Source organism: Tetranychus urticae, chromosome 2 (assembly GCF_039701765.1).
Source record: "Tetranychus urticae isolate SD_2017Ah chromosome 2, NJAU_TeUrti_SD_1.0, whole genome shotgun sequence".
NCBI classification, from domain to species: Eukaryota; Metazoa; Arthropoda; class Arachnida; order Trombidiformes; family Tetranychidae; genus Tetranychus; species Tetranychus urticae.
In genome coordinates this window covers 25710289-25781731 of record NC_142959.1, presented here as the reverse complement: position 1 = coordinate 25781731, position 71443 = coordinate 25710289, and the positions used below count along the sequence as shown (strand labels likewise).

General features: G+C 31.5%; 8 protein-coding genes, 1 long non-coding RNA gene and 2 other non-coding genes across 11 annotated transcripts; 4 read left to right on the top strand and 7 right to left on the bottom strand.

Annotated features, from left to right (window-relative positions):
* Positions 1 to 18209: 18209 nt before the first annotated feature.
* On the bottom strand, positions 18210 to 21432 carry LOC107360759 (uncharacterized). Its single transcript, XM_015927481.3, has one exon. It carries the CDS (start codon positions 20615 to 20617, stop codon positions 18707 to 18709), a length of 1911 nt encoding a protein of 636 aa, XP_015782967.2. The 5' UTR covers positions 20618 to 21432; the 3' UTR covers positions 18210 to 18706.
* A 3404-nt stretch (positions 21433 to 24836) lies between these two features.
* Positions 24837 to 28221, top strand: LOC107360257 (uncharacterized). Its single transcript, XR_001568259.3, has 2 exons — positions 24837 to 26904; positions 26979 to 28221. It is a non-coding gene; the product is annotated as an uncharacterized LOC107360257 (long non-coding RNA).
* Positions 28222 to 28408: 187 nt separating this feature from the next.
* On the bottom strand, positions 28409 to 28482 carry TRNAI-AAU (transfer RNA isoleucine (anticodon AAU)). Its single transcript has one exon. It is a non-coding gene; the product is annotated as a tRNA-Ile (tRNA).
* Positions 28483 to 29372: 890 nt separating this feature from the next.
* TRNAI-AAU (transfer RNA isoleucine (anticodon AAU)) lies at positions 29373 to 29446 on the top strand. The gene has a single exon. It is a non-coding gene; the product is annotated as a tRNA-Ile (tRNA).
* Positions 29447 to 32656: 3210 nt separating this feature from the next.
* Positions 32657 to 35380, bottom strand: LOC107360872 (protein SSUH2 homolog). Its single transcript, XM_089267442.1, has 9 exons — positions 35138 to 35380; positions 34966 to 35038; positions 34375 to 34504; positions 34021 to 34269; positions 33743 to 33930; positions 33570 to 33673; positions 33477 to 33513; positions 33288 to 33390; positions 32657 to 33216 (listed from the first exon to the last, which is right to left on the bottom strand). The coding sequence occupies exons 1-9, from the start codon at positions 35184 to 35186 to the stop codon at positions 33070 to 33072; spliced, it is 1080 nt and encodes a 359-aa protein (XP_089123568.1). The 5' UTR covers positions 35187 to 35380; the 3' UTR covers positions 32657 to 33069.
* A 291-nt stretch (positions 35381 to 35671) lies between these two features.
* Dbp73D (putative ATP-dependent RNA helicase Dbp73D) lies at positions 35672 to 37694 on the bottom strand. The gene is made up of 2 exons (XM_015927263.3): positions 37574 to 37694; positions 35672 to 37477 (listed from the first exon to the last, which is right to left on the bottom strand). The coding sequence occupies exons 1-2, from the start codon at positions 37585 to 37587 to the stop codon at positions 35755 to 35757; spliced, it is 1737 nt and encodes a 578-aa protein (XP_015782749.1). The 5' UTR covers positions 37588 to 37694; the 3' UTR covers positions 35672 to 35754.
* Positions 37695 to 37795: 101 nt separating this feature from the next.
* LOC107360576 (uncharacterized) lies at positions 37796 to 39409 on the bottom strand. Its single transcript, XM_015927262.3, has 3 exons — positions 39255 to 39409; positions 38754 to 39159; positions 37796 to 38678 (listed from the first exon to the last, which is right to left on the bottom strand). The coding sequence occupies exons 1-3, from the start codon at positions 39278 to 39280 to the stop codon at positions 38280 to 38282; spliced, it is 831 nt and encodes a 276-aa protein (XP_015782748.2). The 5' UTR covers positions 39281 to 39409; the 3' UTR covers positions 37796 to 38279.
* A 145-nt stretch (positions 39410 to 39554) lies between these two features.
* Positions 39555 to 42150, bottom strand: LOC149094210 (RNA polymerase II subunit A C-terminal domain phosphatase-like). The gene is made up of 2 exons (XM_089268022.1): positions 41775 to 42150; positions 39555 to 41671 (listed from the first exon to the last, which is right to left on the bottom strand). Exons 1-2 carry the CDS (start codon positions 42052 to 42054, stop codon positions 39840 to 39842), a joined length of 2112 nt encoding a protein of 703 aa, XP_089124148.1. The 5' UTR covers positions 42055 to 42150; the 3' UTR covers positions 39555 to 39839.
* A 1996-nt stretch (positions 42151 to 44146) lies between these two features.
* Positions 44147 to 55339, bottom strand: LOC107360579 (trissin receptor-like). The gene is made up of 3 exons (XM_015927264.3): positions 54629 to 55339; positions 45719 to 46615; positions 44147 to 44619 (listed from the first exon to the last, which is right to left on the bottom strand). The coding sequence occupies exons 1-3, from the start codon at positions 54795 to 54797 to the stop codon at positions 44324 to 44326; spliced, it is 1362 nt and encodes a 453-aa protein (XP_015782750.1). The 5' UTR covers positions 54798 to 55339; the 3' UTR covers positions 44147 to 44323.
* Positions 55340 to 58046: 2707 nt separating this feature from the next.
* Positions 58047 to 59555, top strand: LOC107360259 (uncharacterized). The gene is made up of 3 exons (XM_089268182.1): positions 58047 to 58154; positions 58310 to 58813; positions 58889 to 59555. Exons 2-3 carry the CDS (start codon positions 58598 to 58600, stop codon positions 59168 to 59170), a joined length of 498 nt encoding a protein of 165 aa, XP_089124308.1. The 5' UTR covers positions 58047 to 58154; positions 58310 to 58597; the 3' UTR covers positions 59171 to 59555.
* A 5-nt stretch (positions 59556 to 59560) lies between these two features.
* On the top strand, positions 59561 to 70564 carry LOC107360178 (uncharacterized). The gene is made up of 11 exons (XM_089267441.1): positions 59561 to 61423; positions 62837 to 63184; positions 63289 to 63300; positions 63592 to 63681; positions 63995 to 64083; positions 65806 to 65909; positions 66010 to 66132; positions 66935 to 66979; positions 67108 to 67244; positions 67380 to 67441; positions 70125 to 70564. Exons 1-11 carry the CDS (start codon positions 59732 to 59734, stop codon positions 70195 to 70197), a joined length of 2775 nt encoding a protein of 924 aa, XP_089123567.1. The 5' UTR covers positions 59561 to 59731; the 3' UTR covers positions 70198 to 70564.
* Positions 70565 to 71443: the final 879 nt, after the last annotated feature.

Sequence of the window (71443 nt, the reverse complement as noted above, 5' to 3'; positions counted from 1 at the left end):
ATGCATGAAATAAAGAAGATAATAAGTGATAATGGCACTTGCTTTACTTCAAATGCTTTTAAGAAATGGATCTCAGATCGAGATCTCACTCATGTTCTCGTTTCTCCATACAGCCCTTGGTCCAATGGAATGGCCGAGAGGTTTGTGCAGGTTATCAAATTGTACTACTCTCTATACTCTCATCTGCCAAACTGGAAAAATACAATCGAGTTAGCGGCGAAACACCACAATCGATCTTATTGCCGTGCTATAGGATGTAGTCCATACTTTAAAGCATTTAATAAATGTGACTATTTACCAGCTGACTATGAGTATGACGTAGATTGTATCAAGTTGGTGGAAAAACCACACACTCAAGAGCAGATTGAGCGATATCGCCAGAAGATGAAAGAAAACTATGATGGCAACAAAAAGAATTCAAACCGAGATCTCAAAGTTGGAGATCGTGTTCTGGTCTTCAAAGGTGTTAAAGGGAAATGTCGTATCACCGATGGACCATTTGAAGTAGAATCAATAATATCTTATGGTGGAGTACCAAAAACTGTGAAGTACATTCAAAACGGAGCAATCCAACAGGCCCACATTAAAAACATAACCAAATTTCATCTCAGGAGAGATGATTAATCTAAGTTGGGGGGTGTAGTGACCTTCGTTATTTTTCCCTCAATAATCTTTAATACTTCTCAATAAGTAAGCCCTTTTTTCCTTAGGATTTCTAATGAGATCTCAAAGTGAGATCTCAAAGTTCTAAAATAAAATTAGAGATCTCAAAGTGAGATCTCAGAGTCTCAAAATGAGATCTCAAATCTCAAAATCTTAAAATGAGATCTCAAAGTGAGATCTCATCCATAGTTAACGCTTAGATTAGGAGCACTAATCCTAATCCCAATGCAAACAGACTTCAAAGCTAAATCCTTTTCTTTGTCTCCCACTGTCGTTCAACCTATTTAAACCCTTTCCTCAAGCATTAAGGTCTCAGAAGAGATCTGATACCCGACTCTAACTCAACTCAATAAACTTTCTTTGTGGAAATATATTTTTCTGTTTAAAACCTTTCATTTTCGTGAAATCACCACATCATTCAATTATTATTCGATTGTTGAATATCTTTCAAGTTGAGAGTGCAAACAATATTGTCAGGCAAACAAATTCCTCGCAAATTGTCATGAGAAAAATCATTTCCATTATAATCAGTCTATTCACATGGAAAGTGAAATATTGAATTGATGTGAAAAGTACTAATAATGATATGCACTTGATAAACAATGAATGAATGGGTTACGAAACTCATGATACTGCTCATTATTAATATATGCTTTACTGGCTTTTGTTCAATTGGTAATAGCTAGGCAAGATTCGAATTGTTTATCATCATTTTTATGTTCATCAAGTGTCCAAATAAGTTATTGAGTTATCACGATTTGCGTTGAAATGTTTGGCAAGTCCATCATAAGTAATTGGTTTGAATAATGCTTCGTTCTGACTCAGTTTTCAACTTGAGGAGGAAACTTGAAATGGATTGAGTTTCATTTGTCGACTAATGCGTTCTGCATTTCTATCAAAGCTTCAAAACTAATTTTTTCGTGCTTTTGCTGGTTAAAATGGTGAAGCTGGTTGTTCTCTTATGATTCAAAATGGTACAGAAAATGGAAAAGGACAAATAATCTTGCACAAATTGATTCCCGGCTCAAATTTGATTGACTTAACTGCTTTCATCGAATAATTTGAAACTCAAATCCGTAATTTAGCAGTAAATTGTTCCGTATTTCCTGTGCAAAACCTAAGCTGTTAGCATAACGTTTACGTTGATTAAGTTTGTGCATTATGGTCAAGTTTTGACTGCATAAATAGTGCTTTGCTAGAAAATAATGAATTTAGCAAATATTGATGGAAATTAAATATAAAGAAACCTGGATATTTGTGTTTAATTTCATGCTATTTAACATTGAAACTAGCTTGTCTTGTGTTTACATACACAAGCTTAACACCTAAGTCGTGAATCCAACAACCAAACCTTATTCATTATTCGTAAACAATCCATATTCAGAGCATTAGTACATGTGTACATATTTATTTACATTCATTAGCAGTTGCATATAAACAATCATAAGAATACCATTCCAAGCAAGATGAATCCCAATCTTCCTCAACATTGGGTACGTGCATTCAGTACTAAAGATTTGTCTTGAATCTCAAGCAAATCAAGACTTAACTTATAAGCAAATAGTTAGCAGTAATAATCGAAGAAACATCAACAATGAACGCTGAAATGATAATCAAACTCGTGAAATGCATTACATAACAAAATGTAAGGTCCTTCCAAAATTTACAATAAAAGCCTGAATAGTTCATTCTTAACGTTATATTTGGATCGCCCTTCCAATGAAGCTAATTAACGATGCGAGAGTTTTAGGTTGACATTACTGGAATGAGGTTGAAGTTGGTTCATAATTTAATCTGAATACGTTAATCAAGATTGTTGAGGTTGACTATTTTTAATTAAATAAATTAACTAAACTTTTGCCACTAATTTTCAACGAAAGTCTTTTAGCATCTTAACTTATTCTTAGCTTTTTAACCAAATTTACCTTTAAACCATTATCTTCATCTCCACCTAAACCAGCCTTGTTTCAACCAACTAATGTTAATTGTAATGAATAATTATCGTTAATAATTAGCCGTAAAAAACAAAATGTTCAAAAATTGATTGAACTTTTTTTCTCTTTTCCGATTCTCCTTTTTTTTGCTGATCCAGCAAATGATGTTTGAAACACTTTCAACACATTTAATTACAGTAATGGGAAATGAGTTTTTTGCTGCTCTTGTAGCGTAAATTAAAGTGTAATATTTTTCGCAATATTAATCAAAGAGTTGAACTTCGCTAAATGTTAACATTTCAAGTGAATAGAAGCATTTCTCCCTGAATTGTTTCACATTATTGTTGCCTTGATTCAGTCGTTGAATATTTGCTCGACTAACAATGATTATGGTAAAAGTCAAGATGAATGTGATGAGTTGAATATTTCATGAGATGGTGAATGTAAAAGAATCTTGAAAGGAATAAGAATTGTCTAGCAAAGTTTACTGACCATTCCAAGCTTGTGTAAAGTTGAGAGCTTCTATCATTTATTTTGACCAGAAAAGTGCAACATTGAGCATAATTACAATTGCATTTCAATCGATATTAAAGTTTTAAAACCCTTTCAGAGTTGAATTGATTTACTATTCCAATAATCCGATAAACAGTGAAATGTTTTATAAAACCTCATGTCTTTACAGAGTACGAATATTAACAAAACACAAAATTGATTGACAGGACTTTGAAAATGTGGCTTTCCATTTGTCACACACTAGTAGCTGAATTTTGAGCCCAATTGCCAGATCTTTTCAGTCATTTATGTGTGTTATTATTGACTATTTGTTGTTTGCTAATAAGACGAGGGTTCCTAATGAACAAGTTTTGATTTGCTTGAGATTTAACGACCAGTCTCTAGCACTGAATGATCGTTGTTTGCAGTGTTTATGTGAAGGCAAAAGTTTGTTTTAAGCTTACAATTCAATAACAAGTTTTGCACAGAACGCGTTCATTCAGTATTACCAATATTGCTCTACATTTGTTTTCATCAATTCGCTGCTCTGCCTTACGATTGTTTCACTTACTGTTAAGTTAACAAATGTTAATGCATTTTAAATGCATCTTTAGCCTCCCTTCGGAGACATTTGACATATTTTATTTCAACCTAACATCTTATAACACTTACTAGTTCATCAATTGGATTAGAGGTAAACTCAGATTTAAATATCAACTCAAAGGTATTGAATGTCTTTCCACAAATCTTGCAAGTCGATCCAAAATTGATCTAATAATCATAAAAAGATTGAATCTTGACACTTATAAGCTTAAACATTTAGAGTGAACCTAGAAAATCGCTCAAAATACTGAATAGCAATGCTTCTAATGAACAAATGAGGATGAATCTTGCAAGTTTAAGTCCAGATCGTGAAGCACATAAAAGGTTTACAACTTATTAGTCAATAAAACTGGTCAATTTGGTGAAAATGGCTAAAGGATGAGAAACGTTGGCAACTTTTAATTTTATGTTGAAAAATTTATGCAACTTTAGGCAAAACTGAATTGTAAAACTGGCAAGTTTCATAGATCGATACACCTTTTATGACTAATTAAATGTTTGCATTATTGAACAAATGCATTAAATTATTCTCTCCCAAGACTGTCTAATATTACCCTTTAGACAGTAATTATTTTCATCGGTAAAAAGTGGAAGGCAATAAAATATACTTTTTCTCTGTTCGTCTTTTACCTTTTTACTGGTTTACCTGGAAAACCTTTTTAGAACCATTATCTTTAACTAGAATGTGATTTAGCTATTTTTCACATTCTACTTTAATTAGTTCCGTTCGACAAAACCATTCCTATTATCATTCCATTTTACCTTTTCATTCATTGGTATTATTCATTAGATAAGAAGAAGAGAAGGGAAAACTCCCAGTCAATAGCGTTGAAACTGCCAACATATTTCATTGTTTTCCCATTCAAATGTCATATTCATAATTAAACGAAACTTATTATTGGTATTAAACTTATTGTAATGTTAATTATTTGCATTTAATAACATGCATTTGGATGTGCTTCCATTCAACACTTTAAACACCATTTCACTCTGGTTGAGTTATTGAAAGTTCATCTTGGAACAGCAGATTGACAGAATATTTTTGCTTCGGTTGAGCTTTTTTGCAAGGAAAAGGTTTAGACATGCAAGTTCAAGTGATGATGAAGACATGACGTTAAGGAAACCAATTGTCCTAATCGTAAGTCCTTATTGCTGAAGGCATATTCATAGCTGTGCATGCAAAGCCTCAGGATTCATAGTTGCTCACAATTCAGGTTACACTAATCTATGCAGTAATTTATTCCCAAAGGTTATTAGCGGTTATATGAAAAAATTGGTGAAAAGCTGAGCAATAAAAGTCGATGGATTCATTTTGTTACAAAAAATAGCGAGAAGTGAAAAGTTCTCAAATCAGATCTCTGTCTTAGATTTTGTTTTGTTTCGAGTGCTTGACAAACTGCTGAATGGCATTCCAATTTACCGTCAGCTAGTAAAGGTCAAAGGAAAAAATCAAATGAGTTAACGAACTAACAAGTTGTAAGTTTTACTCTCAAGTGCAGTCAAATCAAGACAATCATGAAATCAAGTTAACAGAAGCATGAAATTTCAAAAGATACATCAATAAATTATTGCAAATTCAGTTGAGATACTCCAATAAACAAACCTTAAAGATGATCATAAGGAAAAGAAGGAAAAGAAGTGCGTTTCGCTCATTTAAATTCAAACCAAACATAGAAAAAGAAAGAAAAATTTCTATTCAAGACTGAAAATCTGGACGATCTTGAGATGAAAATTCGGAAATCAAAGTTCTCCCAAAGACCAGAAGAAACCAAAATTTCTAGTTAAAAAATTGAAGCATCAAACTTTTAAAGGAAAGTCAACTTTGTATTCAAGGAAACTGAACGAAAGTTGATGATCGGAAAAACTAAAACTTGGACAAAAAGAACTAAAAGTCGAAAGAAAAGAAAAATTTTGCCGATTTTGTTAAACTGTTTGTCGTCTGTTTATATCAAGTTTCTTAATTTACCAACATTTCCTTTGCTTGTTGCTCAAGATTAGTCAAGTATATAAATGCTCTAAATAGGAGAACTGGAAGGAAAAAAAGTAACCCAAAGTAAAGGTAGAGACATGGAGGAAGAAGAAAAAAAATCATCAAGAAACTCTCATGTTGTTGATGTGTATACATGGTTTGTTTTTCACTTATTTTTTTACCTTCTTCCGAGTAAAGATGATGTCAAAAAAGTAGGAAGCAAAGAGGAAAAGAGAAGACAAAAAAATAACTAAAAATGGCTCTTAGAGTTGCCATAAGTACAGTAGTTGAGATTGGATATCATAAAGTTTGTGACATGAAAATACAGTCAATCATTGAATCAGAGAAGCGCAAATAATACTTCTGAATCAGGTAATGAACAAGAGTAGAGAGAAATGAAACTTTCCATGATGAGAAATTGTTCTGTCCATTCTATCGTATTCTCATTGTTTGGTCAAAGTGAAACGCAAAAGCAAAAAGAGACAAACAATATTACCACAAACAGTAAATTCATTACCAGAGAAACCATTCTTTTCCTTTTCATACGTTCATCAAAAGAAACGGCAAAAGCAAGTGTAAAAATTTATCAAATTTAAAACAGAGAAAAATAAAGTCACAGAAATCTCGAGCATTTGTCAGATTCGAATGATGAACATTGCTTTATCCTGAAAAAGAAACGAAACAATTCTGCCAACCGTAAAGCTAAAAGTTTCATCTTCACTCCAAGCATCCAATCCAAAAATGCTATAACTTTCAAATCTAAATATTTTGCACTCTTCATGTGTCACATTTTTCAAGCAAATCTCATTTCACTCAAATTGTCTTCTACTGGGATTGAGACTATGATAATGCTGATAACAGTGACAAAGTGATGAGTTTCCTTGTCTGTCTGATCACTTTGCAGTCAATGTAAATCTTGAAAATAAAAAGCTCAAATGAGCTGGAAAGCTTAGTATCGGTTCAATTATTTAATGTTATTAGTTGGGATTTTCAGTGAATCTTTCAATAAACGGGACAATTTTTTCTTCTTCTTTCATCATTATTCTGGATGGATTTGAGATGATCATGGAAATGAACAGAAAATCTAGAGTTCCCAGCATCTTTTCCACTCGCTTTATTGACAATAATGAAAATGTTTTGCTTTTCTTCAAAATTTTCATTCCCGGTTTACAATGTTCAATTGTTAACATTTGTAAAGTTATCAGTTGAAACTCAACTTTCAAGGTTAAACTGAGTGAATCCATGTGAAACCAAAGCATCTTACAAGGTTTGCCATTGTTCAATTTGTGCCCTTTCATCATGCTTTCAATCTTATTTAACCTGGCTTTTCGTAAACCAAGCGAAACAAAACTCTTGAACGCTTCAATTTGCAGGTTTAGAGACAATTTTAACAATCAAAATGAAACAAAAGTCGAATCACAAAAATTGAAGTCTTTTGTTTTTCGATAATCTATTAGAATCAAACTGAATTTAGACCAATTCAAAGTTTACTTAAGTCGAGTTTTGTTGATATAAATGTTACTCTACAACAAACCATTTAATTGTTCAACTTTTGGTGCAACATTTGCAATAAAATTACGATTGGAAATGAGCTTTTAACAAATTGTTTACAACCATTAGTTGGATAAATTTCAAATGTTTCAAATGCAACAAACTTCGAAAATGTGTTTGTTTTAGAAATTCGGAATTTTCTCAATTCTTTGTGCAAAATTTCATCCAAAGTTCCATTGATGAATGTAAATTGATTCAAAGGAAGCAGATTCATTTGGGAAAAGGATGAGATTTTTTCCAACGAAAAATGCATCAATTCAGCTGAAATTTCCATCATTTCCATCATCAGCTCGAAGTTGATTTCAAAATTCGTGTTCAGTTTAATCGTTTTCCGATGAAATTGGAGCGAACGCAAAAATTTGGAAACAATTTCTTTTTTTTGTCAACGAAATGAACCTTTTCATGTTAACTGTAATTTCCAATTCGATTGTAAATTTTAGTTTCTTCATTTTACTGAATCAAAACCACAGAACTGTTGACATTCTAAAGTGTCAATCTTGAAATGGAAATCAGTTAAAGTTGCAATGTTGGTACGAAGTCAACCGTGCTTTTGATTGTTGCTTAACTTTATCAGGTTAAAGGTGAAACCATTAAAAGGTTTCTCGTCTTATTGATTATTGTAACGATAACAATGGTTTCATTTACAATGAGTTTGCAAATCCCAATATCGATTCTCTTGTTTTCTTCTTCTTCTTTGCTTCACTTACTATCGATTAATTGACTAAAAACAATAACAAAGACTACCAGTAAAGCATGATGTTAACAATGGTGAAAGAGGATAGAAACAAAAATATCGATTCAACTGGCAAATGTGCAAGTAAATTGTGTTGTATTGTTAATTCATGAGACATGTAAATAAAGTTGAAAAATTGATGGATAACATTTCATTTTATTATCCATCAAATGATGAAGATTAATGAAAAAAACAAAGCCCACTTTTACCTGCTTCTTTCAGCATTTCCCTCACAATTGACTAATCCAGTTATCTAGAGTCTATTTACAGGCTTAACTTGCAAAACTGACGCAAACTTGCGAGCATTCAAATCTGATTAAAGCAATGAATCTCAACCAATTCGTCAACACTGTTAACCAACATATTCCTAGTAAAGTTATCAAGTCAATCTTGTTCAACATGAGACAAGATTGAAACGGATTTTGAAAAAAGATTTGAAGTCAGAAAATGGAAAATTTTGTTCAAAATTACTCTTTATTTACAATTTTAAATGTCGAGTAAAATTAAAACTTAAAAATTGAATTGCAAAGACAATCATTCAATTTGAACAGTTATTTGGTCAATTTTTAATGCATCTAACAATGTAAATGTGCAACTTGAAGAGGTTGAAGACAAGCATAAAAAGGTTGCTTTGAGGTTTCATTAAAGTTTCATTTTCTGTGTAAAGAGAATCAGTTTTTGAATTTTTGAGTTCACTGGGAAAAGAGCAAGCTTGGACAAAATATTTCATTGGACAGTCAAAGTTATTGAAATTGGAAAATGTGAAAACTCAAAAACTCATCTCAATACTGTTATCTGTTTGACCTTTTCTCTGGTTTGCTGGCGAAATAAAAGGTCAACTCAAGTGTTGCCCACTCTTAATCGTGGCTGTACATTTTTCAATTTTTTTATTATTCAAATGGTCATTCACAGATATATTTTATTCATACAGCCTCACCCATTACGTGACTCTAATCATAACTTTATTCATGAAATGTGAACAATGTGAACTTCATCTTGATAATCCATACAATTTCATTTCACAAACTTTCGTTTGTTTATCAACTTTACAAGCTTATGTCTTTCCTCATCTTCAAAAATAACAATGTTCAATCGACACAACATTATGATAATATCTGAACATAAAGAGGAATAACAGAGAATGCAGAAAAAAAGTAGCAAAAGAAGAAAATGGGAAAAAGAATTATGAATAAATGAAGAAAATTGGACAAAAATTATACTTTTATTTTCACATTTGCTATTATATAACATCATGTTATTGAGCAAGTTTCAGTTAGGCAATAAGAAGGACTTGATGAGCTGAAAACTGTTCAATGTTTACATTACTCGAGAAACACACAGAACATTGAAGAAAGAAAATGTTTGCTTCTCATGATATCATGTGTTAAAAATGGATCATCATAATCAGAACAGTTGTAATTGACAGTTGATTCAATTTTGGTTGACAGATTAATCTGAGAGCAAGTAGTTGAGTTGAATCATAATGATGATGAAAAGGCAACAATATAAATGAAAGGGTTTCACGGTAACATCACGTTGTCCCTGCACGTTAACATGGCCAGTCTTCAAACCAGATTAATCAAACTCTAATCACATCAAAATGATATTCATCAAGACAAGTGTAAAGCCAATCTTTAACTAACCCGAAAATGGATTTAACCCAAAAAAACAAAACAATGTAAACCAATCGATCTCTAATTGGGTTTCAAAATTTTCTGGTTTCATTTAACTCATTTTCAACTGAATTTCAATCTAATTGAGAAATCTATTGATTTTGATATTTGTGTCAATTCAATTAGATTGTTTCATTTCCCCTTTCCAATTAATTGATTAACAGTATTTTTCCTGGAAATGTTTAGTTTATATTTACAATAATTTGCTTTGAACCAGAAACTTGTTTTGGGTTTCATTTTATAACAACTTTTTTTAATCTCATTTTTCAATTTCATTTTTTTCTCTAACATTTCTTTTCGTTCGACAATCGTTCAGTTCATTCAATTACCATTATTAACATAATCATTGTGATAATCAAATGTTGAAATTAATTAATTGAATGTAAAGTGATGAGAACAAGTTTTGAATTTCAAATGCAATTTAACTGTTTCAATGTTTCAATTTACATCAATCTATTTTTTGTCTGTCCTTTTGTTACTTCAAGTGAAACAAAAAGGTTCAAAATTTTTCACTTCAACTGCCAGTTTCACTTGATAATTAAAATGAAACCTTTCTCTCAATTATCTTCATTAAAAATCAATGAAAATAGATACATTCAGAGAGTGGAATTAATTTGTCATTTCAATCACAATTTGACCAAAAAATTTCACCAAGAATCGCATCAAACAAATGAGTGAAAAGATGAAAGATCAACAAATCAAAGCAATCGGTTCTTCACAAATGATGTAAATCCATTTTAATTGTTTCCATTTTTCTTCATTTCTCGTCTTTTCTCACCTTTCAAGTTTCGAACCAAAAAATATGAAATTAACTTGAAATGGAATGATGAATGTCTCAAAAAAGCAACGAAAGTAATGAAGAAGAAGAAGAAGAAATGAGAAAATAAAAGCTGAATATTAGACAATAGTTATGATGATAATGATGGTGATGATGGTGATGATGTATATACTTATGTATGAATGGATTCATATAAATTTATAAGAATGTTTCTTATTCTTCATTCTTATTCTTTGTCATTCATTTTCATCCATTTCTCTCCCTGAATACTCAAAGGCAAACCATGTAATCTGTAACTCAATTCAATTGTCTTAGTTATGGTTGCCTTAACCTTGCCTTTAATCATCATTATCATTCTATTGGCTTCATTCCTCATCTCTTTCAGTTCCTCTTTTTTTGTCTTTTAAGGTTTAACCTTCATCTTTTCCTTCTTGACCAGCAACTGTTCAACTCTAGTTTTCTTGGTGCACTTTCAAGTTCAGTAAAATATATACACCAAGAAAAATTGGATTATCCATTTACATTAGAGGAACCATTTATTACTCAATCAAATGGTCACTGCTTCGCTCTTTTTAACTTTGTTTTCTGACCCTTCATCGCTTCTCAATTTACCAACAATACTTTAAACCTGGGAGTTCAACTCCCAGTCTGGAAATTGAATACTTTTTTATCATTTTCCGAATACTCACAGTTGGCTGCTTTTTCATCATTTTTATCTTTCTTTTCTTTCTTTTCGCCTTTTTTCTCAAACAAATAACTTTTTCCTCTCTTTCTGTTAAAGGATTGAAACATTTCATGATGCAATGGATGAAAGTGAAACATTTCAGTTGAAATGGTGTTCAACTGGAACAGATAAAGACGAGATAATCAAAGTATACGAGATAAATATCTATATAAATTTATATCATGATGAAATAATACTGATTACATGAGAATAAACTGGATTCCTTGTTCTGTCATAATCAATTGTAATCATCATCCATCCAGTCAACTAGAGCTTTCAGTTGAATAGACACAAAATTAAACCAAAAAGTGTTTCATTCGCACGCCAAACTTGACTATTCGACGGAAAAATGAAGGCTTTTTGACCGAATTAAAATCAAATAAACATTTTACATGAATTTATTGAGCATCGAACAACAGAAGTTTCATCATCCATAATTGTTATTTAAACATGAATCCCATTACACTATTTCCTAGCAACTTGAGTCTTTTTATAATAAGAACAGTGATCCGACAAATGGAATATAACCTATTTCCTTCATACCTTGAATCAAAATTAATGAAAAATTTGAAGCTTAGCCATAGCTTTCCTGAAAGCGCTGAATAACTTAGAACCTGCAACTTCGAAAATTGATTGATGACTGATTCCCTCAGAGGGAGCATATTGCACGATGAGAGCTTAATTTTTTCATTTTTATCGAAACACAAAAAATTCATTCCGAAGGCATTTATTGACCATATTTGTCAAAAAAGCTCAAAAATTTTGTTAGTTTATTCATTTACATCTTTTCAAATCATAATGAACCTGAATACACACCCGAAAGATAGCTACTTTTTGAGTGCGAAACCTTTTTTGAAAAATCACTTACGACACAATTTTATATGTTCTCGGTATGACATTGATTGTGAGATTAGTACATTCAGGTTATATTGCAATTGCAAGTCCTAATTGACAAACGATTATCGGCATTATGGTTGCTCTTAATTTTTAATCAAAATTTAATTTTCAATGTAACTCTGCAACAGATTCTCTGGTTAACTTGTGTTCTCCTTCTATTGTGAGTTATTATCATCATTTTGTTTTCCGCAAAACACTGGATAACCATTCCCTGTGGTTTAATTTCATCACTTAATCTTAAACTAGTCTTGGTAAAGGTTGAACGAAAGGGAAAAGTTTTTTTTCATGGTTTACATGATTAAACGTTGGAATAACCACGTGAAAAGGGAATCATGAGAGTTACAAAGCAAAGTTAATAAAGATAATTATCAACATTATATTTTTCACATGACCATTAAGAATGCATTATTTTAACAGGAAAAGTTAATAATAATATGAAACAACAACAAGAGTAAAAACATTAAAAGAGCATTAAAAGGCTTACCCAGAATCCTGCAATTTTCATTATCTTTTCCAACTCCATGCTTAGATTATCTCATGTCTGTTTTTAACTCCCAGACTCTCGGTCATCCTCTAAACAATATATATTTCCCTGGATCCATTGCATATCAGATTTGAACCAGAAAATGAAAAAAAAACGTTTTCCCTCTATTCATTATAAACAAGTCAAGACAAAATTCAACAAAACAAATTATCCAAGTTCATTCATTCCCAGGTTAACATCCTCAAGATATTTTTCAGTCTCTAGATAAGTAATGATGATACACTTGCAACAAGTTTACTTGATAAGCTTTCATCTTAAGTCTATTGTTCAAGCTTGTCCACTCATCGAGTATTCATTATAACGAAATGATAAAGAATGTCATTTTGATGATGAAAAGAGATGCAATTATTTCAATGAGAAACAATCTTGTCAAATGAAATACAATGCAAAATTGACATAATCGTAACATTGTTTGTGCTTCAAGCCTTTGTCATGTCTGGCTATTTACAGACTTTTTTTCATCACAAAACTGGCCAGTTGAACTAGTTTATATCTCAGTCTTTGGTAAACATTGTCTGACCAGATTGACCAATCGATAGCAAAAATCAAAATTACTTTAAAGTCCATCCCAAAGTTAATGCTGCTATTAAAGACTCTTGGGTCGTAAAAATATTGCAACATTTTCAATATTTTCAATTGATGACATTTTCCATGAAATCCATTGAATATCATGAAACATGATTAAACTCTTTTCAGAAGTACAATCACTTTTCAATTACCAACAAGGAATTAATTAGTGAATCTTGTGCAACTCGCAAGACTAAATGTTAATACAATTGAATTTTGTGAAAAAAAAGTTGATGTTTAATTAAAAGCAACATTTAACCGTCAATTTTGAACAGTTAAATACAAATGATTGCTCAAAGGGAAACCTTATCCATGTACTTGTGATAATTTTCATCTGTATATTAAAGATAATAAGCTCAATTTGATCCTCTTTTTTGAACCATTTTTCTCGTTGTTCAATCTTGTTAAATCATGGCAACAATAAACTGATTTTTATCCTGAAAATTGAATCATCAAACAGGGAAACTTTGCATAAAATGAAGAGAAAAGAAGAGATTGAACCACAAAATGGAAAACCAAATATTTTTGTCTTTTTCTTTGACTACTTTTTTTTATTCCTTGTCTATTAACCATTTAAGGTTACCATAACTACTTGAACATTAAAAGTTATTATGAATATGTATACAGAAAAAGGTTGGATAAAAATGTTGTATAATCATTATCATGCTTGAATCAATCATAATTTGAAGCAATTGTTGGAAGACCAAAATTGAAATGAAGTAAAGCGCAAAGAAATAAAAAAATGAATAAACATAAAAACATATAAACAGAGTATAAACATGAATATGAAGCAAATGAAGTAAAACTGACTGCAAGAAAATATAAACAGAAAGAAAAGTTCTTAATCTTTTCAGGGTTACTCAGAAGATGATTATATAATCAATGTAATCAATTTTAATCAATAATGATGTTGATAATTGTGAGATTACTTTTCAAGATGCTTATGCTTATTACCGATTCGAAGGTGAAGAAGAAACAAAAGAGAAAAAGAAGAAAAAATCAAATCATCATTTCAAGTTGTTATAGTAATGAGTATTTTAATTTTTAATCATAATACTATTAAACATGGTTACACTTGGAACAATTGAGTTAGTCTTCTCATGTTCCAAGATAATCATCATCGCCATGAGGAGCATCGTTAATTTTCTTTCATTGGAAACTAAAATATTGATTAAAGATGGAAATTTTCATTTCTTTTCCATTCATTCTGCGCCTAATTTCAGTTGATTAATAATATTATGCTTGACAGAAGCTACCTCAATATAAAAATGACTGATTAGTCAAAGTTTAGAGCACAATTTCGCAACATCTAAAAGTTCAAACATTTTTTGTAATGCAAAAGAGAAGAGTGAAATAGAAACACAGTGATGTAGATAATTAGTTCACTTACCTATGGTATCTAATGAATGATTCGCAGTAATACAGATTAAGAAAATGATTTTTTACTGTTGGACAATCCATGATGCCGATAATGAGGAAAATATTCCGATATTTGAATGAAGATATCACAAATCGTGAAAAAGTGTAAGAGGTTTGAGTACTTCAAATAGACACAAGTGACTTATTTCAAAATCGGCGAAAGTAAAAATATAACACAGAGCATTCACTTGAAAAAGAACTGTTATCGGTTATTTGCTTATGTGCGCACCTATACTTTAATTGTTACCATCATATTGATCGCACATAAAATAGATTATTTAAAGAACATTGGTTTTATAAACTAGATTGGATACGGTGAATTTGATGATTTTAATTTACTAGTAAAAAGTATAAAACCTAGATGAAGATCTCTTCAATATCACTTATATATACGTTTCATTTCATTTTCGTTTCATTTCAAAAATGAAAAGCCAGAGTGGCAGGCCTTTTTTGGATATTTTATAATTATATAATCTTATAAGCATATAGAGAATTAAAATTAAAATCATAGTCTCACATCTAGGAACCATTTTCAGATCTGGAATTTCCTGTAATAATTTCTGCTTTTCACGGGAAGCAACAAATAAAAAACATAGAGGGAAAATAGTATAATAATTAATTTTCACAACTACAATAATTGCATTAATAACATAAACAATTATACAAGCACTAATCAATATGATTAAGCAAAACTTTTAACGCATTTAATGGAGATAAAGCTATGTGAGAAAGGGTCAAAGATTCTCTTTTTTGCTGTTGTTTATTTAGGAAAATTGATTTGGATGAAATGGCCATTAATTATATTGCATCAGTACTATTATTCATGTATAAACTTTAGGTTAGGTTAGACTTTAAAATTTTACCAATGAACTTAATTTTAAATTATTTTTGCAAATGCAACTGTCGCTTGTGGTTAATTTTCTCTTTACTCTCTTTTTCTACTGAATTCTTGTAGTAAATAGAAACTGAAAAGAAAGTAAATAGTTGGTTTACAATATTTTAATTAAATAAACAGTCACATTTGAAAGGAAAATCATAAAAGAGCTTAATAACAGCTGAAGAAACAAGATAATTCAAAAGTTTGAAGACTAAAATATCATCTATGTACAACATCAGATCTTGGAGATTTCAATATTTAAGAATGTCAAAATTCAACAAACCCAATTCAACAATTTAGGTGACTTAAAGGTATGATCAATATTATGTTTGGCTCAAATAAAATTATTTCGGAAAGTTTTTTTCAATTTTTATTTCATTATTTTCATTTATAATGCAACTTGTCACCATAAAAATTGATTACAAGAAGACGGTTAAAATTGATTATCGATACTAAGTTTTTCGAATTCGCAGTATATTATAATATTGCCCAATTGATTAATCACAATTTCATTTCCTTATTTCTTTTCAATAAATTTTTAACTTGCTTATGTTTTAATCAATATTGTGCATGTGTACTTTAATTTTGACTTGAAGGTTAAACTGCACCAAAACTAATGTCCATTGTATTTTGAAAAAGCATGACAAATGGTGACCATTATTTGGACAATTTATCGATTCAAAATGAAATATATTTTCAATGTATTTTTTGTTTTATCTGTGTTCATGTTTACCTGTTTGAATGATCACTTTTGATATCAGTTGACAATTGAACAGTGAAGGAAGAAATGAAAGGAAATAAAAAACTGGTTAAAACTCAAATATCAAAAGTGTTGACTTACTTGACTTTTAAACTTTGTAGTTTCTTGTTCAATCTTAATCCAGTGTGTTGACAACCACTGAAAATATCACAATTAGTTAAAATATTGAAACATAACAGTTAACATCAAGACACGTTGAAAGGGTTGAACAACATTTGATGGATGATAAAACAAATCTCAACCAAGTCGATTTTTTATTTTATATCCACTGATTGATGCAGTTAATTTAATCCAAAAGTTTGAACAGTTTCAATAGTTGAATAGTTTGCAAACAAATGTACACTTAAACACACAGATTGAAAGTTCACCAAAAATGAAGTAAAAATGAATCCAAACAAAAAACTAAATATAAAAAAAGTTGATTTAAAGTTGAATCATTTGTTGTTATTTTGGCTTTAATTGTAATAACTAGTTTCAATTGATGAATCCAATGGTTGAGTCAGTTGCAACACAAAAACAATGATAACAATAATGTTAATAACAAGTTCACATGATATTACAGGAAAAAGAGGAAAGAAACGACAGAATCAATGAGTAAATGAAACTGGGAATGGAAAGCGATATAAAGTAAGTGATATGAAATTTTCTGGGAGTTTCAAGGAGTGAGTGAGTCAATGAGTGGAAACGCATAGAAGATGAAAAAAATAAATAAACGTAAATCGTAGTTGATGATGAAAGATCATGCGTATTCTCATGAAACTGAAAGGAAAATAAGAGTCAAGAAGATTTTGCCATGAGATGAAGATGATGAAATGAGGAGAAGAATGATGAAAAGACTGGAAAAAATTAGAAGCATAAGAGTTACAGTGAACTTCTGAACAGTGAACAGTGATGAACTGGGAGTGAAACAGAAGAGAGAAAAAAATCCTGAAAATGATTTTCCTTTTTACTTATCCTTTCTCATCATATTTTTGCTTCTCTTTTTGCTTTTCCTTAATTTGTCAGTTATTATATAATTTTTGTTTCTACTCTTGTCTAATTTCAGATTGAATGATTTGCGAATCGATATCCATGAAAAACTGGCATTTTTTGTTGCTCGATATTTGTTGCTCTTTGAGTGGGTGAACCTGAAATGAACATTTCAAATGCTCTTCTTTTTTCACCTAATATTTTTGTTCTCAGTTGAAATTTTTCCTCTCTTCTCAATCAACTTTCCAACATGCAAATCGCATTTTCAATAATAATGTTCAGGTAAAAATAATTATCCAAAAGGTAAAATAAAGGATTGTTAATCAATAGATTTACGCCAAAAGAGATCAACCTATTTTTAACCTTTTTTCACTTCTCTTTGTTTATCTCACAAAATTTTCATGTCAATCTGAGATTATCAATGAAAAGATGAACAAAATTAATCATATTCTTCTCATTGTTTTCACTTTTTTCCCCTGTTTTCACCTTTTCTTTCTTTTTGGAGAAATGAAAATTAATGAAAGGTTCCAGAATTTCATGATTGAGACTTTCAAAAACATCAACTTTCAGTCTAATGATATTATCGTCAAAGGCAAATGGATTCAATCAAAGTTTTTGAAATACTTAAAAGGTTGGTTCAAAGTTAGTGAATGTTGAGTTGAAAAAAAAGGTTGCTAGTTGAATGGTAATTGAGGCAACAAGCGATTTTCATATCAATTTCATTTCATTACAATTAACTGGGAATAAATTGTCTTTCTTTCAGATGATAATCAGTCATTTTGATGAGTGTAAATCAAGTGATTTTTGGGACAATAACATTATACTATTAGTTATCATTATCATTGAACTGTCAAATTTATTATTCAGCGTTGATATCAAATGGTCATACTTTTACACTTTATTTAGACTCTTTAATGCTAATATTATGTCAACCGTTTTCTGTTATTCTTGTCCTTTTCATTGTTGCTTTTTGTCACTCAATTTGATTGCGTGTTTGATTGTCAATTTGGTTAAATCAGTGATCTTTGTAAAAATAGGTAAGAAAGCAGAAAAATGTTTCTCAGTCAACATGTTTGCATATTTATTGTACACTTTTTTTAATAAAATCATCATTAATATGTTAATCTTGACAGTTTAAGTTTAACTTTAAACAAATCAAATTACAAATTTTCATATTAAATTTGGTTGATAGTAGGAAGGGAACAAAATGTTAATCATTATTGAGTACAAAATGGTTAATAACAGTTGACTTGATTGACACAGCAACCACAGTTTCATTGACATCTTTTTCACATTTAATCATGATTGGGAATCCTTCGTGATTTTATTAGTCTAATTATCATATTTAATGGGAAACAAAATGTGTCCAGTGAAAAAAAGTGATCAATAAATTATCTTGTCTTTCAAGCGAAATGGTTTGCTCCATTAAATGGTTAAATTTTTGAAGATTGTGTAAAATGAAGACGGTTGAGGCAATGAATAGGTTGAAATGGATTCACAGTGGTCATGATTGTTTACCAAAGGCTTGGATAGTTGAACAATTTTCGAATTTTTCATCTATTGCTGTTCAAATAGATTGGCTTTATTGGCGGTATATTGGGTATCCGGTAGAAGGAAAAACTTTCATCAGTCAATGATTTCAATAAAGTATTGGTATAAATGAATCTATCTGATCGATGATTAGTTGATGATTTACTTCCATTAAGTAGATTCTTTTGGTGATTCCAATTCTCTTGGGATGATCTTATGCTATCCATGGGTTGTGATGGCTGTTGTGGTGGTGGTGGCTGTGAATAAAAATGACCATGAGAGTGAACAAGATTATTACTTGATGAATAAATTTGGTGGGATTGTTTGGCTTTTGCCTGGTTTTGTTTACGGTTAGGTTGATGAAGAGGATACTGATGGTTTGGATGGTGAAGAGGATGATAAAATGGACGAGAAAGTAAATGTGCATGTGAAAGGTAATTTGGGTTTAGATGGACAAACGATTGGGCACAAAGAGATTGATTTGAATCGTGTCCAGAATATTCAACGGAACAGCCATTTCGATTGATGGTTCCTATCCTGTTGCCCAGTGAAGGTCTTTGTCGTTGCCTTCGACGTCCTCCTTCTCGACCACCAAAACGTCTTCCTCCAACTGCATCTCTTAGCTCTCGTCTCATTGTATCACATCCATCATCTTCATCATCACAGTATTCATTGACAATACCATCATCTTCATCATCGTCCAGGTCAACACCGGTTCCTCCCGAGGCATCACCTTTAACCCAAGACAGTTTAATCAATTGTTTGGCTTTGGGTGTAAACATTACAAGGAAAACAATCAATGAGTTTACTTGTAAACCAAATCCAGTGAAAGCATCAGGGCCCGAATCATGGGAAACCAAAGAACCAGTTATCCAAGTTATCCAGATAAGGATTGATGCAAAACCTGAGATGGCAATGAAAAGTGCTTCACGATAATTTTCCCGATGACGACGGATACGAAATGATATTATTGAAACAATGGTGAGAAGTAAAATATTGTATCCCAGGCTGTAGTAATAAGTGTCATTAGTTGACAGGTCAGAGCAAAGGGTTGGCTGTTTAGTTGAATAATGGTATAATGATGATGATGGATCGGTGGACGATGTTACATTATTTGATGGTAATGATGTTGAACTAGTAGATAGTAATGATGAAGATGAAGAGGGTGACGAAAAGGTTGGCCAAAAGTTAAAGTGATCCCAGAAAGCAGGGGAAGTAAAGATTCCTTGAATACTGAGTATTATTTGAGTGGACATGATAAAGAAGAGGAGTAAAAATTGATAGAGTAGAGGAAGATAAGTTCCCGAGTGAAGGCTCAACAGGAATATACTTTTCACTAGAAGAGTACCAAAAATCAGGGAATAACCAAGACCCAGGCCAGCCTGGTTAAGGGTACAAGTTAAATGGTTGGGGGAGAGTAGGGTTGCAAATCCGTGGAGAGAGGTTAAAAGAAGGGCCAGAAGAAGAGTCTGCCCAAGGAATAGTTGAGGTGGTTTAGATGTTTTACGGTGGACACGAAAGATCACTAGGCTTTCAAGCAACAGGATAAAAAGTATGTTGATGGAGGACAAAGTTAACAAAGGTATGACCCATGATTCAGATCTTAAATTTAAACCTAAGGCTTGTATTGGTATCCATGATGAAGATTTTGTTGTTGTAACCAGTGTTACAGGTGATGATCCATTGATTATGCTTGAGTAAAGAGTACCATTAGTGTCAAAAGATGAATTGGTCAGAGAGTTGGCTGGCATTAGACCTTTGGCCTGCCAATCAATCATTTTTGAATTCACTGACTGTGCACTTGTTGTTGCATCAGATATCGGTGAAGATGTAGTACCAATTGTGGTTAAATAACTAGTTAAATCCAATTTATTGCGATACTGTAGACACTGGCCATTCACACATGGATAAAGTTGCAAATCAAAGAGACCCATTAGCCTTGTTTAGGAAGAAATAAAAACGCAAATTTACAAATTTACAACTCCAATTGTAACCAAAAACACTTTAAACGGACAAAAGCTGGCACATTCAACTCATAATTGTAATTGACAATAAACAATTAATTACAATCAACATGTTAACAATAGTCTAGCTGAATTTAGATTAAAAATGGTTATCGAGAAAAAAAAGCCAAACGATTACAGTTAATGTAGCTGTACAAGTTCACATGATGTGATCACATGGGTAACACAAAGCGTATAGCATTACGTTTCTTGTCAAATCCTTTGCTTTCCACCAAAACCATGTAACATTAAACATAACACAATTAATTAATAATATTACTTGGAGCAAGTTAATTATAAGATGATAATTAGATGATGATTGTGTTGACAGTAAAAGCTGGATAAAATGAGGTGATAATTTATATACATAAATGAAAAAACACACACGGCAAAGAGGCTAGAAGGGAAGAAACGTTTTCTAGTTTATAAACAAGAAATGTTATATTGATAAATGGTAAATCTTTCACTGTATAAGATTCAAAGAAGAGTCCAAAAATGAAGATGAAGAGGAGGATGATTGTTGGATAACCTTGCCTTTTCTCACCTTACAACATATTGAAGGAAAGTTACCAACGGACTAGTCCAGGGTCAGTAACTTGACTTATAAAACGAACCGATGAACGGACTAACAAAGACTAAACTCATTGGAATAGAGAAAAGTTTAAGGGTGAAAAATGGAGGGAGAAGTGAGAGAAGAGAGAGAAAAAGCTACTCATCATCTTCATCTTCATCTTGCTATTCAACATTCAATTTAGAAAAAAAGAAAAAAAGTTCAAGAAGAGAAGAAAAAAAAAGTAAAAACTCTTTTACTCAGTTAGGGGTAACTCAACTTGTAATTTTCAGTAAATTGTGACAAAAGTAACGAGTAAAAAGATGATTACCAGAAGGATAATTATCATGGAAACCCAGGACGATATTGTTGAACATTTTTACATGAAATATCAACCTTTTGCTCTTTTTGTAGCCCCATAGACTTACCATTAGGTGGGCCAATCTTTAACCTCCTTTTTGCTTCATCTTCTTCTCTACCTTTACCTTTCTTTGACCAAGGTGAAATAACTTTCAACTTTAACTTTTTTCTTCCCTCAGGCTTTTTTAGCTGTTTACCAGGGTTCATGCTTGTTACAAGCACTTTTACCTTTTCCATGTAAAATATTATCAAATATCTTCTTTGGCTTTTCATTTCTCTTTATCTTTTCTTTTCTCTTTTTTTTCTCTCTCTCTTTTCCCCTTCTTTACCTGTACCTTTTTACCTACACTTTTCAAGCAAAACATGGATACATTTAGTAATGGCTATCTACTGGATACATAAGTCAAGCCAAAAGCCTTTTGTTGTTGAATGTTCCCTTACAATACAAGATTAGTTTAAAGTTGATTTTTTGTTAGCATCTCAACATTTTTTCCTCTTCTCATCTTTACCTGTAGATCGGGTAACAAAGCTACAATTTTTTTAAAGATATGCATTAATCTTGCAGTCTACCTAAAGTAGTGTTTAGTAACCACGAACAAACGATTCATTCGTTGGCTAATTGTAGGTTATCAACAATAATTTTGATCATCACCTTAAAGATTCTCAATGTTATCTGCACATTCTTTCAATTACATCCATAGGTGATCTATAATTCAGCTCATTGCATTGATGATTATGATTAAAGATTGTTACTTAAAAGAGATAAAAAAAGTCACGCAAAATCTCAGCCAAGTTTATGTACATTTTCAACCCACGTATTGAGACTTCTCCGGTTGGCAAAGTTGACTTACTAGACCAAAAAAGTAACATAAGACAATCAATTTTATGAACATAAAATCATCACTTTCATCATCACTTTCATCATCACCAACATCATCACCAACATCATCACCAACAACACCATCATGGTCATGACCGCCATCATCATAAGTCTAGTGACTAGTCTTTAGTTTGATTAGTCCATAAGTCTTGGTCTCTCAACCTAACAAGTCCCACTTGTCCCATCAAATGTAGCTCAAGAGAAGCCTCTTGTCTGTGAAGTAATCACTTTAGTTTTTTTCATCATAACAAGTTATCTTGGTCGTTGGCTCATCACTATCATTGTGAATTTGTTAGCCCATTATAACCTTGTTTGCTATTTATATTTCAATTGACTTTAAACACTCTCTATCAGTGCTACCCATCGCGTTCAAGAATCACTGAGGGTGGCAACTATTGATTTGTTGGATTATTTGATTTTATCTACAGAAAAAGATAGTAATTTGATTTATATCCATTTTGAGTGCAATTTTTGTGTGAACCTTTCTCTCCTTGTTTTATCGCCATCCAGGCAAATTTTGCGCATAAAAAAAGTATAAATAATTTCAACTCATTTATTCAGCACATTTCTTCTTTTCCATGCATTTTATTACCTGAAACATGGTTTATTACCAGCAAATAGATTTTTAATAAAAATCAGATTAGATAATCATTTTTTTCAGAAAAGGTTAACCACATTGTTGAATCATTTAAAATCATGCCTTTAATAAGCTGTCATGGTCTTCCAATTATACAATGAACAATATCTGATGAAAATTTTCAAAATCAACTAACAACGTTTCTTCAGGTCATTATGTATTAGCTTAACAGTGAAAAAGCCTTTCAAAGCCAATTTTGAATCAATTCAAAGTGAATTGAGATTCAATTGATATTTTATTGCTTGATTTCAACGTTAAACACTTGAGCCAAGTGCGTTCACATTAGAGGCAAATGAATCTCTGGATTCAAAACTGTGATTTGACTTGTTCATTTGATCCAACCCATGATCGCGTTATCCAAAGCATATGACCATTGAAGACGAATAATGAGTTAGAAGAGATTTTGTCATGTTTAGCTGTTTAATTGAAGCTCATAATGCTATCCATTCATTTTGACAGTCAATTCAAGAGCAACTGTTAAGGTAACAAAAGAGACTAAGGTTGATACCTAAAAAACAGCTTATCAATCAAAGATACTATCAAAAATAGGAGGAAAAGAGAAACAAAGAAACAAATGGAATGAAAGTTGCCAATGTAATTCAGTTAATCTCAAAGGATTAAAGGTTCGAGTGAATCTAATGTACAACTAAATCTAAGAAGTAGCAAGATAAAGAGGTAGAAGATGAATGGAAGAGGGAACAAAAAAAGATGAAACTTGTAGAGGTTTTTATCATGAAAATGTTATCCATTTGAAGATTGGTAGGAAAAAGGTTAAACAAAAGCTAAATGCAATACAAAATAATGACATTGAGCAAGTTTGTAACATTTTCAGGATAAAATATGAAACTATTGAGAGTGATTTCGAAACATTTGACCATTATTAGGGAATCCATTGGGCAAGATTGGACTAGAAACTCATTAATCCATGTAAAAATGGGTCAAGTTTAAGCTTAAATGTCCAGAGTCCAGCAAAAGGCTAGAAAGTTGTTTCATTTAAAAGTGAAAATATTGAGCTTCCTTTTGAAATGTTTGTTGAAACTGTCAAACCTTTTAACAATAATAACGTTTGAATCACGCAATCAAAGGCCTTTTTCATACTTTTACTTGTTAACACTTTAAAACCAATCTTCAGGTCAAAATTACCTGCAATAATAGCGATATGTAATGTAATCATAATCTCATTTATAGCAAGATTTACTCTCTTTTTTTGGCTGTGAAATGTGAAAACAGAAAAGGCCTCAAAATTTTAGAGATAAATTTTGCTTTTAAAACTTGTTGATTGCTATTGACTTTGGGAATTGTTATTACAATAAATTGGCAATAATTTAGCTGAAAGTGTTTCCCTTCTGAACAATATTACAACCTTGAATAGCTTCTTACCTCATCATCATCATCAATCTCATTTCTTACCTTTCTACTTCTTTGCTGGCCACCCTCAAGAGATCGCTGACCGATTCGTGATAACATGATGAAGAAAAGGATGAAATATTATGTGAATGATTGACTGATGAATGCAATAATATTGAAAACTTGTTGCGTTTATTATTGTCTTCAAATGATGTTGATGTAAATATGAACAAACCACCTTGAAAGATGTGATAGCCTATGGTAAAGCATGCAAGAAATGGTAAAAAGTTGAAAATTAAAAGCTCATTTCAACCTTTTTTTCAATGATGTGCACAAGGAAAATCAATTGTAACAAGATTTGGATATTTACCTTTTGTTTTCATTTTTCCAATCATTTCATGTTCCAAATCAATTTTAATTTTGTCAATTTCTGGTCACAATTACAAGCTGATTGTCCTGGGTTGGTTCAATGTTTGAATAAATCTCAGAGTCTAGAGACAACCTTTTAGCTCTTCATTTGCTGATCCAGTCTATAAACTTGAAATGGATTGCTTCTGTTTTCAGTCTTTGATCAGCATGTAACATTAACGATTTCAATTATCTGTATGACCATTAAAATGGTGACCCTGTGTTGACCAGGGTGATGAATGGAGGGAACCAAATGAAAAGTATATAAAATAGCTTTCTATCATTGTAAATAAAAGGGTGAATTTAATGATCAGCAAAAATTTAATAACATTAAAGGCAACTGTTGAAGGTAAAGTTTTTAATGGGTCTTAAGAAAGTATTAAAACGATACATGATGATGTTGATGATGAGAAATGATTTATCAAATGAAATGGATTATTTATCAAAAAATATGTTTTTTACTCTTGCTTTTATACTTTTTTTTGTATTTTGTTGCTATTGAAAGGTCCAAATGTAGGTTACTTTAAACATTTTGTTTTACCTTTACTTTTAACCTTAACCATTGTTAACATATAATTCAATATCATTTTGATAATGATCATAATAATGATTTTTTTTCATGTTTCACTCTCTCTCCCTGTAAGTCATGGTTGTAACATTAGTCTATCTCTTGAAACTGAATCTTGTCTTTTGTTTTTCTTTTCCTCAGGAATATATTCAAACATTTGCCTGGTTCAATGATTTTTTTGTTGCTTTATTTTTGAACCTCGGAAAAACAGTTTTTTTTTCATTTTCACCAAACGTCTAGTGGTTAACCATTTGCAGTTAATTTACAATTAATATTGTCATTTTGATTCAGAGATGAATGATTAAGTGGTTGGTAAACATGGTTTGAATTGTAAATATTTTAATCTCATTCTAACTGGGAAAAGGGTATCTTTTTGTATCTCCCTCGCTTCATCTATTGGTTTGCTTTGGTTGGTTACTGGTTGTTAACGAATAGTTATGCACGTTAACGGTTTTTTTTTGTCTAAATTTAAATTTTATTTTTCTTTTGTCTTTAGATTTTTTTTTGTGTTTTATCGTTTAATGATTATTATGTTAATATTTGTCTAACAGTTAATTTAAATTGCAAATTAATCAATGTGATCACTGGGAAAAAATGAAGTAAATACAGTTAAAATGGTTAAAGACAAGGACAAGACTGTGAGGTGTTGAGTTGGTGGCAAAAACAAGGCGACAACCTGATTGACAAATGTGTCAACCTGTGAAATGCACATTACAAGAACTTTTACTTATATTTATTGCTGTTAATAGATTACATTCAAAGCAAAAAAGAACCTATTTAATGGAAAATCTAATCGGTTGATGGTTATGGTTCGTGGTAATGATGAAAATGGTATAAACATGGTTTCACTTGGTATAAACAGTCAAACTAGAGAGAAATGAAAAGATGATGATGTTCAACTGATGTTCACAGCCAAATATCAACATTAGTTACACACACATACACTCAGAGCCACACAACTTTACCAATATTTACCTTTTTTGTTTCTCTATGTTTGAGCAAACATTGGCTTGCAGCTATTGTATTATAATGCAAAACCAAACAACAATAATAACATCAACTGTAAATAGATTGATTTTGGTGAAACAATTTCATTTCTTGGTTTCTCTCGTCTTTTTTTCCAACCAAGCCAACAATATTTTTCTTATTCTAGCATGAATACATGACGATTATGGTGATGGTGTATGAAAGAGCTGTTGATCCAAAGAGAGGGGATGAAAGAAAAGACTGAAACAAGTCACACAAGATATGGAAAGTTAATGGTTATGGCAATGTTGGTGATACACATCTTCCATCAAAAGGATGGTCAAGGAATCAAAAGAAATTCAACTTGCTTCTTCTCATATTTCCAATTTTTTTTCTCCTTTTCTCTACTCAATGGTAATGCTGTTGATGTTTTGGATGGAAAAAACTTTCAACAAAATCTCTTGTTGATTTTGTTCTTGGCAGATTCATCATCTCTCTTTTGGTTTGTGTTTATTTCATCATCAGTTTCCTTCTTTCTTTTAACATTTTTTTTTCTTTTTTTTCATCATTTCACAGTCTTGCTATGATCATCATCTTGAATCGTCTTCAATATAAACCCTTCGTTGTTGCTATAAATGTAAACTGTTGTGAGTCTGTGAAGAGCTTAGAGGATGGCAAGCAACAAAAAAGTTGATTCGGTCAATGTGAAGGAAAAAAAGGATGCAAAATTTATTTTGATTACCCTGTAATTCTGAGAAAGATGAAAATTGAGAATCATCAGGTTTGCATCGAGTTACACCAAGATGCATCTACAATCAACCAAATTATATATTGTTTTTTCCCTACATTCCGTGTTATTAAGCTGGAAAATGGCAAAGAAAAGCTTTTAACAGGTTACGATGAACATGATTTGGTCTTCTTTTCATTATTATTTTTTTTTTCATCACTCCTTTCCACTTGAAGATGATAATGATGAGTTGACCGTTTTATTTTTGACTCTCAAATGCAGTTAAACTCCCTCACATGGCATCCTTCAAGTTCACACTCAACTCTTTTCATTATGGCTTGAATCAATGTCTGCTTATTGACATGAAACTTACCATGATATACAAAGCGGAAATATCATATCTTATTAGCTTTGTTTTTTCTTCACTCAATCTTCTTCTTCATGTTGGGCCAGAAAAGTAATATAATTATGATGTGGTGATAATAATAATAATGATGAATTGGTAAAGTATCAATCATTTGATAAAGATGAATGTAGATTAGTTAGTTAGATGAAATAAAGGTAATTGATTGTTTAACAGAGGAGGATCTTTGTTGACACTGTTGGAACCAATCAAGTTTGGTGACCTCCGATCTTATAATACCCATTATCACTATTATTACTATTGCTTTTATCATTATCATTATTTTTCACATTTTCATTCTCATGTATCTTCCTTGCCACCCTAACACAGCATGGGCATTAACTTCTTTGCCGGAAGTAATTCGTCAGTTATCAAAAAAAGGAGAGAAGAGGAAAAAAAATTATCAATCTAAAAGAGTAAGAAAAAATGTCATCTACAGACTCAATTACGATTAATATTTCCAATGAAATGAGTAACCTTATTAAGATTTTCCATATTCATGATTGGAATACTTTGAGTTGAACTCACAGTTTTAATCAGATGATTGGTTGGACAAAGAGAGACACAGTTTCATTTGAACGTGTCAACAATTTGCCTACATTTGAAGTTTCATTAAAGTAACTGACAAGCTACATAATAGACAAACAACAAAAATGGATTTCGATAATAAAGTCTCAGCTTTTTAATTTTCCCGACAAAATCTAACTAATTAACGCTAAGAATAAAGCTTATAATTAATTAACAAGAAACTAAGTTGGTTGTTGAAACTCATGTCAAAAACAATCTAAAAGACAAATTTCATGCGACAAAAGTGAAAAACATTGTCAAGAAGGTTCCATTTAATTTGCTTTTCCCAAACTCGACAAAAAATACACTTGGCTAGTATGAGGGTCGAACTCATGACCTCCGCGTTATTAGCACGGCGCTCTAACCGACTGAGCTAACCAGCCATTTACATCAATTTAGTCGATTCCATTAAACATTTAATTACTGATCTAAATGAATGTTTGCCCAAAACTGTTTTTTGAAGAATCGCTTTTTTTAATTTAACTTCTCATCAGTGGTTATTTTTATGAGTTGAAATGTTCAATTGAACGATAAAATTTGTCGATATATCGACCATTTTTTCTGATCATTAGAAAAGTGAATTCTGGAAATCTGTGTTTTGATTTTCAGGTATTTTGGTAACCTTTATGTTTTGTGTTTTGAAATTTGAGCATTTCTTTAAAGCTTTTTCCAATTTTTACAACAAAATTGGTTGACTTAAGATTTCACTTTCAACTGATTTAGTTGATTTTAGTTTTGCTAAATTGAAGGAAATTTTGCAAATTGAAACTTTACCAATAATCCATGATAGAGATGAATCGATCAATGAAAATCGTGACAACTTTTTTATTGGATTGATTGTAAAACCTTTTTATTTAATGGTTCAATTGATTAAATAGTGAATATCGATTTAATCGTTTAAAATTCAAGTCAACTCTTGAATGATATCATCAAATTGACTTTACTATTTAAAATTGTTGTCAAATTGAACTCTTAAAGGATGAAACATTCAAGAGAATAGGAAAAAATTGCCTAAAAAGCAATTGTTCAGTCAATGGATACAATGCAATGACAAGAAGCAAAAAGCTTTCACTATCATTCATCTGGTTAATCTATCTGATAACATTGAGTCATCTCAATCACTGAATTCATGAGTTAAGCTAAAATAAACTCAACAGGGGAAGCTCAAAAGATGGCGTTCAGAATTATCTTCAGCAATTCAAATGGAATCCAATTAAACATTTTCAAATGTTTATTGCTTTCAATTGAATAATAAAATCACGTCCACATAAATGGCTGGTTAGCTCAGTCGGTTAGAGCGCCGTGCTAATAACGCGGAGGTCATGAGTTCGACCCTCATACTAGCCATGAATATCATTTTATGGCACTAAAATGACCTTAGATTGGACGAGCGATTAGAAAAATTGATTCTGGCAAAAGCTCTGAAAATGAAAGTCAATCAGAGGATCTTGTTTTAGATTTCAAAATTTGAGGTTTTGAATGATTTTACTTTTTCTAGACGATTTTCATTAAAGGTGTTTAACAATGATCATTCAATGATTTAATTTCAATGCCAATCATTAAATAATATGGTAACAATGAGATAATTAAAGCGTATTCTTGTTTTCTGGAAAGATGAACCTTTAACCGGTTAGATGTTGACTTTACCCTGAAAAGCCTTAAGCAGTTGACTAATTAACAATGTGCAATCAAGAAGTGACAATTAACATTTAAATGAAAACCAGGTAATTGGGTTGGTAATGGTTTTGAGGTGAACAGAAGACGAAACTATCAAAGTGATTATTGATGTTCAAGTGTCGAGTGATTGAAATTGAATTGTTACAGATAATTAATAGGAAGACAAAGATGAAATAATCATTTTAATGGTTAAATCATTTGAAATTGTAAGTAAAGCCAGAGATGATTAAAATTATAACCCGAAAACAATGAATCTTGTTGAATATGAAATGTGATTATCTTGAGCTTCAGTTATGCAAGATTTTTCATTAAATCAATGATTTAATAATGATAATAAGTAAAATAAATGACTTGCAGTTACCCAAGTAACCGCAATAATTAAAAGTTGCAATCAATTTTTGGTTAGTTTGAGCTTCTCATCATCTAGTTAACTAGAAAGCTGTGGCTCTAGAGTCTAGAGATGATGAAGAGATGAAAATGGAGACTAAAATGGGTCAAGAAGATGAACATGAAATTAGCCTTAGGCCTATCAAGCTCTGTGTTCAACTTAAGGTTAAATTGAGCTTGGGTTAAGGTCAATCCATAGACGTCATGACCGATATTTTTTAATGTAAATTAATAGTTTCACTAACTCTAATTATACACTTTAAGCCTGACAGTTGTTCAGTAAATTGTATTTTTTCAGATTCCTATTTGCTGCTCCAACATCTCAGAATAAATTTAAAGGTTAACTTACGGATCAATTTTTGTGGGTAAACAGTGATTATCAGGGTTACCTTGTTAATCACTTTACTTGATTACATTAAGATTGTCCATTTGATTGTTGTATTCACTGTAAACTTAATTATTGAAATTGATGATCATCATTATAACCCAGATGTGCTTCAAGATAAATCGCAATGGTTTTTGGGTTTCCACTTATTAATGTTTCTGGTTAACCTAATCTTTAATTGAATTAATGTTTAAATAATTTCTCAATTTAACCTGGTTTTGGGTTAATTTTAAAAAATTTCAACCAATTCTGGTTAGACTCTTTTTTGGGTTTTACTTTCTGGTTTCATCTTTTTATTTGAAGATTTATTTGATGCTTTTTCTGGTGATTTATAATGGCATAATTAGGGTCGATATTTGAATGAAATTTGTGGTGAATGACAATTGAGATGAAATCAAAGGTTGGATACAATTTAATTGGCATCCATTTAAAGTAATTGATTTGATGATGATGAGCAAACAAAAAGCTATTACTGTTGATCTATTTATTCAATTTTAGTTGAGCAAAGGTTAAGGTTACTGTGAATATTGATCATGATGAGGATGAAGATACTTTTTTGGTTTGCTTTTCAATTTACAAATGGTTGAACCTTTTTTTCCCATTGGTTTGAATTGTAAATCAGTGAATGAATGAACAATCAATTAGGCAAATAGATCAGATGAAAATCAAGAGGAAAAAAAACAGATTGTACAAACATGATTAAAAAACAATTTTTCATTCCGATTGCAGATTTTAATTAGCTTAACGTTATTTTCACAGTTAATCGTTATGCACCTTGTAAATGGATTGGGTTTTATACAAATGCTGCCATTTAAATTCAGTTTTCAGGTAAAATATTTTCTAAATTTAACGAGATAAAGTATTATAATTGAAATAATAATGAATGGTTTGAATGGAAATAATTTATTAATATTAATATCAGATTAAATGCTAGTGTTAACTTGATTTTCCCTCTTCACTTGTCATTGGTTTGCTTTTTCTGGCTTTTCATTGGTGAGTTAAACAACAGTTTTGTATACAAACTATTACAAAGAGTACTTTTTGCTTGTATAATGATCCTTTTGATTGGGATCGTGATCTAAGTAAATATTTGCCTATTATGAGCATCATTTTAATTCTCATCATCATCATGATACTCATCAACATCATCAACCTGAATCTAAGTATCATCAACCATCGGATCATTTCTAGTTAACCATTTTATTAGGAAAAGTAATTGTTGGTGATTAAATTGAGAGACTACGTAAGGAAAGGTAAGTATAGATGATCTTGCAATTTTGGCCTCTTGTTTTTTAATATCCTATTAATCTTACCTTTCTAAGTGACTAAATCTTGTTTTAGTCCGTCTTTCTAGTGACACTACAAGGTAAGGACAACGGTGGAGATGAAAAAAGATGGTGATGATGAAAAAGCGATGAAGATAATGATGGAGAAAGAGTCTCGATATACATTTATTTATCATTTTTACCATTAACTTTCTCCTTCTGTTAACAAGGTTGAAAAACTGCATAATCAAAAAGTTTAACCAATGTTGCTTGTTAAACGAGTCAACTTGAACCTAAGACTTTACTATTATCATTATTATTGAGAGCTGAAATTCAATTTGATGATTGATTCAGGATAATCCATCATAAACTCTATCAGCTTCATCTGCAGCAAAATAGAAAGCTTTCTTGATTTTCTTAAAAAAACATCTAATTCTGTTACATGCTCTACGAATTATCATCTTCATTTTCATTTTAACTATGTTTAGTTGCTTTATTATTATTATGTGCTTGTGTGAAAGTTACCAGTTTATCATCTGTTAGCCATGGCCTCACCTATGGGCCTCAATTGAATGCTCAAAATATGAAATGATTGAGCTATTTCAAGTATTAGCCAATGGATAAAATTACACTGAAGGAAATACGCGAATGACGGTTCGGAGGGTAAATTTGAAAGATGAGGAAAACCAGTTCTGATCAAATTTTCATTAAAAACTCTTATCCGATTCATGTTTTTATTTTCCTCTTCACAGATTTTCTTATGGATCATCTCAAATTCATCCACTTTCCTGTGTAACCAGAATCGTTTTATTCCAACTTGTTTATATTTTTTTGAGATTACTCTTGCAAAGACCAATTTAAGGACTTTAATTAAGATACAACAAAAGTAAATTTTGTTCATTTTGACAACAATTAGAATTTCTCAACAGAATTATAGAAATATTAAAGATATTAATATTTGATGAAGATGGGTTTATGATACGTTTAGAGACTCTTATTTAGTGAAAGCAAAAAATATTGCTTTACAATTCTTTCTCTGTAAGCCACAATTATTCCTGTTGTTTCTTTATCCATACCATGGACCAACCATGATCAATACCATTTGTCAGTGGTTCTGGGTGCCAAAAACGCCAACTTCTTCCAAAATGGGAAGCTTTAAAATTTTTTCAACGATAAAGTTCACTTACAACTGTGTAAGTAAAATTTAAATGAGTGAATACCCGCAAAAGCATAATTTTTGATTGTCAATCAACTTTTCACTGGATTGTACAGCCACAGCAACACTTTTGCTGGTAATGAGGTGCATAAACGGTTTTTTCATTTCCAAAGACCCAAAACTTGTTTGTACTATTACGCCAAACATATGTGACCTTAGTTATGGGAATGCGTTGGATTCGTTGTTTCTGTTGGAAATAAATATAAAGATAGAAATGAATTACAATTGAATCACAAAACATGATAAGGAAATATTTACATGAGCCAGAGGTTTTGCTTTTGAAAAATAACGAGCAATATGTTTATTTATGAGATCAACGACACTCTTATTTTCCTTATCTCCGAGTAAATATCTGATTGGCCTAAACACGAAAAAAAGAAATGAAACAAATTAAAATGTGAATATTTCGGCAATGAAATGGACACGATGAGATCAAGCTACACTTACTTGATGCCTAATGATCGAGTGATAGACATAAAACACGAAAGATTGAAAAACAAATTATCAAATGCGATGCTTAAATTTCACTTCAATACTTACGATCATTGATTTCGTCATAAACCAATTCTCCTGTAGCTTTTTTCAATATGTCTTTGGGAATGTCTGATGAATGTTCAATTAAGCTACTATCAGTATAATTATTCCTAAAAACAGAATATAGAAAAAAATAAGTGATTAGTAAAACGCTGAAGTTATCTATTATACATACTCACCAATGGACAATTAGCTGAACGTAGCATTTAATCTCTCCTGCCTCTGAGCAAATTGAGCAGCCATGAATACCCTTGCCTTTACAATGAGCGCAGGTAACTGTACCGGAGAAACAATGAACACACATTTGTCGATCTTCACCTGAAAATCCAAAAGTATAGCCAGATCCATTACAAGTATTGCAAGTCATCTATGGTGATGAAAATCGATGAAAATTTTATCAGAAAATATTTACAAGGAACAGTAAAAATCTCAATCATTACAAGTAATAATCTTGTACCTTTCCTTTTCCATGACAAAATGCACATTCGATTCGTCCAGCACCACCACAATCAGGACAAGCTTGTAACATCTCAGTATGTGGCATAATTAACTTGACATTATGGCGATCGAATTGTCGCAATGGGTCAACTGTTATTTCCCATGGATCATAACATTGCTTCATTAATGGACCATCAATATGACCGCCAGCATAAGGTTCATAAGACCAACAAACTTGTCGATTTTCAGTGAATGTTTCCAATGAGTGCTGTAACATAGCATAAGAAAAATATAATCCGTAATTAATATTAGTAAATAGAGAACAATTAATTTTAAGCTTTCTTTTGTAAAAATAACAAAAAATTGAACTTACTCGATAAGCATAAAATTGCTCCATTTTGATGATTATCATTTCCTTCACGACTCCTTTACCATAGCATATAAATTTTGAAACATGATTGAGTAGCGCTTCATAAACATCATTCTCACTCAATTCCAAATTTCTGTTGATGAAATAAAACAGGAAAACAACAATTTAATATCACTTAATTGTGTACAACGGTTCTTGCTACTAATCTACATTCAAAACAAATTTATTCAATAGATGGCGGCTGTGAAAAAAGGATATCGACCAATTTTTGTAAACAAATTCAAGTGATTAATCTAGATTTTATCAAATTAATGCATTTAACTACCAAATCAATCAATGAACTCATGCTCGATTTCAAGATTGATTTGATGTCCAATTTTTAAACATTAAATTTTGTATCAATTTAATATTTATAAATAACCATTTACCATATTTGCTTATTAAAGTTGGTGGATCGATTAAAAGTCATTGATCTTTTAAACTCTCGTCCTTTCATTTTTTATTTTTTCTATTGAATTCAAATGGAATGATTAATGAGCATATTTCATGCAAATTAGTGTTCGTGCATTTATTAATTATTGTTTAAACTCTTACCCAGAGAGTGGTAACTCTAATGGCTCAGTGTTTTGCGTTATCGCTGCATCGTAAGGAGGAGGTGGTAAATCAACTTGAATGGTTGAAAAAATAGAATCAAAAAGATCACAAGAAAATTAATTGATTTAAAAAAGTACAATATTTCCTGTAAATCGATGATCAAGTTTGTTACCTTTTTTATCAAAATTACCAGGTTGACAATAACCAAGTATATTCTCCATGGACAATTTCACTCGAAAGCGTAATTGCTAAGAAGTTAACAAGCGAAGATCAACATTATAAGTTCAGTTCAAGATTATTTCATTTCTCAAAAAATGTAAACACAACAAATAATGAACATTATGAGCAAAAACAAGTGGATCAATGAAGATGCTTTTTCCCTCAAAATTCTGAAACTCATGAAATTCACATTCTTATACATTCTTAGCAAGTGATTGCGCATCCTATGAAAGCTTCGTCGTTTATCAGATTTGTCAATCATAATGATCATTATGAGCTTCATTCAATTGAAATTGATCGATTTGAAGGATTCAAATACGATCGGTATATTATTGTAAAATTAATATGAGCACTAAAGTGATTTACAAGCCTGATTAGACACAGTGATTGTAAATACTGGATATAAATGATATTGAAATTAATTCATAAATGTTGAATAGTAAATTTGTATGGATTATTTGAAGGAAATAATTTCAATCAACTTATATGAATTGTTGAAAATAAAGTTGTTTTATTTTTTATATAAATTGTATTATTTCAAAATTATTTATTGCAAGCAAATTTAATAATTTATTTAGCTTGTTTCTGTTTAAGGCTTTTGTCGCTGGATTCCGATTGTTTATTAGCGCCCAACGCTTTCCATGCAATTGCTTTTTTCCTTTTCACTTTTTTCCAAGTTTCTAAATTGTTTTCTTGTCGCAGTAAATTTGAGGCTTTACGGAATTTTGATTTCAATTTATTCAACTTTCTTGTCTCAATGTTCATCTTAGTAATTTTAGTTTTAAGATCTTCTTTAAGATGAATTTTCCTCATGAGTATGTGAAATCTCTTAACCTGATCGTGAGACAGAATTGTAATAGCAGTTCCTGGACGTCCAGCTCTAGCAGTTCTGCCAACACGATGAACATACTGGATCTCATCGAAAGGAACGTCATACGATATAACATAATCTATTCCTTCGATGTCGATTCCACGAGCCATTATATCAGTTGTTATGATAATATCGTAATCACCATTTTTAAATTTTTCAATAACTTTGGATCGACTTTCATCAGATAACTTTGATGAAATGTTGAACACTTTTAGAGAGTCTACTTTTTTCAGAATATCAGTAAGAAGACGAGAGTGTTTAATGGTCCTAGTGAAACAAAGAACTCGACGGTATTTGAGATTAGTTATCATGTACCAGAAAGCTAGAGGTTTTTTCATGGACGGAACGATTAAAAACTTTTCCTTCAACTCAGCAGGGAGAATGTTTTTAGCCATTTTATGCACATCTTTTTCCTTTGATAAAGGAGCTTCAGTTGGATTATTAGAGTCTATTCCCATCAAAACAATAGGTTTGAAAAGGTTAAGCTTAAATAAATTGTCGGTGTCTTTGGCTAGGGTTGCAGAAAATATCAATTTAATATATGGCTGCCATGATGGTGAGTAATTTTGAAAGGAACATCCAGATACAAGGCATGTGCATCCTCTAATACCCTTTGATGAATCTAATGTTTCAGTGCTACAACAAAGACATGGAACACGACCTTTAGCACCATAAACAGCTTCATCAATTTCTTGAACCAAATTATACTCGATATCAAAGTCCAGCAGGCGGTCCACTTCATCAAGTACGAGTATTTGTAATGAAGATAAATCGAAACCGGCACAATTATGAATCAAGTCAATGAGACGACTTGGTGTAGTGACTAAGACATCAATTAACCATCTATATTTTCCCGGAGAAACTTCTTTGATGATGCAATTCAAATCTTCTTGAAAAGAACGATGACCTACGGATAAAGTTGCTTTCAGTCCACAAGGTTTGGCAAAATCTTCAAGAACTTTGTATACTTGTTGAGCTAAATCACGAACAGGCAAAATTATGATTGCTCTCAACTTTACTTCAACACGATTAATCAGAGTTTGAACTATTGGAATTACAAAAGACAACGTTTTTCCAGAACCCGTAGGTGAAGAAACACAAACATCTCGACCTCTATGAAAGTTGTTACAGCTCAAAACATCAATGATTACTGGAATAGCAGCTCTTTGTACAGGAAAGAAGTTTTCGATGCTTTTTTTACAAATATCCAACACTTTATCCTCCAAGAGGTGATTCAGGCAATCCACTTGGTAATCAATAGCACTTACATCTTTTGAAAATGGATAATAGTCTTGGAACCATTTTGGTAAGGGAGCTTGAAGTCTTCGGCCTATGCCTTTCTTAACTTTACCAATCACTGGAAATAATTCCGTAGACTTGTCTGTTGTTTCTTTTGTTGTTTCTGTACATTTTTCTAAGTCACTGCAACAAAAATAGAAAGATTTTATTAATAAAAGTAAATTATAATATATTGATGCGTAGCAAAAAAATGAATGGAATAAAAATGGCAATATTTACCTATTGAGGTGCATGACTCCAAACGTAACAAAATACACTAAAATAAACCAATTAGAACTTGAGGATGATGCTTAAAACAAAATTTTGTCCATGAAATTAAATAATTGATTGGCTAGATGGTGAAAGTTATTTTAAACATGTGTTTGTAAAAGCGAAAAGCATGTTTACTAAAGATCGATCTATCGATAGTCAACACGATAAATAGTTTAAAACATTTCCATCTTCTGATTAGAGTAATTTTTTATTAGATAACTGAATCGTGAACGAGCATAATTCAGGTGTATTCAAAATTTAATTAATAGATTTTAAAACCAGTATCTGGTGCTCGTGATGAAAATGATTTTTGTTCAAATAGGATAGCATCCAAATAGTACAACTTTTCCCATCTTTCTGAACGATATAACCAGTGTAGATTAACAACTTTAATTTCGTCCCAGTTCAGGGCTTTGTGTACCTTCCATTAAGCTGAATTTAGATACAATATATCAACATGGGTTTCTTTCTTTGATGATCTACAAGATTAAAATGGAAACAAGGATGATCTGTATTATCTCAATAATAAATATCTCAAATGCTTTCCAAGCAAAGATATTATTTTAATAATCTAATTTTTGTTGAATTAATGATGCTCTATCAATCCCAGTTGGCTTGATTGAAACTGCATAATCTCGATCATATAATAATATCATATGTCATTCGATGAATTTCATTTAATTCGTTTATTTCTAGCCTTATACGCTTCTCGGACGGTTTCATCTCCATGGTTCTCTAAATAAAAGCTTTCTTCTTTAGAAGGTAGATCAGTGATATCACTCATAATAGAATCTTCGACAGTCTCGTTATGAGCAATGAATTTTTCAAAAAACTCATATTCGTTTATATGAATACCAGGTGTAGCAGTCTTGACGAAATGCTTTGAATTTGTGAGGAGAAGATTTTTGAGAATCACGACTAGATTGAGATTATCACCACCATTTTCATTGAATTTTGGGGGACAGATTCCTGCTGATGAAACCCAAAGGAATCGAGATTTTATTCGCTCATACGGAAGTTCAAGAGCTGAACATACTTTAATCAATGGATGTGGAGTCGGATATTGATCATCCTGGTGATAAAATGGAAAAGAAAAAATTAATAACTCTAATTTGTTTATCATGAACTCAATAAAGTTGTTACTCACTTGCTTATGTAAAAGCCATGGCATTATTCTATATTGAATATAATTGAATTTAAGAATGAATTGTTTCCAATCTTGAAGATACCAACCATGAGGTGCTTCATGAAATACGTAAAACTTATCAATATTGTTGACGAAGCCCAGTTGAAAAAATTTTTGAATTCTCTCTTCCATTTTAGCTGTGTCAACAAACAATAGATCAGGAGCTTTATTAGTCAAAACATTATTGATTGTATCAATTTGATTGACGGGTCTTTCATCACGATCATAGTGTGAGGCAACGGATAAATTGTCAACCCAAAACTGGTATGTCCTCGTTATTTCATCTATTTTGAAGGGTACACCAATCATTTTACAATGGTTCTTAATCTTTTCCATTTGTTTTGGAGCAAAAATCATTGGAAATGCACTTAATCAAAAAACAAGAAGCAGAACAGATAAATATGATGATTAACGCAAATTAATATCAAACTGCTTAAAAATAACCAAAATTGAAATATTTACCGTTTGAGTGCAGGGTTGCGAATCATGATGACCAGATAATATCAGAAGACACTAAGGCAATTTATATACATTTAATAATAAACTAAAACAAAATAGTAATAGAAAAATCAGTAAATTAAAGAATTAAACTGCATTACATTATTTATTATGATTTGAATCACATATGAGTAGAAATGTGTTTAATGAGCAATGCTTATTGAGCATTTGCTTCGATCTATCGATAGTCGGTCGTATGGAGATTTCATAGAATGAAATTTTTACAATAATTTTCAATCATACGATGCAAATAAAAGCCGAATATTTATAGAACGCTAATATTTATTGAATGTTAATATTTATCAAGTTATTTCACAAAAACATTTTGAGCTAACATTTAACCTTCTTTCATTTAACTACAATGGTTACGAACATTAAGATAATATTAAATGTTAGCATCAAAAATGAATGGGATGAGGATGTAAACTGGAGTATGGTGAGAAGAGTGAGAGGAAAAATTTATGAAAATTCACGTGAGATGGGAAGATGAACATGATGAAGATAATGAGAAATGGTATAGATGGCAATGAGAACGGTGAAAATAATCACTTAACTCAAAAATTCCCTTTCAACGGCTGCCGCCATTTCTTCATCAACCGACCCAATAGATTCGTTGTATTCATCGCTGCCCGATGAATCACTACGTTCTGCAAATGAATCACGAGTTTCATCATCATCAGCTAACCGAGTGCAAGCAAATTTACATTTTTTACTCTTATTCCAATTTTTCGAAAACTTTGATTGTTCTCCTTCCTCGTCTTCATCTTCATCTCCAATGTCCGCTTCTTCATCAGAGTCCCATTCAACTCTTCTTTTATAACCATCAGAACTGGTACCCAATAGACGGGAATTATCCTCTTCATCATCGGAAGACACACCATCACCTTCAGAACAAGCATCGTCAACTTCCTTATCCATAAGCTGAAGATCATTTTTGGAGAATCCCGATAAAGAACTGAATTGGTGCATATTCTCTGATTGAAGTTCATCTTCATCTAAAAAAACCTTTGAACTGCTTGGTTTACTCAAAATTTTACTTTCAGCTGATTCAAGATTGTCTTTTTGACTCTTGCTTATTTTTTTCCCGGTAACTGAGTCATAAACAGGACACTCTTCAAATGCATTAGTAGGAGAAGAGCTCTCCCCACTACTGGATCCAGCCTCAAAACCACTATCTGGTGTCGGTGTTGGCGATGATTTAGGTTTATCTTGGATAGCTTCGAAGTTGTCGTCTTTTTTTAGTTCAAACAAAATTTCATCAACTTTTTCCCATCTTTCTGAACAACAATATAACCAGTGAGGATTAACAATCTTAATTTTGTCACATTTTAGAGCTTTGGTAACTTTCATTGTACCGAATTTAGATGCGATAAGGTGAGTTGTCTTCTCTAATGGTGATCCATTCAAAATTATATCCTTGGTTACATTGGCACCAAGGGATATTGCCATAGAATACAGTTTGCTTTTTTCGGGTGGCATATTTGTTGGGATTAATCCACTGAACACTATATTAACACCTTGCAATGTTTTCTTTCGTACTAGAGGTATTATCTTTTTCAGGTCTGGGATATTAATCTCCTCTTCTTCACTGACATATTTTTTCAAATCTTTATAATTATGAAAGTAAGTTTTATGTATTCTTTGCAATATGTCTTCCAAGTAGAGAAGATAATCATCTGTATCCTCAATTGGTTTGTTTTCACTGGTAGAGGTCGATGGTTCTTGATTGTCCTTTGTTGTCTCCTCAGTTTCAGTTTTAACTTTTGTCATTTCATAAACCAAAGTTGATTCTTTAGGTTTATAAGGAGAATTAATATCACCGGTATTTTTGAAATAAAAATAAGGCTTAACAGCAATCAAATTAGGTGAAAAGTTCCAAACATCTTGCCTATCGTCAATGATACAAACTAATGAATCTCCACAAGGAAACAACGCTTTAAGATTACCCGTTTTAGATGTTGGGTCAAAACATTCATCTCTTGAAAGTATTCGATGTGAAAAAAACTTTTGATTAGGATCAATAAGTTCAGCTATTTTATGTGCGTACATACGAGCTCCAAAAGTGCAAATATGAAGCTCATAGAGTTTTGAAATATTTTCCAAAAAACGAGTAGTATGAGGTCGAAGTTTTGTGAAATACCAGGGTGAGTTGGGTCCATATAGTTGGTATTTAAAAACATCTTCTAAGCCTTCTGGTAAAGGTTCATTGGTTGAATGAATCAATGTTTGGTCAAGATCGACAAGTAGAACCAATTTTTCATCCTTTAATAATCTTGTTTCATCATCTTTGCCAAGTTTCTCAGCTTGTTCTTGAGTAACTCTCAGTTCGGGAACTGAATGAACCATACAAACAGAAGCAGATGTTGCATTTGAATAATCCTCTATTGATGAAAAAAAAATTCAGAAAAATTGGTAATCATTAGATTTGGAACGGTAAAAGTTGTAAAATATTTTTTCATGAAAATTAGAAAACTTGACACTCACCTAACTCTCGAAGATCTCGTCCACATTCAGCGCAAAGATCTTTCATTACAGTTGGATGAGAGCACGGAATATATTTGACAATTGGATCATGATTGTAAATCGTGTCTCCCTCCTTAACCAACAGTTCCATAGTAGTTCCATAGTTGTTAGATTTGTATTTTATTGAGTTAGAGTAGATAAACATTAATGTTCCCGATGTCAATCGATGGCCAGGTTTAATTTTCCATTTCAACAATTTGACACCGTTTGGTCCTTCATATGTAATGATAGACGGTAGCATAATGAAATTTAATTATAGCGATGATCAAAAACTACAAAATGTTAATTGAAAACCATTTGTTAAACAAAATTAAAACAATAACAATGAACAGAGAATGCTGTTTGATTACTGTGTAACTATGACAACAGTCTTAAGTCTAAAAATCCGAAGCTAGCCATTCTTAGCAAGTCAGTCAGCTGATGCTATGGCAAACGACTTGAAATCAGCTTGTAAGCCAGTTTTACTTTCAAATGTTTCTCGCTTTTATGCAACTTTATGATACAGAAATTAATATTTAATATGATAAATTAAAGGCGTGATCTAAAACATATTCACCTATTTTTTAACAAATATCATTCTAATTTCCATCTTTATCATGATACTTATCAACATCAACATCATCAACCATCGGACCATTTCAAGTTGACCATCTTAACAGGAAAATTACTGGCATTGTGTTTAGAGTGTTAAGTATAGATGATTTTACAATTCAGGCCTCTAGTTTTTTATTCATATTTTGCTTTTCCTCTTCACAGATTTCTGACTGACCATGACATTATACAGCTTGTTGATACTGTTGAAATATCCTTCATCTATTAGCAAAAAACAATTTTATTCAGATACAAAAATGGAAGTTTGGTCTATTTTTCAATGTACAATTAAGATCTCTCAACAAATGAGTTCTAATTTGGTGAAAGGAAAAGTATTCATTTAAAATGCTCAATACTGAAACTATTACACATACGATTGAATTATTTGTCACAATAGTAACATCATTGATAATTATCCATAAGTATTGATACAATTTCCTGACACCTTTCCATAGCTAACACAAAAACTTCCTGAAACATGGTTGAGTTACCAACCCGAGCATTGCTCCATTAACATTATTCAACACAAAATCCACTCAAAATGAAGAGTAAAAAAAACAATCCAACATCATTAAATTGCTAGAGTGGATTTGCGGCTAATCTACATTCAGAATAATTTACATTTCAAACTGTAATGAAAAATTGACTACAGTTAGTCCCTAAAGAGTAAGGGAAGCTCATTTCGCTATTGCAAGATGTTTCTGTTTTCTTGGTTGTCTTATTTCAACTATAACTGCGACATGAAATAAAATATGGATTTGGTAAAAGGTGAGGAAGGCGAAACATAAATTAGAATCAATCATCTTTGAATTCGTAGGTGGAAGGACGAAAAATATTGACCCCACATTCTAGAAGCAAAATCTAATTCCCATCCAGAACTGACCCTCATCCTTTGACCCTTCCCAGTTGAACCATTGAATTTATTGAATTATTGTATCTCTTTCAAAAGATTCAATTGTTGATGAAAAGGTAAAACAAAAAAGGTTACTTGGAGTGAAATAATTTCCAGATAATAGATTCCATTCACCTTGTATTTGACTCTACACAAAAGGCTATTGTCCTAAAACAAAATGGCATTTATGACCACTTTTCAGTCTTCATGTCCATTCACCATTCAACTAGACAAACAATAAGTCTCAACGGTTCCATTGGCCATGTTAACATGAAATGCTTCATTTAGTATTGTAAACCAAAGAAGCAAAATTTCATCATTTAGTAATAAAAAGAGTTCATCTGAAGAGTGAAATAAAAATGTAAAACCTTTAACATGATTAATATTTTATTGCCACTGGGAGTGAAAAAGCAGATAAAAGATTTTGCTCATTTCTCGATATAAAACAATTTCAACATCTCATGTATTTAGTGTGAAAAAAGGACAGAATCTTCATGTCAATCAAGATTAGTCTACACTGAATAGATGAACATTCAAATTGCTTGAAAGTGAAAAAAGCTTCTCATGATAATGCAAGATTGATAACATGATAATTGATTAATTATTCAGTTGTAAATAAACGTTAATATTGCAAAAGTACTTTTCTGTTGTTTCCATTGTAACCAAACTCTGAATGAAAACATTAATCTTTGCATGAGAACATGTTGAAGAATAAAAAAAAGGTTGAAATTGAATGTAAAGAAAAGTCGAGAATAATTTTCTGATGAAGGCAAATGAAACATTAGGAAGTTCAATCTGTTGATTTGCTGTAAACTGTTTAACAATGAATTATGAGCTTTTCATGATTTCCATTAAATTTTTTATTCAATATTGTTTAACAACATTTTTGTACATTTCATTTCATTTATTCCAGTTTATTTACAGTCTTTTTGTAAATCCATTTGTTGGTCTGTTTTCATTGAAACTTTATTGATATTTATCGATAAAAGGTTCACCAATATTTGAACTTTTTTTCAAAGTTATTCTCTCAACATAATCCTCTGAGCGATTTACGGAATTTTGATGATAAAAGAGCGTAAAGAATGGGATTGAGTCCTGAATTGATGTACATTAACATGTTGGTTACAATGGTTGCAAGTCGACCTTCAACCGATGTCTCCTGATATCGCGTGTACCAGTCTTGGATCAACTTTCGCAGGTGAATCGGGAAATGGCACAGAGCAAAGGTTAACACGACAACAACCAAAAGTCGAATCACTCGTCGGCGAGAATTGATCACAGATCCTTTGGCAGTTCCACGACCGAGATGGTTACAATAATTGCCTGGAGAGAAGAAAATGAATTTTTATTATTTTCTCAGTAAATGAACTTGACTTTTGAAACTCTTTAAGAACTGTTAATTTTTAAAATTTCAAAGTTCATCAAATTATCCAGACTATCCAATTGATACAATGTTGACTTTATAAGAAAACTCATTTCGAATGTTCAAATGTTTCAGAAAAGAGGAAATCTTGCAAGGTTTCGATTGGCTTTTAATGAAAAATTGAAAGCAATCAAGGTTCAGGATCGTGATAAATATAAATTTGTTTACATTCTGTAAATTGTCTTGAGCTTATTTAACGAAACTTGCGGTGAAACCATTTTCATTTGTTGAGTCAAACAGACAAATATTTAATTTCAGACTATCGTTTCAGGCAATAAATAACTAAACCAATATCAAGAAAGTATCTTTTTCTCTCGATATTATTCCATTGCATTTCTTGTTCAATAAACTAATAATGTGATTGAATCACGTTTAGTTTCATTTTCAGTTTATATTTATTATAAATCATTGCAAGATTTCACAGTTTCAAAAGTCGTTTGAACCAAATTGCAAAAGTGTTTCGTATCAGATTTACAAATGAGATTCACTCAGAGCCTAAAGTCGTGTAATGCAAAAGACAGATTTATTAATAAATGTGAAAAGTTCAAGTAAAAGATAAAAGTCCATGAGCTCGAGTTAAAATTAACTGTCTGATCATCACCGATATAAATAAATAGACAAAAGAGAACTGGAAAAATTCTTGAAAATTCACATTCCCCTATCGATTGTCCAAACCATTAAAATACTCTAACCAGCAAAAGTTTAATTTCTGCTTGGAATCTCGATGTTATTTTAAATAAAAAAAAAGTTTACGAAAAGCGAAAATTCTTACGATTTCAATTCTTGGAAAGCATTCGGTTCGAACTGAAAAATTTTCTGGATCGTTACTTTACTTTTTTGTTTGTTTCATTTTCTCGCAGAAATTGCATGAAATAATATTTTCTTATTAACTTTTCTATTGCATTTTCAAGAAATTGCCATTTCTCAGTCAAATTTTGATGCTAAATTGATCGAATACTGTTTTCATGCTTTTGTTGCAATTGAAAGAAATGAACATACCAAGTGAACGAGCGAATTCTTCTTTGAAATCTTCGAATGAATCGCCCTTCTTGCTCCACAGGCACTTGCTTGTTGTGAATGGTGATTGGGCCACAGTGGCACAGGAAACTTCACCCCTTAAAATGTGTCCATTTGAGCCTGATAGTTTGTACAAGTTAACAAACCTGGATCCTCTTTTGCCGTCAGTCGGGGATGTCGGTACAGACCTGGACTTTGTTTTATCACTAGCTTTGGGATCAGTTACTGTTGGTACTGTTTTGGTTGAAGTTTTGGTTGTGATTGTGGTTGTTGTTGTAACAGCCGTGACTTGAGTATCAATGGCTGTCACTGTGGAGGGAATTTGCGTCTCAAACCGTCGGCATTTCAACTTGAGACCCAACCGAATGTAAAGGAAAGACATTAAAATCATTGGTAAAAGGAAGAGTAAAAGTGCGTTTATAACGTTGAAAAATCTTATGTTGTAAAGAAGCTTTTGAAGCATACAAATTTCATCAGTTCCACCTGAACGATTGATCACTCCGATAACACCGTACATCCACAGGTTTGGAGCACAAATGATGGCCGATAAAATCCAAACCATGGCAATGGAGAGACGAAAGTTTCTCATTTGAAGTACTTTCTTTGCTCTTATCGGGTAACAAATGGCAATGTAACGTTCAATGGATATTATGACCATGGTAAAGATGGATGCAGTGTAAGACATTGTCTGAGTAAAGTGGTACATTTTGCACATTATCACACCGAAAGACCATGTTGGCTGAAGAAAGGAAGATAAATCTTGGAATATGCAGAAAAGGCCAACACAAAGGTCCGAGAATGCCAGATTGGTAAAGAAAAAGTTGGTTGAATTCCTCATCTTTTTCTGCAAAATGACCACCAAAATGACTACCAAATTACCTGCAAAAAGAAAAGACAAACCAGAGAACAATTAAACTAATTATTCTTCAATAAAGTTCCAACTTCCATAAATATAATCAGAATGCGAATGAACACAAAATCCGTCAAAAGATCAACTGAATGAGACCAAAAAGACTTCACGAAATCAAATCAAAAACATTACAAGATTGAATACTTTAACAGTGAAATGCAAAGAACTGTTTTAAAAGTAAGAAAATGAATACACATTCAAGTACAGAATAGTACATTTGGAATTATCGTGCATTCGATACTTCACATGAATTCAGTGAATGAGCATTTTCTTAGTAAAAATTTCGATTGTTTAGAAGATCAAAACTCAACAATTCACTTTAAATATTTGCGAATGAAATCGCCATTTGTGCTTACAGAATACAAAGTAATGTATGCAAATGTAAGCAAAGTCTCGAATTACTTTTATCTTTTCTTTATTCATTCTTCATGTAAACCAATCCTTACATGATACTTCAGCTGAGAATGAAAATTAATGAAAAATGCGCTTAGAACTCGAAGTTGAAGGAAATCGATCGAACTCCGTCTAAATAAAATATTGATGTTATTTTGCTTCTCAGCATCAAACTCTTTATTTGCCTTCATTGTTCTGCTCATTTCGGGTCAAATGACTGTTTGTTATTTTCAAAGTTCATTTCATTAGCCGAGAGTTCATTTTGTCCAAAATAAATTGAAATTTCAATGGTTCTACGTATAATTTCAATGTATTTGGGTGAAAAGAGTTTCTCTTCAGATTAAAGTATTGCATTTCCAAGTCGAGTTAATTTTTCAACTTTTGCCTTCAATCTTTTTTCAATCAACTTTAAGCTCAACAGGTTTGCTCGATAATTTGACAAAGTAAAGGCTGTTTATCCAGAAACTTGAGAGTTAATCAAATTATACTTGACTGTGATCATTTGTAAAGAATGCAATTAACTTTTCTCTTTCCCAGAAAAAAAACTGAAATTCGATGCACCAAAAGTCCACCAGAATATTTGATTGAATTGTAAGACGTCAGTAGCGCAAAAATTGCGACTCGATTTAACAGAAAATTTTCTCACTTTGATCATCAACAAAGAAAATTATTGGAAATGAAAAGAGTTAACAATTTGTGCGAAACCTTTAAATTGATCGTATTTTGTTGATGAAAAACACTTTGATGATGTTGACAACTAGACAATAGACTATTCTCGTGGTGATAAAAGGCAGTTTAAAAGTTGATATAATTTAGGGTTAACAAAAGGTCAAATTAATTTGTTTATAATTAACTTAAGCAAAAAGGGCGACTCTGTTGACCGTCCAAAGAGAGTCATTAACTCAGGTTATGTCTTTTCAAGTTATTAATTTATTCCAAGTATATTCAACTTCCATGTCCATCAAATGTCAATTTTATCACTTTTTTATTGTTTCCTCGCGGTTTACCTTTAGTTTTACCCTCGGACAGTTGACAAAATGGAAAGCATTTGGTGTAAAACTGCTTCTTTTTCAATCATTTTAACACAATTCATTTACCTTGGATTTCCGTTTATTCATCAAACTTGTCAAACTTTATTCAATTTCTCGACGATTAAACTTTATTTACTTCAACTGAGACTCTTTTTGCTATCGAATGAATGAAAATGAATTTACATTTTTTCATGGAAAATTTGACAACCTCAAAGGTGCAAAATTAGAGTAAATCCTTTAAAGTGCGATTCGCCTATTTTTTAGCATTTGGGGAATAATGATGGAGAGCGAATAAAATGAGGAAAACTTTTGCGCTGATATTTCAATTCGAGTTATAAAAGTTTCTCACAGGTTTTCGTGTAAAGACGTAAAATAATTTATGATCATGTGAAGTGCATCATGAAATATCAGAAGCAAAAATCTTTGAAATGATAACTTGCATGAATTTTATTGATTATGCTTCAGTTGATTTAAGATTGCAATCTTAATATGCATGGAAAAGCAATGGATGTTTTAAAGTCTTCTTTAAATTTCATGATGGATCATTTTTCTTTTGATTTAAAGGAAATGTTATCAATATCGAGGAGAAAAGTTTCGTCTGAATTGATTTAAAATAAACAGAACTGGTTAATCAGAGCAATCATAATTCATTCTAAATGAAACTTTTCTTTTTATATCATCAAGTTGATACACAGATGCAACATCTAATTAAAATTAATATTTGTTTCTAATATTAATGGTACATTTGGATAAGTTAATCATAATAATTAATGCATGTAATAAGATTATTTCAAATCTATTCAAGTGGATAATTTGAAATATTACAAGAAAGAAGCAGAATGAACACCAAATAGGTAAGACTCAATTTGCATATGTTCATCAAGACTACATGAAAGATCGAAAGACAGTTCCATTTGTATCTTTGCAAGCATCAAATACTCATGAAAGTCAATTTCAACTGAATCCTGTTGAGACGAAAACTTATTTCAGTATTAGTAAGCTTGACTCTACATGAGTGTGAAAAATCATTTTGTATCAGAACAGTTTTGAAGTACAAATGAACAATTTGGTTATGCACATAACGAAGTGATTTGCTTGAAATTCACACAATTTAACTGTTTGTTTGAGGAAAGTTGAGTTCGAAGACATTCTCTTCTAAAAATCCTCTTCTTGTTAAAATATGAATCAATAATCGATAACCACCAAACAAGGTTAAGAGGTGGATTAATAAACAACTTGTAGTTGATCCTTGTGCAAAGATGGTGAAGAATATTATTTATGAATGAAAAGAGTAAACACAAATTTCAATTTATATTTAATGTAAAAGGCTATTATCATTTTAAAGTTTATTTTGTCCAGAAAGAAAAGGATTTGTTGACATTGGAAAATGTTTTCAACAAAATAACAATGAGTTTGGTCAACAATTTTCTTGAAAAATATCAATTCAGTAGCAAAGAGCATCTCCAACCTTGTATCAAAATCTTGAATCTTGCATTTTGTTATAATGAAAATGCTATGATTGACATTCAAGTGGTTTGTTTGTTATTGAAACTGTAAAATAGTAAATAAATGAAAGCCAAGTTTTGAAGAAACTTTCAAGTCAACTTTAAAATGATATAAACAGATCAACAAATGTTCATTGATTCAATCAAAATTATCATCATAATTTGCATTTACAGTTATGCAAATTTATCTGATCAGGCAGTTGAGCAAATTGGTTTCCAAAGTCGTGTGGACAAAAATTGAAACTCAAACTCAAAGCCTGATTTATGGATAAAATATTGTATCAAAATGTAAAGTGCAAAACAAAAAGCATAACAACTATCAGAAATGATTCCTAACTCCAAGTATAATTGTTATCGAACAATTTTTCAATTAAATATCGAACTCTTGTTTTCCCAGCTTGTCTTCATTCATGACATAAATTATAACCTGAATTTGTTTCCAGATAACACTTGAACATGTTCGAGTATCACTCGAGTGAATTGTTATCAATTCAATGTTTGCTTATTTTTAATTGTATTCAAATATGTTTACCCAGACAAGCTCTAAAGATATCAACATAAAATGGATAATTTGATTTTAGTGTAAAAAATTGCAACATTGAAATGTTCAAAACTTGAAACATATTCATTTGAAGAGAGTTTTGGATTTTGATAATAATATGAAATTGGTTGTTAAACGAATGTAAAGTTTCCTAGACTCTGACGGCTGAATCAATTCAGTCGAAGTATCATTTCATTCGGAATGCCAAAAATTCCAAAAGAATAACTTTTAACACTATCTTGAAATAAAGTGAAATTCGTGTTCAAATTCGAATCTTTACTCTTTTGTTAATTGTGAATGAAACAGAAAAATTGCAACAAAATTTCATCACAAAACAGGGAATCCATCAGATTTCAAGATTATTCTTGCACAAACACACGATAGTCTTGAGATAAACAGATAACAAAAGCTGTGTGCAAAGCTCAATGAACTTGCTCATGGAATGATATTGGATTTTTGTTTCAACTTTAATTTGCTCGATAAACAGTCTTTAATCATTGAGCAAATCCAATAACATTTCTCTTCATTCATCATGGATATCCGTTCACTGACAGATTATCAGTCAATTATCTGATAAAACCTTTGATTCAATCAAATAATCCATTTAACCTTATCATCGAACTGGTCAGGTCATTGTCATTATAAATGTAATCAAACTACATGAAGCTCATCATAACATGATGCTTGGAAGGAAAAGAATCACAGAAAAAAGGAAATCTCAAAATGCGATCAATTTTTGAGGAGAAACAATTTTCATGGTAAAAAAGGAAAGATTGTCAACAACTCATGGAATTGTTACCTTTACCATGATGTACCATTGCAACCCATTTACCTGCAAACATTACAATAATAATAGAGAAAAATGTAAATTCTCAATTTAACATGTTATTCTGTTATGTAAGCCTACTCATGCAATAAAATTATATTTCTCATGAGAATGCAATTTGAAAAATATTTACTCGAATGGGAAAAATGATTGAAAAATGGATTTATCATTTGTTCAGATTTGCTCAATTTGTGCAGACAAATTCACTTGTAGGCTAATAAGTTGTAAACATTTGCACCAAGATTAACCTTAAATGCTTCCTTACCTTGAAGCTCGCCTTGAAAGTCATCAGCATTGTAATATTACAAAATACTCAAGTTATGCAAGGGAAACTGTTCAAGTGATTATTGTTCCCAATTGCATAAACACAGTTCATTACAATGCCATGCAAAATACTTTGTTTGAGCAACAAAATATTGATAATACTTTTGCCTACATGATACCGATCATGTCTAAACAAATTCATTTACGATGTTTTTGAATTTTATCAAGTGTGGTAAATATTAGATACGCTGAATTCAAAACGATATTATCGTTCCGACTTGAGAGAGCTGATTCGTCTTGGTAAATTTTCGTTCTGCAATTCGCAGAAGCTTATTGTCCTGGAAATCAGTCACTGGGCATTTGGAACGAATCTGACATATTGTCAGTTCTGAAGTGAAATTCCGAAGATGACAAAAAAAGTAAATGTTGATATTGTAATTAAACTTGCTCATCAATAGCAACAACTTCAGAGGCGCCTTCGTTACTAGAAATTTTATAAAATTGAACGAAAATGTAAGAAAGTTGTCTGCGCTTTTCATAATTTTGAACATTTTGTGAGTCAAGACGTAAACTAAGCAAAGGAAGTATTAAAGCATCACTCCCAGTTGAAAAGAAATTGATAACTGAAAAAATGTATTTATTTGTTATCCTTTTTTCCTTCATAACAACACTTTTCTCCTTTCTCTTTGTACTTCTTTGATTATTCTTAGAAGTTAAAAATTGTCACAAATATTGAACATTCCTTCATTGTTGTTTCTTTCAGAAAATCAAGAGATTCGATTATCATTAAAAACATTGTTCAAAGTGATTATTTTCAAGTTTACATTCTGTTTTCATTGTTTACTTCGACTTTTGATACTTATTTCCAACTGATTCCTTGGAAACGGATTTAGGTAACTAAGGTTAAACCTTGTTTTCAAATTCTGATAAATTCTTGAATCAACTGATAAAGTCTACGAATAGTTTAACTGAAATCTGAATAAACTGAATAAGATCTATATTGAATCTTCCTTTCAAATTGTTTATCTTTCCGAATAAGTTGATGGATTATAAAAAGTTCTGAGTGCATTTTCTGTTGATCACTGAATCAATTTACTGTCAAAAAAAGGAAAGATCTAAAATATTCTAGAAACTGAAAGAAACTCAATTTAAAACCAAAAATTTCCATTTCAATCTCTTCCATCTTTAGGTTAATTTATTCATAACCAAAGGCTCGTGCTAATTTGAACCGATTTTAGCTATTGTTTGAAAAACCAAAAAGTAAAACCTAAAATATTAGCAACATAAGACGAAAAATTTCCAAAAGTTCAATAGGAAACTCATAAGTTGGAAATGAATTAATAGGATTTTCCTTTGACTTTTCTTAAGTTCATTGCTTTCATGTTTGAGTTCATTCTTTAAATCCAATGAAGCTAATGTATCCCCAAGAAATGCTTTGAGTTAATGCAAAAATAAGTTCATAAGTTCTGGGCATTATGTAAAGCTGGATAAAGGAAAAAATTCCACCTTCGAATATCTCTGAATTTCAACATTTTGGCTGACAATATCAAACAAAGTCGTTAGTCTTTCTGATCTTACAATAGTCGGAGTAGTCTGATGAAAAATGTTCAATCAAAATTTCTAAAAATAATTTGTTTCTAAATTTGTCTGCAAAAGTTACTTCATGTTCATTCCGAGTGCTTCTTAGGAACATCTTGTTTAATGAAACTCAATGAAATTCCAAAATCTGTTGATTTTTTATTCTTCTTGAGCCGTTCTAATAAGAGAAAAGCTCGGTGTTAATCAGTTGATTGATTATTCAATTTAATGTGTTAAACTAGATTGGAATTTTATAAGAGTTCGAAAATGTTGTTTACTTGAAATTCGTAAACTCTTTACTCGAGAATTTTTTCTCGATTGTAATTGTACAAGATTGACAGCTATTATAATTGGTTCAATGTTTTCCCAAGCAATTTGCCTTTACTTGGAAAAAAGTCGAACATGAAAAGAAAATTGTTTCTTGGCTAGTCTTTTGCCTTTTGTTATTTAATTATAATACCATTGAGTGCTCCTTGGCAATCAAAAGATTAGTCGAGTGCAATGATTAACATACATTGTAATTAACAGAATCTGCTTGAATTAGTAAAAAGTTTCAGATTGATTCGTGAGTCTTGGATTTCTGTTTGCTTTCATTGACAATTGCTTTCGTTGTGAGCAAGAAAATAACGATCAATAGAATTGCAATTTCATGTTGAATTCAATTGAGTCTTTTTCACATGAAACTCTTTGCTTTTCCGTAAGTCCATGTTGAACTTTAATTCATTTTACTCTTACAGATGAGATTCAGGGAGATTAAGCTCGAACCAAGTCTGAAGCTTCTATTTCGTTCAATACAATTTGAATTAACAGATTATCCTTGAAACAATCATGAGAACTGTAAATACCTTTTTACCAATTCGATTAGTTCATTCTCTTTATTACTAGTTTGTCCACAATCATCAAAGCGACTAGAAAATTCGATTCATATCTAAAGATGCATTATGTTAAATCAAGTTTATCAATTCGAGAAAATTAGCTAAGACGTTCGACGAATCTCTATTTGATGAAAATTTGATTTTCAAGTCGAGTTTCGATAAAAGTAAATTACATTATAGACATTTTAATGCAATTGCAATCAGTTCGTTCAAAATGCCTCGAATCAGTTGAAAAGCTTTCAGTGGAACAAAAATGAAATGTTTTACAACGTAAAAGATGAGTCTTGAAACAGCGCAGTCAGTGCTGAATCAACGAAAGGAATTTAAATCAAGAGAATGTCCGTCTGATAATTTCGTTGGGCAAACAGAAAACGTAATTTCTTTAAATGGCTCAAGGCTAGTGAAACATTTCATTGATACAAAACTTTTTTGCAAAATCGACAGAAAAAGTTAAACATAGATTGGCATCAATACTAAAGCGAAGTTATTTGCACTATTTTTCAATCAGCAAACTTGATTTAACCTGTTGACATAAACTAATAATATCTTTTTCTAGCATTTCATGCAATCCTGTTCAGCAATTGAATCACACCAATTGGTGTTCAAATGAATGTTTCATTTTCTGGTTTTAAAAATAAATTATTTAAACTAAAAAGACATTTTCTTCCTGAAAACCACCGAAAATAATCATTACTTTTATAAACCGTCATGTCGAGTTTTATTTTACTCCTTGCAAGTTTTAAATGCTTAATCAACTTAAATCAGTTCTTTGGTTCAGCAATTATTATTCTCATGAATATCCAAGTTTCCTATGCTTATAGCTGGTCTCAAAGGATGTAAAATCCACAAAAATCTCAAAACAACTGAATTTGAAAAAATAGTTCATTGCAATTCTTAGGGTCAAGTTTAGTGTCAAAGGGATTCTCAACCAAAAAGGAAAAAGAAACAGCGTTAGAGTCAGAAACTTACCGACAAATGTTGAGAAGAATATCAAAATGTAGAAAATAATTAGTCCAATTTTGAAGCTTTTATTGGTCAACAGGAAATCATCTTCACCTTGATAACTTTCATTCATTCTCATGGTATCATTATCGATAATCATGAGCGAAAGGAAAGTTTCATTGTTATCCAGCAACATATTAACTTGCCATAATAGATGAGATCGAATGTTTGATTAAACAAAAGTGATTCCATTTGGATTGTTGGCCAATCAACTGGACACAATTTAAAGTCAGGAGTAAATGAATTGAAAAACTGGCAACAATAATCCGGGAAACTGATGATAGAGTCAATTGAAGGGTTAACAATTGAACAGCAATTGATTGATGAAATATTTGCTGGTTATGGCAAATGGCAAGAGTAGAGTTTATTTTGATGATCAAATGATGAACAGTGTAAAGTTGATTGTTTGATTGTCGATGGAAACTGGTCAACTTGGTAAACATGTTTTATTATTAAAGCATTCATTTTCATTTACTCATTCATCAGCAACATTTACTATTCACTGAACCTGTGTTAAATGTTTACAAAATTATTTCTCGTTTTTTTTCGACTTTTCTGTTTATTGTTTTTTTCTTTACATTTACCTTTTCATCAATTTACTACATAGTTAATTGGTTAAACTGATTGGATAAAGTTTATTAAATTGTTCCAGTTGATTGAAGTCACAGAATAAGGTAAACTAAAGATTACAGTTGATATATCAACTCATCACTGGGAGTTGAAATTTTTCATCCGACAATGTGATTCGACTCAACTCCCTTATCTCATGAGATAAACATTGTTGACAGCATTTCAAGCTTTTCCCTTTTATTTATAAACTGTTGTTGATTGATTATAACCTAATAATTTACATGATTCACCATTTGATTGCTTCATTTTGGTTTCATTAAAATTTTAATCAACTTTACTTGTTATTAATAATTTGATAATTGATGAACCAATTAGTTGCATTGGTTTCAACCTGATGTCAAGAAACCTGATGTTTGTTTCAAATGTCTAATTGGGTTGAATGGCTGCTAATTGCTCATTTAGTAACTTACAATTCAATTGATTTTCAATTTTTGTTTTCAAGTTTATTCCACTCGGTGAAACCATGAAAATGTAGATAAATGGGTTAAAAGGTAATTGATTGATTATGAAAATTTTGCATCAATTAAATGTTATTGAACCTTTGAAGAGGAATAATCATATTTAATTTGGTTGGATAAAATGATTTAAAATTAAATCTTTCAGTATTTTGTTTGGTTTTGACCACAAACTAAAGGAAAACTGACATTCGAGAGAATTGAGAAACATGAGGAAAAAATCTTTCTTTAAGCACACGTTGAATTTTTTTGGGTGAGATTTGATATTTTGTTGCTTGTAGGTGCATGAAATCGAGTCCGTTTGTACATTTAAAAATTTCTCTGAACAAATTTAGCAAAATTAAGTTTAAATTGAAATTTGTAAGTAGTTAACCTTATTAGACATCCTTTTGTACAGTTCAAACAACAGTTTCCTTAAAGCGTTATTGCTTTGATTCCTTAAATCTTTCAACCTGAAGTTAAAACTAAATTATTCAAAGCTGACAATACTGAGTGAAGAAGCTAACAGTGATGGATTTATCAAATTATTAATGGTAAAAAACAAATTTGAATCAAGCTTTTTTATGAGCTAATTTCCTGCTCCAATCAATTTTTTCACATTTCTGATGGCTCTGACATAGAGTAGCCAATTCTCAATCTCAATCTAGTCCTGATTCTCAAAAATCTCCGCATAAAATTCAAAGCAAGACAACAACAACTGTCCGACTTCACATCCATTGATTAAAGTATGTCCAGCTCTTGAGCTTCCGTATGAGCGAATAAAATCCCGATTCCTTTGGGTTTCACCAGCAGGAGTCATTCCCCCAAAATTCAATGAAATAGATGGTCTAAGCCCTGAAATAAGACGAAATTAAAATTGTTAATCCTAAATGGTCATATTGCTTAGAAAAATGGGCAAAAGTTAGTTAAAACTAGTTAAAACTTCGATACTATGCTTTCACACATCCTATTTAAATATAAATCATCTTAATCACGAACATCAGATACTGGTATCAAAATCTATACATCAATGTACGTGAATTATGCTCGTTCACGATTCAGTTAACTAGTAAAAAATTACTTAAACAATTGGATGGAAATGTTTTAAACTATTTATCGTGTTAAATATCGATAGATCGATCTAAGGTAAACATGCTTTTCGGTTTTGTGCAAACATATGTTTAAAACAACTTTCAATTAAGTTTTATCTGCAGCTTTTCAATTCTTTAATTTTATGGACAAAATTTTGTTTTAAGCATCATTCTCAAGTTCTAATTGGTTTATTTTAGTGTATTTTGTTACGTTTGGAGTCATGCACCTCAATAGGTAAATATTGCCATTTTCATTCCATCCATTTTTTTGCTACGCATCAATATATTATAATTTACTTTTATTAATAAAATCTTTCTATTTTTGTTGCAGTGACTTAGAAAAATGTACAGAAACAACAAAAGAAACAACAGACAAGTCTTCGGAATTATTTCCAGTGATTGGTAAAGTCAAGAAAGGCATAGGCTGAAGACTTCAAGCTCCCTTACCAAAATGGTTCCAAGACTGTTATCCATTTTCAAAAACGCTATTGATTACCAAGTGGATTGCCTGAATCACCTCTTGGAGGAGAAAGTGTTAGATATTTGTAAAAAAAAGCATTCAAAACTTCTTTCCTGTACAAAGAGCTGCTATTCCAGTAATCATTGATGTTTTGAGCTGTAACAACTTTCATAGAGGTCGAGATGTTTGTGTTTCTTCACCTACGGGTTCTGGAAAAACGTTGTCTTTTGTAATTCCAATTGTTCAAACTCTGATTAATCGTGTTGAAGTAAAGTTGAGAGCAATAATAATTTTGCCTGTTCGTGATTTAGCTCAACAAGTATACAAAGTTCTTGAAGATTTTGCCAAACCTTGTGGACTGAAAGCAACTTTATCCGTAGGTCATCGTTCGTTTCAAGAAGATTTGAATTGCATCATCAAAGAAGTTTCTCCGGGAAAATATAGATGGTTAATTGATGTCTTAGTCACTACACCAAGTCGTCTCATTGACTTGATTCATAATTGTGCTGGTTTCGATTTATCTTCATTGCAAATACTCGTACTTGATGAAGTGGACCGCCTGCTGGACTTTGATATCGAGTATAATTTGGTTCAAGAAGTTGATGAAGCTGTTCATGGTGCTAAAGGCCGTGTTCCATGTCTTTGTTGTAGTACTGAAACATTAGATTCATCAAAGGGTATTAGAGGATGCACATGCCTTGTATCTGGATGTTCCTTTCAAATTACTCACCATCATGGCATATTAATTTTGCCTGTTCGTGATTTAGCTCAACAAGTATAAAAAGCTCTCGAAGATTTTGTCAGCAACTAAAAGCAACTTTATCCGAAGAAGATTTGAGTTGTATGATCAAAGAAGTTTCACCGGGAAAATATAGATGGTTAGTCACTACACCAAGTCGTCTCATTGACTTGATTCATAATTGTGCTTGAGTTTCCGTTTGTCAAATGATTGTTATATTATTTATTTTGTATCTTTATGTGATTAACTTTTCTTAAGATTTCATCATGTTACCTTCCAATTATACATATGAAGGTCCGAACGGTGTCAAACTATTGAGAGTGAGAAGTATAGCTGGCCATCGACTGAGGGTAACTCAAGAGTTAGCCGAGGAACTTGACAAAGATTATGAAACAAAATTATCAAAGGATGCAAAACTGATTCTACTTGTTGATCTTGATCAAACTTTGATTGATACAACCAATGAACCTCCACTCGATGGCATGAAAGATGTTTTTAAATATCAACTTATGGCTTCAGTTTACGCTGGTAAACAATTCATTCTTAAATTCAATTATATTCAGTATAGAATAATGCCATGCCATGACCAACAAAGCTCCTGATCTATTGTTTGTTGACACAGATAAAATGGAAGAGAGAATTCAAAGATTTTTTAAACTCGGATTCGTCAACAACATTGATAAGTTTTACGTATTTCATGAAGCGCCTCATGGTTGGTATCTTCAAGATTGGAAACAATTCATTCTTAAATTCAATTATATTCAATATAGAATAATGCCATGGCTTTTAAATAAGCAAGTGAGTAACAACTTAATTGAGTTTATAATAAACAAATTAGAGTTATTAATTTTTTCTTTTCCATTTCATCACCAGGATGATCAATATCCGACTCCACATCCATTGATTAAAGTATATTCAGCTCTTGAGCTTCCGTATGAGCGAATAAAATCTCGATTCCTTTGGGTTTCATCAGCAGGAATCTGTCCCCCAAAATTCAATGAAAATGGTGGTGATAATCTCAATCTAGCCGTGATTCTCAAAAATCTTCCTCTCATAAATTCAAAGCATTTCTTCAAGACAGCTATCTACGTAAACGAATATGATTTTTTGGACAATTCATTGCTCATAGCGAGACTGTCGAAGATTCTATTATGAGTGACATCACTGATCTACCTTCTAAAGAAGAAAGCTTTTATTTAGAGGATCATGAAGATGAAAACGTCCGAGAAGCGTATAAGGCTAGAAATAAACGAATTAAATGAAATTCATTGAATTTTGTTACAAATTACATGTATGGAGTTTCAATGAATCTATCTGGTTATATCTTCGTACACAAATCAACTTCATAATGAACATCGGATACTGTTTTACAAAATCTGATTACAATATATCTATTTACCTAAATTACTCAATTACCCAAATAAAGTAAATAAGTTAAAAAATTAGTTTAATCAGATGAAAAAGCTGCTTGAGAAATTATGTTTAAGCTAATTAATAATTGGCGTAATCGAGCTGACTGTCGAAATTTTAATCTATAGCAAATGTGAAAAATCAAAAATCGCGCTTGGGTTTGAGCTTGTAAAGATAGCAAGTATCTTTCCATGGATCCGATCCTTTCTTCGGACCAATTGTTATTGCTTGAGTTTTTGTTTGACAATTGATTGTTATATTATATTTTTGTATATTTTTGTGATTAATTTTTGTTTAAATTTCATCATGTTACCGTCCAATTATACATATGAAGGTCCAAACGGTGTCAAACTATTGAGAGTGAGAAGTAGAGCTGGCCATCGACTGAGGGTAACTCAAGAGTTAGCCGAGGAACTTGACAAAGATTATGAAACAAGATTATTAAAGGATGAAAAATTGATTCTACTTGTTGATCTTGATCAAACTTTGATTGATACAACCAATGAACCTCCACTCGATGGGATGAAAGATGTTTTTAAATACCAACTATATGGACCCAACTCACCCTGGTATTTCACAAAACTTCGACCTCATACTTTCCGTTTCTTGGAAAATATTTCAAAACTTTATGAGCTTCATATTTGCACTTTTGGAGCTCGTATTTACGCACATAAAATAGCTGAACTTATTGACCCTAATCAAAAGTATTTTTCACATCGAATACACTCGAGAGATGAGTGTTACGACCCAGCCTCAAAAACGGGCAACCTTAAGGCGTTGTTTCCTTGTGGAGAGTCATTAGTTTGTATCATTGATGATAGACAAGATGTTTGGAACTTTGCATCTAATCTGGTTGCCGTTAAGCCTTATTTTTACTTCAAAAACAACGTTGATATCAATTCTCCTCATGCATCTAAAGAAAAGTCTCTGATATACGAAATGACAAAAGTGAGAAATGAAGCAGATAATTTTATTGGATATAATCAAGAACCATTGAGCTCTACCAGTGAAACCAAACATTTTATTGAGGATACGGATGATTATCTTCTCTACTTGGAAGACATATTGCAAAGAATACATAAAACCTACTTCCAGCATTATAAAGATATGAAAAGATATGTCACCGAGGAAGAAGGAGTTAATATACCTGACTTGAAAAAGATAATACCTCTAGTACGAAAGAAAACATTGCAAAGTGTTAATATTGTGTTCAGTGGATTAATTCCAACAAATATGCCACCCGAAAAAAGCCAACTGTATTCTATGGCATCATCTCTTGGGGCCAATGTAACCAAAGATTTAATTGTGGATGGATTTCCATCTGAGAAAACAACTCATGTCGTTGCATCTAAACTGGGTACATTAAAAGTTTCCAAAGCTATGCGATGTGAGAACATTCATATCGTTAACCCATACTGGTTATATTGTTGTTCAGAGAGATGGATAAAAGTTGACGAGATTTTATTTAAATTAAAGAAAGAAGACAACTTCGATGCCATTCAAGAAAAACCTAAACCATCTCCATCACCAACGTCAGTTACTGGCTTCAATGCTGTACCTTTTATTCATGGAGACAGTCCTTCGCCGCATAATTTATATGATTCAGTTGCCGCGAAAAATATTAATCCTAATTTTCAAAAAGAGAATCGTGAACCTGCTGAAAGCAGACCAATTGGAGCAACTAATGCACTAGGTTTATCAACCAGCCAAAGATTTATTGCTTCAAGCTATAAACAATTGCCAGGCTTACCAAATGCCGCTCATCAACCTCAAGCATATCAACAAATACGACAAGTTCAACCAATGGTTTCATCACCAACAAGCAGAGAACCCAAAAGGTTTCCTCAGAGCACTTGTGTTTGGTTTGACAATGATGATGTCACTCCTCCTCAACCACCTCCAAGAAGACGAAGTGTAAGCTCGGCGAGTAGCTTAACTCCTACTCATGAAACAAATGAGTACAGATTTGGTCAAGTTTGGAATACCCCTGATTCAAAGGTAAACTTATTCAGACATCATTCAACAATCTATTTGATTTAATTTCCAGTTCGATTCGGGTAAATTGAAAAAAAATCATAGTTTGAACATTCATTTCAACTTTCCTCTTTGCTTTGATTTGAAGTTTTTAGTTAATCCGTATTTCAGGCCAATACTGTCAACTTTCAAAAGCAAAATACTCCAAGTGATCATCACCTTCATAGATGGCGTTGACTTTTATTTACTTTTGCTGTATATAAAGTTTCAGTTTCAATTGCTTTTCCTGAAAAGTTTTCAGTGGCTTCTAAACTATTAGCACAGACTCTTGATCAAGTCTAATCCAAGCCTTTTCAGCTGAATAGATTTCCATGTAAATACTTTTCTAGTATTTTATAAATTTTTGTATTCGTTGACACGAAAGACCTTAACTCTCGCTACTACAATTTTGGTTAAATTTAGTTGCCAGTAAATGCAATTAAAAATGACTCCGTTCTTCATTCATCACTAACATGATGAGTGAGGTTAATTGTCACTTTCACTGATCTAATCTAAACTTCAAAAAATCGTAAATGATCGAAGCCTCAGATTTACCCAAAGATGCACTCATAGTTTATTTCAAAATCTCTCAACTTGTGTCATTAATCAATTTCACTAAATTTTACCATTTTTTGTTACAATTGCACCTCATCAAAATTAAACCTTATAATTACGTTGCTCATCAATGTTGCACCTGATTGGTAAATATCTGGGAAAAAAGGAGTTTGAGTTAATATTTTGACAATGAAAACAAAAGCAGAAATCAAAAGCAGCATAAATATGTCACAGTTCATCATTATTATTACAGGTATCATTGTTATTACAATTGTATTTTTACATTAAATTAACTCTTATTATCTGCCTATTTAGTTGATGTCAGCATCTGTTTAAACACATTAATCAACCAATTGACTGAGTGACTGAAATAGCAAAATAAAATAGCATGAAAGAAGAGTATTTAAAATTATTTTTTCACTCTCGTTTAAATCAATACCACAGATTAACCCAATTTAAAGATTGAATGTTTCTCGAGTAATCTGTTTTTTTTGTACAAAATACTTTTTTCTCCTATTTTTGCATCATTACTGTTTTTTGAATTGTTTTACCTAAACCATAATAACAAAGGTAATGACGTTGCTTTCACCTTCCTGTTTATCATTCAATTTTCATTCAATTCATTTAACCACTTGTCTTCAGTGATCTCACTTTAATTGTAAAATTACTCGCATTTGACCTTCAATTGATTCCCATGTTTGCCACCAATAGTTTGAATTACCACTGAACCTTTGCCTGAAATCCCAAGATTTTTGTCAAATCTTCCAATCACACCTTTCCATTGACTACTAAAAAATTTTCAACTAATGTTTTTTGTATCTCTTCTCACCTTTATATCAACAGAGTCCCGCTAAACCAATCAAATCTCAAAATAGCCAACAAGGTAAATTAAAGGAAATCCATGAGTTGGTCTTCGCAAGTCCAGGTCGAGTCAAGGAACATGCCCAAAAATTGAACAAAATTGTCTCATCGAGTGATATTAAACCACCAATGCCTGTCAACATCAATTCACCCCCAACACCAGTCAACAAAGGACGAAGTAAAGATTCAAATAAGGAAGATGATAACGATTCAGCTTCCGTTCAACCCTTCGATCCACTAAAAAGGAAATGGATGATAACAACATCTAATTGTGATTACAACGAGATGGTTTCCTTGTTGAAAAAAGATCCAACTCTAGCCGGTCTAAAGGTATCCCCATTGTATTTATCTACATCAGCTAAACTACATCAGCTAAATTACTAATCTATTGATCAACCCATTTTTTTCCTCTCACTGTTAACCTTTTAAATCAGGATTTCACCTCGGTAAGTAATCATTTGACCTTAGCCCAAAAATATTTTGCAACTCATAACTTTTTTTGTCTCTCCTTTCATTTTCAGGGGGTAAGTTATTGTAACCATCTTTTACCAACTGTAATTTTCTCGGATTTGATGAATTTTATTTCTTTCATTTTCCTCACTTTTCATTGGATATACTTTTGATTCATTAGTATGTAAGTATCTTATCACGGCCATCAACATTTCAGGTTGACATCAATTTTAATTAATTTACTAATGTTTATTTTTTTCTCTCTCTCTCTATCCTTAACTCAACAGACGGCTTTACATTGGGCAGCTAAATTTGGTAAAGCTGAAATCATTAAATTAATTGCTGGAACTCATGGTGTCAATGTAAACAAAAAATCTGTAAGCATTTTGTACCTTACCTGGTGTATCCGTCACCAATGATAAACAGCCAAATCTTTTTTTTTATGAACAAGATGAAAAAGGTTGAGATTAAGGTTTAATGTTTAAATTCCAGTTTGTTGGTTAAACGTTTAAAATGTCTTGAAATATCTTTCAATATATTGTCAGCAAACATGAAATTTAACGGAAAACAAATTGATTTTGTCAGAGGCTAAGAAAACCTTGGGCTACAACAAAATTCATCTATTCATAATTTATTAGTATCAAGGTTTTTTATTTTAATAACTAATTTCTGTTTTCTTTTCTCTTTCAGCATGTAAGTATTAAAAGATTTTGGATTCAAATGTCATTTGGTGTTTTCATGAATAATAATGGATCCATATACACAATGGAAGATTCAATGTAGCATTTTGATTGATGCACATCAATTGGAAACCATTAATTCAAGTAGCTATCTGGATTATGATTTGTGATGATGTTTCAGCAATCAAACGATGAGGTTGAAATAAAAAGAGGCAAAGCAAAGTATCAAGGAAAAAACCACAAATCATGCAATTCTTGTGTTCTGTGTGTCTTCAATACTTTACCCCATGAGCCAAGATACCAAGAGGATTTAAGATCTGTTAATGATGATTAATTGATTTTGATATTTATTCTCACATGGTGCTTAAATTGATTCAAATGCTGTGACTCTGTGGTTACTCGCTTAACTTTCCTCCTAACAACTTCCTATCATCATCATCATCATCTGTTGATCTCATTTAACTATCCTTAGCTAATGAGGAATTATTATTTTGAATCCATTTTGACTAAACTGGAAACAAACAAAATTAATATTCAACAGATGATTATGAGATATTTCCATTTTTCAGCTCATATCAGCAGGTCTATTAGGTGAAGATGAATCAAGAGTTTACTATTATTTAATCGATTAATAGTTTTGCCCTGAAAAGTCAAGGTAATCATCTTTATATGTTTATTCATATATTGAATGTTACATGATCTTTCATTTTTATCCAATTTAGTCGTTAGCTTCTGTGAAACTGGGAAAAGAAAAGTAAAGACGAAATAAGATTAAATGTGTCCAAATTTTAACCAGTATTACCTTTTTGTTGAGGGTAAAAAATTTGAAACTAAAGCAACCTGATATGTGAATAGACTGAACAAAAAAACCTGTCTCATAGCTCAGCGTGAGCTTTTACTTGCACCATGCTTAGTCACCAAAGTTGATTTAATTAACCACCAATGAAGCCAGTAATAGTTAAACATTACGTTTTTTAAACAAACGTCTCTCCAAACAAACCGTAAATCAGCTCAGCGTTGATAATTTTTGCTTTACTTGTCACAATCTATTCATTGTTACCTTCATTAATATCATCATTATCCATTCATTAAGAATCATCTTCACCTGAAAAGGCATGCATTTATGGTTACATTATTGTTGATTGTTAATCATCACATGATTGTAACTTTAATTTATTTCCAACTTCAATTGTTTGAAGGCACAATTGAAGTTGGCCAGAGACAAAACGATAGAGAAAAAATAATTGATAATCATTCAAAGTCAATCATTTTTATACACTTGGAGTAATTGATATTTTGCGTTTCAATTTAAAATCTAAATTGAAATCTTTCTCTTTGCCTCTTCTTCTTGATAACAAACAAAATTATCGATCATCACAGACATCATCATGATTCATGATTGATCAAGGCTACAGATTACTATCGCTTGTGAATCAACTTTCCAATTTTTTTGACAAACTTTATCATAATCACCATCATGAAAAAATGCTTTATCCTGCTATTGATTTCAGTTTCATCTTTCATCATCTTTTCACCGGCAACCCATATCAATGTCTGGATAATCCGTTAAAATGACCTGTGAAAATTTAATCATTACTATTAGTCAATTTGTAATACAAATTGATACTTTACCCAGTCCATCACCTTTCATTGATCCGTCTTTCAATTGATGAAATGATAATATTTAACTTTGAACAAATCACGTAAAATTCAAATTCAATTGCCTGGAATGATGATTTCATCTCTAATTTCAAATAATTTTCTATCTTTTCTAGTCTCAAATTTTCTCAATCATTTATAACCAAAGTAATTTTAATATTTTAATATTTCAATATTTTCTTTTCTTTTTCAGGGTGGCTACACTCCTCTTCATCTAGCAGCAATCCATAATCATGAACATATCTTGGAACTTTTCAAAATTTACGGTAATTGACTCACAATCCCTCAAGCAACTGAATCAACTCGACATTTCCATTTAGACTTTTGTCAATCAGCAATACTAATTGTTTGCTTACTTCTATTCAGGTGCTGACACTTCAATTCGTGATTATTCTGGGAAACTTGCCGAACAATATTCTAATCGAGGTCCACTTCGAACAGCCAATTTAAACAGCAAATTAAGCAATGGATCGCTAAATGGGTCTCAACGTAAGATGTTTATTACAACCGAGGATTACAATAATAATAACAATGTTTCAACGCCTAATCTATCAACTTTATCACCGTCCTCATCAACTTCTCCTTCATCTCCTGTTTCTCGAGCTTCTTCATTAACCCGTAATCGTAGTCGATTCCGTCAAGCTCATCGCAATCTATTTGAGAAAATTCCACGTCAATATAAAACTCTCAAGTAGTAAATTTGAATCATTTTCTCTCTATTGATTGAAGACTTGAATTTGAAAACAGTTGCACCAACAACCAGTGATACAATGCTAATCAAGACTATTCAAGAAACCAAGAACAAACTCAAGAAATAACTGAAATTATTATTCCTAACACATTCTCAGATTCATTGTTAAACCCTTTTCTCATAATTAAGGCCAATTATTTTCTGTTAATTATCTTGTTAAACATTTTTAAGCAAAGCTTTTAAAATAGTGTTAATGAAATTAACCATATTTTACTAATTATAACCACAAGAAGCAAATGTCAAGCAGAATATATTTATCATTTATTTACTTAAATTTTACACCAAAAAAGTTCCTCTTTTTTCCTCACCAAAAGTGCAATCACAGTTTGTAGTAAAAAGGCAAAACTGTACAAACATTTACCTCTGAATTTTCACCCAATTAATATATTAACTCCTCTAATCAACAATTAACAATTTTACTTAATAAAATCTATTCACATTAACTCTCAACTCTGAACTAATTTTACATTTTATTTGCCAAATGAAAAGACAAACCTGACTCTAACATTTCTTATTTTTGTCTCTCTCTTCATTATCTAGATAAACATCATTCCAGTTCATCTCATAATCACACTAAAATTACAGGTAAGATCAACAATTAACCTTAAAGCTCAACATTTCAATTGAATTTTTATCTCTTCCTTTTTTAACATTTTTGTTTCTCTTTATTTTTGCTGGGCCTCTTCACTTGGAAATTGAAAAATACTTGACAGATAAAGGTCGTTCCGAATCATCATCATCCTCATCTTCAGCATTCATCCGGATTGGATCATTAAACAAAATGCGTAAAACAGCGGCAGCAATTAAAGGTATCAAAAGCTGGGGATCAGCTGAATCTGTTTCCGATTCTGTAAGTACTTCTCATTATCAATCATTATTCATTCAATTTTCATTCTCATGTTTACCAATATTCAACCAAAACCTCTTATAATTTTATCAACTTTCCATTTATTTTATTTCACCAAAACAACTCATGTTACATCAGAACACAATGCCACCGCCAAAGAGCTCAACATCCAAAAAGAAGCGAAGTAAAAAAACTTTAAGGTAAAGTAAAAATTTCAATTTACTCCAAACATTGGAATCAAACATTGATTAAAATTCAATTTAGGTCAAGTATTGAGCCCTTGAAAGGCCCAAGTAAAAGTCAACCGAAAATGAAAAGCGACAGAAGAAAAAATGGAAGAAAAATTTCAATTTTCTTCTATCAATTCCGACAGTTCTTCTTTCAGTTAACCGTAAACATCATTTTTCCATCTTCCATATTCAGTTATCATAAATACTTGATAATTATCTTAACCAATTATAATTTCCAACTCTTCATCAACTCAACGCTTCCAACAATTACAACCTTTTCCTTTCATCACTTTTCATAATTTTTTGTCTTCCCTTTGATGTGTGTGTTTAAATGGCAACAAAAAAGGCAAGAAAATTGTCTGTGACAAAGTGAAAAGCAATCAAGTTAATTGTTTCAATCAATTTAATTTCATTGACTCATCAGCAATTAGAAGAGTTTCATTAGCCATTGACAAAACATTGAATGTTGAAATGACAATCTTGTCTCAACTAATCAAGATGAAGATGCAAAGCAAAACCAATGCACAAAATTAATGCTCAATGATTTTGGCCAACCTTTAGTCTAAACCCAAACGTTGCACCTAAAGCAAGTGAAAAATGTAAACACAAAAAGAAACCACTTAACCTTAATCATAATATTGTTTTATTTTGTGTTACTGTTTGACTGTACACTTTTTTGCCACATTTCAATTGGTTCATTCGTTTTACATGGTAAACTTTCCAGTTGCCTGATTATTGTTATTCAGTTGATCATTGTATCAATCATTATCTTGAGCATCTTTTGTTTTTACCTGACCAAAAACCATAGCAGCCAAGCAGACAAAGTGAAACATCCATTGCCAGTAACAATAATGAGTAAAACGATTCTTATCTAAATCGTTCTAGCATAACAATCAAACTGTAAAACCCATTTAGCCATTACAATCACCGCCAAGTTTCACAAAAATAATCAGATAATACCTTTTGATAACAACTTAATATTACTATTTTTATTACCGACAATACTTTTGATTATTAAGGGGTGATAACTGACAAAATGGCACAACATTTAAAACTGCAACATTTAGCTAATTATTAGCTTTATTTTATAAAAATTTACTTTTAATTCAATTATTAATGAAAAGGTCTATGAGCAGTTTCATTGTGAGTGTGATCTTACAAGTAAAGTGCCGTTGCTTGGACGATTGTTTTCTGTTTTTTCGGGTTTGTAGAGGACGAGAAATAATTAGACACGTATTTTGGCTTTTTTACGCTGGTGCGTGGTTATTGATATTTAGGCATTTTAATTAAAGATAGTAATGCATTGCAGTCACTGAGAAGCACATAAAACAAATGAAAAGCAGAAAAATTGTGAATCCCTTTACAGTGACTCCAATAGGTTACAATGCAATATCCTCACTTAAAGTGCCTAAATATCAATAACCGCGCACCAGCGTAACAAGAGTAAAAATACGCCTAATTATGTCTAGTCCAAGTATGTCTAATTATTTTTCGTCCTCTACAATAAAAATCCGAAAAATTGAAAACAATCGTACAAGCAAGGACACTTATCTTGTGAGTCTCATTTAGTCAACGCCGAAAGTACGTAAAATTTTCGGTTCCAATTTCAACATCAGTTTTTTTGTGACCTTTTGTCACCGGTCGAAATGCATTTTGAGTTTTTACTCTTTGAAGTCACTTTTTAACATGAAATATTAATTCAAAATGCCTGAAATTTTCTCACATCATTGAAAATCTCATTGGTTTTCATTTGAGCTCATCAGCAATGCTCAATTCCAATTGAATCTTTAATCTTTATTCGCATTGCTCATGCATTGTATGCCTTGAAGATTTACTGTGAATTTACACCGATCACTTTGAGTGTTTAATAGACCTGAAGTCAAATTTTGTGTGCCAGTTTGATCCGAACCCTTATCCATCATTAATAATTGAATTTAAACTAGATTTGTTTAGTCAAAGCAATAATTAGCTAAATATTGGAGCTTAAATTTTGAACTTTTTTGTTCATCACCTCTTAATGTACTTTTAGTGTCATTTTTACTCTTTTTGTTTTTGTCTCGTACTTTTAATATAAACTTTCAAGTAAATGACTTTACCTTATCTCATGAGCAACTCACCATAACAATAATAGGAAACATTGAGTCGTCTTATCAGATTAATTCAGATTGAACAAGCAACATTCATCTGTCCAACATGGTCATTCCTTTCATAAAAACCATTAACTGTCCAAAAAAAGCTTTTCCCTCTTCTCTCCCTTCTCCTAATAGCATTGATAAAAACACTGTTAACCTGCGCTTGTTACACATTAGATGAGGTTATTATGTTAATAGACAGGCGTGACAGACACACACACACATTTATATATATATATTGTTATAGGGTGATCTGTTTACTGGACACGTCCTTGTCTGTTTACTGGATCCTTGTCAATCAAAAGGTTGCATTTTTATTTAATTTTACACATTTTCATAATTCGCTATTCACTTCTTTAACCGTTAAATATGTCTATATTTGTTCAATTTCATTCATTCAATTCATGTCTCTTTGGAGACAAACAAAACATATTTCATTGAAATGTTTCCCCATTGTTATCAGTTTCTGTTATTAATGCCTTTTCATCCTCTTTCTCATCCTTTTCATTCCCATCATTTAGCTCACCGCCAATGGATAAAATTGTTTCCAGCTCCAGAGATTCAGATTCAGATAGTGCCTATGGTTTTGTATAGAGACTTGGTTCGTCCGACTTTTTGCTTTTCCAGTTTTGCAATGAACCAAATTTATTCCGTCCAACCAATTTTGGGTTCAATTTTAACCGAGAATCTCAAAATTTTGACAAAAAAAAATTTTCTCTCAACTTTTGTTTTTAAATTTTACCTTTTAACTTTTATCTTGAATCTCAAAGACTTATTTTTACTTAATGTGTAACCAAGTTATGGCCAGTAATTGTAAATTGGATTCCAATCGACATCATTCCTTGTACTTATTGGTTTGCATATCGAGTTTACATATCAACAGACTTAATGTAACCATGAATCGATGAACAAAAAAAAGCTCAAAACGAAACGAAAAATAAAGTATCCAAAAAAATGTCAATTTTCACCCTTTTTCCACCTCGTGATAAACATAGACGCACAGAGAGGTTGCTGTGTGTGTGAAGCTCATTTGGAGTACTTATAAGCATTTACTTTGCTTTTTGTTACATTCAAGTTGAACAGTAAATTATTGATTGAAAAATGGTTCAACTTTTTAAAATGTAATTTACTGTTGGGAAGTAATAAGTTTTGTTTGTAAACTTATACAACTTGTAACTCTTGAAATGATTGAATACAGGAAGTTATTGTAGCCCAAAAGCTGAGCTCAAACCTCGGCGCCAAGTAAACTCCGGTTTCTTGGGAGGCTCAGCATATGTAACATCAGTTAGAATCAATTCAGGTTTGACAGCAAAAATGAGGGACAATTTGGCTACAGAATTGTCTCTCCTTCCTTTCCCTTCATTATCGTCATCAGTCGCAAACTCAAAAATACATAAACATAAAATGTCTCTTCAAATTATCATCATCTCATTAGCAGTTAACAATCCCTATAATAGTGACTCTATTAAATAGTTGGTGCAAAAGAAGCCTAAACCAATCTATAATACAAGCGCATGTTTGCTTGAAAAACCCTCAAAATCCAAATTCCAATCTCATGGACGACGCTCTTTCCCTCAAATGTTGAACACCAATTTTGTCGCGACAAGTCGCAAGAATCGAATGTATTTTTGATCGAAAGTCGAAAAGATTTAAAAGTAAAATTAAAGGTTGATGTTGACTTGTATTGAGATGTAAATCGATTGATGATTTACATTTGTCAAGATTTGTTTTCTTTACCAATGAAAAAACATGAAAACAGTTTGTTTTTTGTTCCAAGAAATGATTGAAGTGATTCAATTTTTCGCATCCATTTTTTACTTTCTCCTGTAAAGTGTTTATC

Coding starts and splice junctions, on each gene's coding strand:
- LOC107360759 (XM_015927481.3), bottom strand. CDS start 20,617: ATGGGTCTCTTTGATTTGCAACTTTATCCATGTGTGAATGGCCAGTGT.
- LOC107360872 (XM_089267442.1), bottom strand. CDS start 35,186: ATGGAGAATATACTTGGTTATTGTCAACCTGGTAATTTTGATAAAAAA. Junction 34,270..34,374: donor AGCAATTTTATGCTTATCGA/GTAAGTTCAATT, acceptor GCTATGTTACAG/CACTCATTGGAAACATTCAC. Junction 33,514..33,569: donor TTATGACGAAATCAATGATC/GTAAGTATTGAA, acceptor TTTTCAATCTTT/CGTGTTTTATGTCTATCACT.
- LOC107360576 (XM_015927262.3), bottom strand. CDS start 39,280: ATGATTCGCAACCCTGCACTCAAACG. Junction 39,160..39,254: donor CGCAACCCTGCACTCAAACG/GTAAATATTTCA, acceptor TTTTTGATTAAG/TGCATTTCCAATGATTTTTG. Junction 38,679..38,753: donor CATGGCTTTTACATAAGCAA/GTGAGTAACAAC, acceptor TTTTATCACCAG/GATGATCAATATCCGACTCC.
- LOC149094210 (XM_089268022.1), bottom strand. CDS start 42,054: ATGCTACCGTCTATCATTACATATGAAGGACCAAACGGTGTCAAATTG. Junction 41,672..41,774: donor ACGAGATCTTCGAGAGTTAG/GTGAGTGTCAAG, acceptor TTTCATCAATAG/AGGATTATTCAAATGCAACA.
- LOC107360579 (XM_015927264.3), bottom strand. CDS start 54,797: ATGTTGCTGGATAACAATGAAACTTTCCTTTCGCTCATGATTATCGAT. Junction 46,616..54,628: donor ATTCTTCTCAACATTTGTCG/GTAAGTTTCTGA, acceptor TTCTTTTTGCAG/GTAATTTGGTAGTCATTTTG. Junction 44,620..45,718: donor AGAATTCGCTCGTTCACTTG/GTATGTTCATTT, acceptor TCTTCTCTCCAG/GCAATTATTGTAACCATCTC.
- LOC107360259 (XM_089268182.1), top strand. CDS start 58,598: ATGACCAACAAAGCTCCTGATCTATTGTTTGTTGACACAGATAAAATG. Junction 58,814..58,888: donor CATGGCTTTTAAATAAGCAA/GTGAGTAACAAC, acceptor TTTCATCACCAG/GATGATCAATATCCGACTCC.
- LOC107360178 (XM_089267441.1), top strand. CDS start 59,732: ATGTTACCGTCCAATTATACATATGAAGGTCCAAACGGTGTCAAACTA. Junction 61,424..62,836: donor GGAATACCCCTGATTCAAAG/GTAAACTTATTC, acceptor TTATATCAACAG/AGTCCCGCTAAACCAATCAA. Junction 67,442..70,124: donor CGAAGTAAAAAAACTTTAAG/GTAAAGTAAAAA, acceptor CCCATCATTTAG/CTCACCGCCAATGGATAAAA.